This window comes from Sphaeramia orbicularis, chromosome 3, assembly GCF_902148855.1.
Source record: "Sphaeramia orbicularis chromosome 3, fSphaOr1.1, whole genome shotgun sequence".
NCBI lineage: Eukaryota > Metazoa > Chordata > Actinopteri > Kurtiformes > Apogonidae > Sphaeramia > Sphaeramia orbicularis.
The window spans coordinates 62,423,702-62,495,790 of NC_043959.1; the positions used below are offsets into that span (position 1 = coordinate 62,423,702).

The following is a 72,089-nucleotide window of genomic DNA, read 5'->3' on the forward strand; positions in this document are numbered from 1 at the left end:
TCCATAGCAGACAAACTGTGGTTGTGAAACTGCAGCACTGTGCTTCTGTTTGTGTCACATGTTCACTGTGGTCAGTTTCAGATGCTGCAGCTCTTTCATAATTCATAGTTTCAGTTCTAGTTTGTTCAGTATTAATTGTCCTCCTTGTAAATCCCAGCTGGACTGACTGGACAGATCCTGAGCCTTTGTGCAGTAATCTACACCTGGATTTACTGCCTCTGTCCACAATAACAGACATTATATAGACTAAATGTCCACAATAATAGACATTATATAGACTAAATGTCCACAATAACAGACATTATATAGACTAAATGTCCACAATAATAGACATTATACAGACCAAATGTCCACAATAATAGACATTATATAGACTAAATGTCCACAATAATAGACATTATATAGACTAAATGTCCACAATAATACACATTATATAGACTAAATGTCCACAATAATAGACATTATATAGACTAAATGTCCACAATAATAGACATTATACAGACTAAATGTCCACAATAATAGACATTATATAGACTAAATGTCCACAATAATAGACATTATATAGACTAAATGTCCACAATAATAGACATTATACAGACTAAATGTCCACAATAATAGACATTATATAGACTAAATGTCCACAACAATAGACATTATATAGACTAAATGTCCACAATAATACACATTATATAGACTAAATGTCCACAGTAATAGACATTATACAGACTAAATGTCCACAATAATAGACATTATACAGACTAAATGTCCACAATAATAGACATTATACAGACTAAATGTCCACAATAATAGACATTATATAGACTAAATGTCCACAATAATAGACATTATATAGACTAAATGTCCACAATAATAGACATTATACAGACTAAATGTCCACAATAATAGACATTATACAGACTAAATGTCCACAGTAATAGACATTATACAGACTAAATGTCCTCTAACATTAATGTTTATTTGCAACATAGTATAGCAAACTATTACAGGATCAAAAACAAATTAATTTTAGCAAAAAAAAAAAAAAAAAAAGTTTCTGTTTTGAATGTCTGGGGTCACCAGAAACTTGTGATGTTAAAATGGGGTCAGGAGTAAAAAAAGGTTGGAACCACTGCTGTAGTACCTCTGAAATGTGGGTACCAGAATAAACTGGGCTGAGGCTGGAAATAAGTTTAATACATTTATTTAATAATTAAAGCACTTTAAAAACATTTAATAAATAGGCAATCGGCAGTTTAGAAAAATGTAGATAAAAAGTTCAGCGCTATTTAAAACATGAAATAATACACACAATTAAATATCAAAGAAACACAAAACAGTGCAAACCAAAGAGAAAACGTTTCAAAATAGTGCAATAATTCACCACACTATTCCACTCTGTCCAACTGTTGGACATCTGCCAAATTCACACAAAGTGCCAAGGATTTCAAAATGCTAAAAATGGCCCATGTACATTTATTAATAAAATAAAGTAGTGGGATAAAAACTGGCAGATATAAAATGCACTATAAAGCACATACACACATTCCATTAACCCTTTCATGTTTATGTTTATGCATTTGGCAAACGCTTTTTTCCAAAGCAACTTACAGGGGAAAACCAATTAAATCACTCAATCAATCAAATTTTATTTATATAGCGCCAGATCACAACAAAAAAATTCTCTCATGACACTTTATATACAGAGTTGGTCAAAACCGGACTCTAAGCCAATTTACAGAAACCCAACAGAATCATGCATGAATTATGAAAAAAGGATCTTGATTTTTTTTAAAAATCTATTTTATTTGGCAAAATTAGGATGAAGTTGAAATGCATTTTGAATGTTTTTCAAAAATATGGTTTTATTAAGAAGATATTTAACCTTCTCAGACCCAGGAAAGTACAAGTTTGGGCTTTTTTTAAGTAAGTAATTGTCGATATTGGAAACATTGTGATGCAACAGTTTCAGATGCAGTTTTTAAAATTTTTATGGAATGTCCTTTTGCGATGGACAGTTTTTTTTTTTTGGTTTTTTTTTAATTTATAAAGCTGTGACACTTGCCCATAAATGTGGACAGTCAACCCATGTCTGGGTCTGAGGAGGTTCACTTTATCAGATCCCAGATCAGTCCACATTCTAAAACTCAGACCATCCTTTAGTTTATTCTACGTCTGAGGGTGTGTACAGACGGAACCCATGTGCTGTGGACAATATTACCTTTAGAACCCTTTGGAGAGTGAGTTCAACTATGTGTCCACAAATATGGACATCATGCATGAAAGGGTTAATATTATATATAAACACGGTTATCCTCCTCAGACCCAGCTGTGGGTTTTCTGTCCACATTTATGGACAAGAGTTTCACAACTTTAGACAAAAAAAAGAAAAGAAAACTGGCCACCACAAAGGACATCCCATAAACATGTTAAAAAGTGCTTCTGAAAAAACTGTCGCATCATGATGTTTCCAATATAAGCACTGATTGAATGAAAAACACAAAAAGCTGGTACTGTGCTGACATTTCCTGGGTCTGAGGAGGTTCAGGTAAAAGTGCACACAGAACTCACATACAGTGTTACTTCTGCCTGACGTCGTGGATAGCTGGAGGTAGTCTACTTTAATAAAGGGCCTGTAAATGGAGTAAATGTACACATTACACAGCTGCAAAATGAGCGCCTTGGACTAGGAATGCATTGAATGAACAAGTTAAAAAGACGGCTGACACACGCTCTGTTTGGTGTCGACTTTTTAGAATTATACAGTGGTACCTGGACTTACGACTGCACCGACTTACTCGGACGATTTTTTTTTGAGTTGCGAGCCAAAATCCAAGTTAGGAGTAAGTTTCAGATATACTGCCGCTACACTGTAATCCTGGACTTTGTATTTACTAAAAGGCTTTAATTACACTGGACTTAAATGATTTCAGTTTGATTCCATTCCTGTAAAATGTTCAGTCTGTTCTACTCATTTGTAGACACAGTTGAAAGTATGAAACACTTTCAGGTGAATGGATTTAAATCCCTCAGTTTGAGTCCTGACCACACCTTTGTATCTGTGCAGTGCATTGTGGGTATTGTTGCTGTAGTTGTAAATGTGTTGTTTTTCTGCAGGGTTCAGTGGGTTGTGCTGTTAGTGTTCATTTGGACTGAATGTGTGTGTGTCAGTTTGTGTGTTAGTTTGTGTATTTGTGTCCAGCTGCAGCAGGAGTCACAGCCACAGGAACAACTATGGCTTTACTGTTCATCTGGGATTGTTCTTGTTTTAAGTAAAGTTTTATGCTTTACCAAATTAAAAGCACTTCCTGTACTGGTAAATTATATTACACTAACTCCCTACCTAATTTCCATCCATGCTACAATATATTAAGTTTAATCATTATACAAAGTAATTTATATTGCAGAAGATTATAATTTAAATTAACTTGGAATTGAGTCCAATGAACTGATGATATTCAGTCTAATGATTATACAAAGCAATGGACATTGGAACAAATTTGAAGTTAAATTAACTTGGCTTTTAGTGTGTTAGACTTAAAATAGCAGTTCCATTCAAATCAAACATTTCAGTTTAATACACTCAAGTTTTCTTTACTTAGATTTTTTAAGGCAACGGGTTTAGAGTTACATTACTTAAAAATTTTGATGTCATCAGTTTCACCTATTTTTTGAGTGAAATTAACTTATTGGGGTTTACAGTGTAGTTGTTGTAGCCAATAAAAATACAAATGTTGGAGGACAGCTAGTATGTATTCTGGTGGTGGATCCATGTGTCTGTTCACCACAGCATCTAGAGGAGGACTGACGGGTTCCTCCTGTCAAACCCATTTTATAAAACCCACCAAGAGGCTTACAGTATGGTGCTTTCATCCCTGTGGCTTTGGAAAATTAATAGTGAGTATTTAATCTAAACACATTTTATGTTAGTTTGTTAGTTTTTTAAATGTAATTGTAAATGTGAAGGTTATGGTGATATGAGGTATTACAGGTATTATCTCTGGTCGCTGTCCAGAGGGGAGGTGCTGAAACACTTTGCCCTGTGCCTGGAAGAAGTGAAAAGCGGTCGTCCAGAACACGTCAAAAACCTCTACAAACATCAATATGTGTTGGAGATAAGGCTGATGTAAGTTACACATAGGTTCAAAGCACGTTACTCACAGGTTAGAAGTAAGTTTTGGACACGTTCGACATTATCTGGACATATTTTGAGCTGGAACGGATTAATGGCATTTCAGTTAAATTTCAGTGGGTAAAAGTGATTTAATATAGGAGCAAATTCAGTTAGCAGCTCAGTTACAGAACAAATTAAACTTGTACATCAAGGTATCACTGTCTTTCATTTTATTTTAGCATTTTAATCTGTTGCTGTATTTGGCCAGAGTCATTCTCATTTTATGGGGTGAATGTATTCATTTAATAGAGCATGTCTCTTAACCCTTAAAGACCCAGTGCTGTTTTTGTGGCAGTTCACAAATGACTTTTTCTCACTTTTTAACTTTTCTTAAGTGATATATCACCATTTATTCTAATATTATGCTCAGTATTTTGCATTCTGTGAAAATTAGGTATTTTCCTATATTTTATTTACTGATCATGTCGATGTTCATAAAAGCTCAAATTAAAGTTGAGGGTTTTTATATCAGAACCAGAAAAAACTGAAGGAAAAGTGACTTTTTCAGTAAAATATAGCATTATATAAACAAGTGTCTGCATCCACTGTCATTGATCAAACTCCAATTAATGTTGTAGAAGATGATGGTGTTTCCACGGTAACTATGGAGCCTCTGAACGTCCAAATGGGTCATAACTGATGACCATGAAAAGATGAAGAACTAAATTTTATACCAAATATTTACATGTATTAATAGAATTAATGGATCAACAATGATTGAACTTTTTATATCAGTAAATCCTTTTGGTCCCCAGTGGATGTTTGGCTTTTTATGGGTTAATGCCACACACCTCTTCTCCTTCTGCTACAGGTTTCTTTCCAGTGTCTTCTGCTTCTACTCTACAACTTAACTCAGTGTTACGGAAGTCATAATGCAGCGTTCACCGCTAGTTGAAACTGTGAAAATGAAACATAATTAGTTACACCAGTGTTTTTCAACCTTGGGGTTGAGACCCCACGTGGGGTCACCTGGAATTTCTAGTAATTAATACAATTTAAAAAAAAAAAAAGTATTAATACAAAATCTGTGTTGAGTTGACAGAGCCAATCCCAGTCCATATCAGACAAATTGTGGTTGTGAAACTGCAGCACTGTGGTTCTGTTTGTGTCACATGTTCACTGTGGTCAGTTTCAGATGCTGCAGCTCTTTCATAATTCATAGTTTCAGTTCTTGTTTGTTCAGTATTAATTGTCCTCCTTGTAAATCCCAGCTGGACTGACTGGACAGATCCTGAGCCTTTGTGCAGTAATCTACACCTGGATTTACTGCCTCTGTCCACAATAATAGACATTATATAGACTAAATGTCCACAATAATAGACATTATATAGACTAAATGTCCACAATAATAGACATTATACAGACTAAATGTCCACAATAATAGACATTATACAGACTAAATGTCCACAATAACAGACATTATATAGACTAAATGTCCACAATAATAGACATTATATAGACTAAATGTCCACAATAAGAGACATTATATAGACTAAATGTCCACAGTAATAGACATTATACAGACTAAATGTCCACAATAACAGACATTATATAGACTAAATGTCCACAATAAGAGACATTATATAGACTAAATGTCCACAATAATAGACATTATACAGACTAAATGTCCACAATAATAGACATTATACAGACTAAATGTCCACAATAATGGACATTATACAGACTAAATGTCCACAATAATAGACATTATACAGACTAAATGTCCACAATAACAGACATTATATAGACTAAATGTCCACAATAAGAGATATTATATAGACTAAATGTCCACAATAATAGACATTATACAGACTAAATGTCCACAATAATGGACATTATACAGACTAAATGTCCACAATAAGAGACATTATATAGACTAAATGTCCACAATAATAGACATTATACAGACTAAATGTCCACAATAATAGACATTATATAGACTAAATGTCCACAATAATAGACATTATATAGACTAAATGTCTACAATAATAGACATTATACAGACTAAATGTCCACAATAATAGACATTATATAGACTAAATGTCCACAATAATAGACATTATACAGACTAAATGTCCACAATAATAGACATTATATAGACTAAATGTCCACAATAATAGACATTATACAGACTAAATGTCCACAATAATAGACATTATATAGACTAAATGTCCACAATAACAGACATTATACAGACTATATGTCCACAATAATAGACATTATACAGACTAAATGTCCACAATAATAGACATTATACAGACTAAATGTCCACAATAAGAGACATTATACAGACTAAATGTCCACAATAATAGACATTATATAGACTAAATGTCCACAATAATAGACATTATACAGACTAAATGTCCACAATAATAGACATTATACAGACTAAATGTCCACAATAACAGACATTATAGACTAAATGTCCACAATAATAGACATTATACAGACTAAATGTCCACAATAACAGACATTATATAGACTAAATGTCCACAATAATAGACATTATATAGATGAAATGTGCTCTAACATTAACGTTTATTTGGAACATAGTATAGAAAACTATTACATGATCAAAAACAAATTAATTTTAGCCAAAAAAAAGTTTCTGTTTTGAATGTCTGGGGTCACCAGAAATGTGTGATGTTAAAATGGGGTCAGGAGTAAAATCAGGTTGGAACCACTGGGTTATACACACATTTAAGAGAAGGCTTTGGGTTTTTTTGCATGTAAGTTGGCTAGTAGAAGTCGCAGTTAGTAGGTTTTGTTTTTTACTTCCTGTGATCGTCAGACGCTGTGATCAGTACTGGTAAAGGAGAGCTGTGTGGATCTGTGACAGGACAGGTCTTACCTTCGCTATCACAGATAAGAGTTATCCACTGAATTTGGTTCAAGATGTAGAAGAAAATGTACTCATTCTTTAGTAAAATGACAGAAGCCCTGACCTTAGTCATAGGATATCCATGGTTCGGTTCATAAGGGAAAATGGAAAGTAATGGGATATGTGTCCTTCATGGAAATGTGTACATGTTTGATTAAAATATGAGTGACTTCTTTTATATGACCATTTTAGACCATTAAACAAATGATGAATGGTGATGATGATCAGCCAGTTCATCATCATCATCATCATCATCATCATCAGTGGTAAGGATGTAACAATATGAAAATTTCATATCACGGTTATTGTGACTAAAATTACCACAGTTATCATTATTATCACAGTATTATTGAAATGTGCTCAAAATGTTCAAAAAGTACTGATACACACACTGAAATAATGTAACCAAGTTGTATTCTGAAAAAAAACAAAAAAAACCAAAAACTTATAAAATAGGCCCAGTGTACTTTATTTTGGCAGAAACATTCAAATATTAACATGGAAACATCAAACATACACATGTGCATGAAAGATGGAACCATATGGACACTGTTTGACCATTTTCCAGATCAAGTTTGAGTCGTTTAGTTTCTTTTTCATAAATAGATAGTCTCTCTCTCTCTCTCTTTCTGTCTCTCTTTCTCTCTGTCTTTCAAAGTGCGATAATCAAACATGGTTATCATGATAATTTGAATTTAAACTGTAATACTAGCTGTCAGGAATTTTACGATTGGTAATCCTTACATCCCTGATTAGTGGATTTGCTTGATGCATGTAAGACAGCAAGTTAACAATGAAGTGGAAAAGTAGTAACAATCTGATTTTCTGCTCCTTAGAATCTTTTTCAACACAAGCGGCAGCAGTTCTGAAGCTAGTGGTGAAAGAAAATTGTGTGTCATTTTCATCAATTATAAAACACCAAAAAAATTACTGACGACTAAATCTCTTCTCATTATTACACAGATGTACCGTGACATGAAGTGGGAGGATTTCAAAGTAGAAAATGTGATTTAATTTTAGTTTAAAAGTATATCAGGGGTGTCAAACATGCGTCCCGGGGGCCAAATGCGTCCCACCAAAGGGTCCAGTTTGGCCCCTGGGATGTTTTTGCCAAGTGCAAAAATTCCACAGTCTTGAATTGAATTAAGCAAAAAAAAAAAAAATTGCTTGAATTAAGGAAAAAATCTTGAACTAAGAAAAAAAAAAAAAAATCTTCAATTAAGTAAAAAAAAAAAAAAAAATTCAATTAAGCCCAAAAAAGTCTTTAATTAAGTAAAAAAAAAATTAATTAAGCCAAAAAAAAATTTCAATTAAGTAAAAAAATGTCCAAGTACGCAAAAAAATAATCTTTAAGTAAAAAAAATCTTGAATTAAGCCAAAAAAAATAAAAAAAATCTAGATTTAACAACTTCAAATTTTTGTCTTTGTTTTAGTGCAAAAATCACATTAAATTGTGAAACTCTTTCCATTTCCAAACTCTCCTGTACCAATAAAATGTGACTAACCTGAACAAATGTGTCCAACCTGAAATGTCTGTATTAAATTCAGTCCAGTTTGAACTCTTTTCTTCTGTTCCTCAGTGTTTAGTGTCTTTGGAGATCTGATCCAGAATGCACATGGACTAATGAGAAGTGGAGGAAGAAGACTGAGAAAATTACACTAAATTTTCTTATGTTTTTTAATTTAAATGTCAGTTTTTTCAGTTTTTTTTTTTTTTTTTTTGGATAGTTTATAAAAGTAAGTATTTTCATAAGTTAATGTTTTGTTTTTTTTACACTAAAAGACAAAAATGTGCAGTTGTCATCATTTCTAGGTTCTTCTGTTCTTATTTTCCTGGTCCGGCCCACTGCAGATCAAATTGAGCTGAATATGGAACTGAACTAACAGGAGTTTGACAGCTTGGTCTAAATATAGTACAAGTGCACCCCCACTCTGCACTCTGCTCTGCTGGTGCCCCCCCCCTTCTCTAGAAGGTTGGCGTTGTGCGTGACGTACGTCCTGCTTCTGTTTTCAAAATGACAACAAGACAATCTCTTGAAAATGGGTTTGAGTTCCAAGTTGTGAATGAAAAAATGCCGTGCACAGAGAAGTGGTCCTGTCAGCATGTGCATGCAGGCATAAGAGGAAGAACAAAGACCTGACACCCCCCCCCCCCCCCCCCCCCACACACACACACACACACACACACACACACACAGTTTTGCCTGGTGTGTTATGAATCTATTACAAATCCTTTTATAACATGCTGTAGAAGAACAGCCCTACGTGATCCTGCGCTAAAGGCTATCGCTCCGGAGCAGATGCCTGGCTTCAGTGTGGGAGTTCGTCCCCTGACGAGGTTTCCACAAGCTGGGTTCATTGACATTAACGCTGCGGGGACCGCCGTCACATCAGATGGCGCTGTGCTCTGGCCTCCCTCTGCACTGCTCAGCACATCCAGGAGCCTTTCATCTGTCAGGTTAAGACAATAAAGCAATGACTGGAGGGAATATCCAAGAACAGGCCTGGTGAACACAAGTATGCACAGACAGACGCCATCCCAGACCGGTGCAGGCGGACCCCGGTCTGCCATGTCTACGAGCGGACAGGGTTCTGGACCACCCACCACAGAACAAGTGGAGAAGACCGCTAATGGAGACGCTTCAAGATGATTACAACAAATGACAGCACACACCTCACAACCTCAGCAGAAGGAACCAGTCCAGGCTGGTTTTGTCAGGTCATGTCATCAGGAGGCGGGGCCACCGCTACAGCTTTATTTACAGGGCCGTACTGGACTCCTGCCGTCCTGTTCCTGTAGTTTAAGAAGAAGTGTCCATTCTTACTGTCTGCGATCCAATGAGCATTTGTTCCTTTTTGTGCCGTTCGCCCGTCCAGAGCTGGGAAAAGGGCATTTGTCTACCCCGGTGGTTCCGACCTTTATAAGCTCCTGACTCCATTTTAACATCGCAAAGTTCTGGCGACCCCACACATTCAAAACGGAAACCTTTTTTTTTTTTCTTTTTGCTAAAATTAATTTGTTTTTGGTCATGTAATAGTTTGCTATACTATGTAGCAAATAAACAATGTTAGAGGACATTTAGTCTGTATAATGTCTATTATTGTGGACAGAGGCAGTAATGTTTGGCCTATGAATGAATGAATGAATGAATGAATGAATGACATCTTTATTTGGAACATGTAGACAGTGAAATCAAAACAAATTTCAACCAACAAAATAAAAGTACCGGTACATAAATGATCGATAAGCGAACAAACCACAACAATAAACAAGAAAAGCACTCGGAGAGCGCAGACCTCCGCCAAGGCAGATCAGTGCACCCCCCCCCCCCCCCCCCCATGACCACCAAAATGTAATCATTTCTTCCTTGTGCCAGTATCAACATTTACTGAAAATTTCATGAAAATCCATCCATAACTTTTTGAGTCATCTTGCACACACACAAACACACATGCACACACACAAAGCAAAGCGGTCACAATACCTCCTGGTGGAGGTAATAAATAAAAAAGAAATAATAATAATATAAATAAAACAAATGAAATGAAATTACACATGCTCAAAAAGAAGTAGGACGAATTAAAACTTATGTACTCCTACCCCCAATTTCTATTCCTTATGATCACTATATAGCGATTGTTGTTTTGTATGAATATCATCATCATCATCATCATCATAATAGTAGCATAACAATATCACACATCCTTTTTCTTATATACCTAATATGATAATACCCATGTACAACTTATCCTACCAGATATTAATAAAAACTAAAAAAACAAAAACAATATATGGAAATACATCTAAGACCATCTTTGTAACATTGTATGGATTGTGAGATTGACTGAACAGTGTTATTTTATTTATTCAACAGGTATTTTTACCTCTCACAAGTCTCCAGTTTTAAGTTCAATAAACCAAAATGGACTAAAAGTTAACGCACAGATGTAATTAAATTTAATATGAACCCTCCTGTCACCTATGGAACCTAGAACCTCAGAAAAAAAACAAAAAAAACATGCACAGATATTTTTGGATTCCATTTGAAATGTGACACATTTGATGCCTGTCAAGTCAAGAAAAAACGTGCTTTGTGGTAAATATAGTAAAGAAACATGTAATTTAATGTTACACAGTTCAGGAAACTGCATCTCTTGTCAAACAATACACGTCATGAACATGAAAACGACCGCTGCGTTGGCACATTTTCCCTCAGTCTTTGAGGGCAAGGTGAACAGGGATTAAAAATGGATGAAAATCACTACAATTCTGTCATGTTAAATTTGCACAGACATCTGAGACTCATGGACAGTTACCAGGACATCAACTCCATGACTTTCAGGAGAGTCTGTATATTTACATATTTTCACAGCTTCATACCAGACCATACCAGACCAGACCATACCGTACCAGACCATACCGTACCAGACCAGACCATACCGTACCAGACCATACCGTACCAGACCAGACCATACCGTACCAGACCATACCGTACCAGACCAGACCATACCGTACCAGACCATACCGTACCAGACCATACCGTACCAGACCAGACCAGACCGTACCAGACCATACCGTACCAGACCAGACCAGACCGTACCGTACCAGACCAGACCATACCAGACCAGACCATACCGTACCAGACCATACCGTACCAGACCATACCGTACCGTACCAGACCATACCGTACCAGACCAGACCATACCGTACCGTACCAGACCATACCGTACCAGACCAGACCATACCATACCAGACCAGACCATACCATACCGTACCAGACCAGACCATACCGTACCAGACCATACCGTACCAGACCAGACCGTACCAGACCAGACCATACCGTACCAGACCATACCGTACCAGACCATACCGTACCAGACCAGACCGTACCGTACCAGACCATACCAGACCAGACCATACCGTACCAGACCATACCGTACCAGACCATACCGTACCGTACCAGACCATACCGTACCAGACCAGACCATACCGTACCGTACCAGACCATACCGTACCAGACCAGACCATACCATACCAGACCAGACCATACCATACCGTACCAGACCAGACCATACCGTACCAGACCATACCGTACCAGACCAGACCGTACCAGACCAGACCAGACCATACCGTACCAGACCAGACCAGACCATACCGTACCAGACCATACCGTACCGTACCAGACCATACCGTACCAGACCAGACCAGACCAGACCGTACCAGACCAGACCAGACCGTACCAGACCAGACCATACCGTACCAGACCAGACCATACCGTACCAGACCAGACCAGACCGTACCAGACCAGACCAGACCGTACCAGACCAGACCAGACCAGACCGTACCAGACCAGACCATACCGTACCAGACCAGACCAGACCGTACCAGACCAGACCAGACCGTACCAGACCAGACCATACCGTACCAGACCAGACCAGACCAGACCGTACCAGACCAGACCAGACCGTACCAGACCAGACCGTACCAGACCAGACCATACCGTACCAGACCAGACCAGACCAGACCATACCGTACCAGACCATACCGTACCAGACCAGACCAGACCAGACCATACCGTACCAGACCATACCGTACCAGACCAGACCAGACCGTACCAGACCAGACCATACCGTACCAGACCATACCGTACCAGACCAGACCAGACCGTACCAGACCAGACCATACCGTACCAGACCAGACCATACCAACTTTATTTATTATGCACTTTAAGAACTTTACAACTGGCCAAAGTGCCGTACACCAACCATAAAACAAGGGATTAAGTAAGTGAATAGGGTCATTCCATATGAAATCAACTGATTGTAAGAACATTTCCCACCTGACCCTCTCAGATTGTTCTACATGTTTACATACTTATGGAACATTATATATGATGGAAAATCCTAAATGTCAATTCTTAATTGTAAACAGTTCCACAGTTGTGTCCATTTGAAGTAGGTAGGGCCTACCCTAAAACTGGGACCCAAATTCAGACTGTAAATGTTGGTCTGTTCTCAGCTTCTAGAACTTCTGAACAACAAGAGCTGGAGGTCTGAAATGTTCAGAATCATTTCACAGAATCTATAGTCCTAAGAAATGGGAGAAGATTGACTTCAAATGTATAATTACATGTTACAGAGAATGACAAAGTGTAGATTTGATCCATGGTGAACTTGTAACCTGCTCCTGTTGTCCACTCATTCCACACAAACTCCTCCTCATATTCAGTGTAAGTGTTCTGTGTTCTATCTGTTCTACTGAGGGAACGGATCTGTGCAAACTGAAGGTCTATGTTCTGTTCTGGATGAGATGTGAACAGATGAACAGCACAAACATCTGTCCCACCTGCACATTCACAGGTCAGCATCAGCAGTGGGATAGGTAGGATCACAAAAGAAAAGACAGCATGTGAAAGGACAGGAAGTGACTACATTTGGACACCAAGCACACCTGGCTTCTAGAAATCCCATATTTTAGCCATAAGTGGTTAAAACATGCGGGTGAAAATGTCCATATTTAATTTGAACATTGAACATCACACTCCGCCCCTCACATACTCACTCACTGCCCACTTCCAAATGGTTTCCCCGTCCAACGTGAACTCTCCTGCCATACCCGGAGCCATGGGCTCATGTTCATCAAATCCCAGTGTGGGTTTTTCAACAGTACAAACTCTGGGGACTGTCAGATCAGCTGTGGATGTGGCGTTGCATTTTTGTACAAATTGAACTGCTGCAGCTTTGTTTCATTTGTTTATTCATCACTGCACTGATCCTAGACTTCTGATTGGCACTAGCCTGTAATTATTATATATTGGTTACAAATTAATTAATTACAAATCGTAATTACACATATGCTACATTTGTGTTGTAAAATTTTTAAATTGTAACAATTGAAAATGTAAGTTAAAAAAACAAAAAGCCACCACTGATTCTTATTTGTTTGTTTGTGTAGTTTATTCTGAAGTCAGGTACCGTGGGGCACAGTCAGAGGGGGTGTGACTGTGGCTGTACATGGGTGTATTCATTTAATTCAACACTTGGTTAAGCATGGGAGGAAAATGGATTTTACAATTACTTTGGAAAATCTGGATAAAATGTGTGGTTCGTCTGGATGGAAACAGTCACCTGCAGATTATGAATAGAAATATTCCACTTCAGCCGAGAGTTCCAACTGTTTATGCCGTATTTGTAGTCTGTTTGTTTTTGTGTACTGAAATACAAGTTAAGTTCTGCACAAAATTGAAAATGTGCATAAAACAGCTGGATGGAAACACAAGTGGCTTTTCCACTGATCCTCAAACTGCATGAATATAATTTGCGCATAAAAATTTGCCTAATGGAAAAAACAATTTCGCCAAAACTCATTTTTCGGTGAAAAGTTTTTGCGCTTGCAAGAGGTGGGTTTTTCGGGCGTAGTGAACTTGGTGTAAAAACTGCAATGGAAAGACCTTTTTGCGCAACTAGAGTCACATGAACAAAAAAATGGATGTTGATCAATGTCAGAACAAGCGAATCATTTTTAAATTTAGTGCAAGATAGAGCAGTAACGAGCATCCTAGGTTCAAAACAACAGATTTATGAGTGATGTGCGGATCGATACTGAGATCTTTACACTCTAGAATCAATTCACAAATCAAAATATCAATACTTTTGATTCTTTGGCCATTCGAGGTAATGTATCAGGAACACAGTGGAACGTAACTAAACTATTGGGATCTTGTCCAAATGCAGTTGATGGGAACTACCTTTTCTTCCGCCTGGGTAAGTCTGGGTAACCGGCCTGAATTTTAGTCGGTATGGGATCGGAAAGGAAATCTGCGGCATCAAACATCACTAATATTTATGTTTGCATGTTTATGGAATGACATGTCATGACATAATAATAAATAAATAAATTATCACATTTGTGATTTAATGGAAAAAAACGACATTAGGCCCTTCTGTTTTTCGACATTTAGTACATTTCGACATTTATCTGTAAAGTTTTGCGCGTATGTTTAATGGAAAAGCAATCATTAGTTGCTTTTCCATTGACCCTCAAATTGCATGAATATAACTTGCGCATAAAAATTTACCTAATCGAGAAACGAAAATTTCGCCAAAGCTCTCATTTTTCGATAAAATTTTTTGTGCTGGCAGGAGGTGGTTTTTCAGGCGTAGTGCAAATTGTATATCACACAAAACTCCAGTGGAAAGACCTTTTTCTGCAACTAGAGTCAGATACCCAGAAGCAAAGAAGAGTTTGAAAAGAAACGTGTGTATGTGTGGACACACCAGGAAACCACAGCATGTTTGACTTTAGTAGGAGATAGAGGAGGAATATATAATGAATATATCTGTAAATCAACACCATATTCATGTTCGTCTCCATGTTTATGGAATGACTTCTGACATGTCGTGATAATAAATAAACAAATCTTCGCATTTGTGATTTAATTGAAAAACCGACATTACACACTTCTGTTTTTATGACATTTAGTAAATATCGGTAAAATTTTGCGCAGATGTCCAGTAGAAAAGTGACTGCTGTTTGATGCTTTTGTTGAAATGTTACATGTTCAGTATTTTAATATTTGATGTTAACATGTGAATTAATATGCATGTTTTTTTTTTTTTTTATAATATTTCTTAATAATAAACAGTAATTACTCTCATGTCTTGTATTCTTTATGAAGTTATGATTTGAAATACACTTTTTTTTAGTTTTCTTCCAGACATTAAGTGTATTTGTAAGTATCGGTATCGAATCAGAAAGGAAATCCATGGTGTCGAACATCACTAATATTTATGTTTATGGAATGACCTCCTGACATCTCACAATAATAAATAAACAAATCATGGCATTTGTGATTTAATGGAAAAACCAAATTATGCACTTCTGTTTTTTCAACGTTCAGTAGTTTTTATTTTTATAATAGTTCTTAATAATAAACAGTAATTACTCTCATGTCTTGTATTCTTTATGAAGTTATGATTTGAAATACACTTTTTTTTTTTTTTTTCCAGACATTAAGCGTACTTGTAAGTATCGGTATCGCCGATACCATCCTGAATTTGACCCGGTATCGGATCGGAAAGGAAATCTGTGGTATCGAACGTTACTAATAGTAATGCTAGCATGTTTATGGAATGACTTCTCCTGACATCTTGTGATAATAAATAAAGAAATCATTGCACTTGTGATTTAATGAAAAAACCAAATTATGCACTTCTGTTTTTTCAACATTTAGTAAATATCGGTAAAATTTTGCTCGGTATCGCATCGGAAAGTATCAAACATGACTAATATTTATGTTCTCATGTTTCTAGAATGACTTCTGACATCTTGCAATAATAAATAGACAAATTGTTGCATTTGTGATTTAATGGAAAAACTAAATTATGCACTTCTGCTTTTTCGACATTCAGTACTTTTTATTTTTACAATAGTTCTTAATAATTAAACAGTAATTACTCTCATGTCTTGTATTCTTTATGAAGTTATGATTTGAAATATACTTTTTAAAAATTTTCCAGACGTTAACTGTATTTGTACAAAGTATCGCATCGGTATCGCTGATACCAGCCTGAATTTGACTCGGTATCGGATCGGAAAGTATCGAACATGATTAATATTTACGTTCTCATGTTTATAAAATAACTTCTCCTGACGTCTTCTGATAATAAATAAACAAATTGTCGCATTTGTGATTTTATTTAAAAAAAAACGACATTAGGTACTTTTTTCTTTTTTTTTTTCATGTATTAAATATCAGTCAAGTTTTGTGCATGTGTCCAATGGAAAAACGAATACAGTCACAGTGGTTGTGCGAACAGAGCTGATTTATTAGTGTGTGGAGGGGAGAGGAAAGGACGGGGGGGGGGGGGGGGGGGGGGGGGGGGGGGGGGGGTGATGTGGCATGGGAGGGTATTATGTCATGTGTGTGTATGTGTGTGTGTATGAGAGAGAGAGGGAGGGAGAAATGGGGGGAGAGAGAGAGGGAGGGAGGGAGAGAGAGAGGAAGAGAGAGATGGGGGAGACAGAGAGGGGGAGAGAGAGAGAGAGAGAGAGAGAGGGTCAGGTTTTCAGTGGGAGGAGTCTGTTTTCAGTGGGAGGGGTCTGTTTTCAGTGGGAGGGGTCTCGGTGGTCCAGACACTCGCTCCTTGTCTACCTCACACAGTCTCAGCCTCTGCGCATCATTTAACGGAAACCCGCCGCTCTTCTTCTTCTTCTTCTTCTTCTTCTTCTTCTTCTTCTTCTTCTCCGCTCGGTGCGTCGTCCGTTCGTCCTGTTGGTCAGTCCGCGTAAATAACGACGCCACTCCAACGCGGGCACGTTTTCCTCCTGTGTTCCCCCTCCACACACACACACACACACGCACAGCTCTTCTTCTTCTTCTTCATCATATGGAACCCACGGATCTGCCAGGCGCGTGTATTTTCTCCCCACTGTGTCCGTGAAGAGGAGGAGGAGGAGGAGGAGGAAGGAGCGCACGCACGGTGGAGCAGCTGAACTGAAGGAAAGCAGCCGAGATTCATGGACGCATCATGACAGTCCTCCAGCCACCTACAAAGGTACACTGGAAACAAGTGAGCACAGCTTCAGTTATGCACGCACGCGCACACACGCACCTGGTTTCTGGTGTTTTGTGGAGTGTTTTTTTTTTTTTTTTTTCTACCACTTGCGTCTGTCTGGGTGGGATGGTGGGATGTTGTCTTTATCGCAGCGTTGGTGTGGATGTGTGCACCGCGGACAAATGTGTGAGGAAGCAGTTCGGCGCTGCAGTGGTAGTGTGTGTTCTCCATCCCATAATGTCCACACATAGACCTGCCACTCTGCAGTCTACACAGCATACACCCTGCGTGTTCTGATGGAGGTGGAAGTCAGCAGGTTGGTGGTGTTGCGTTCTATAGAAAAGCCTCCACACACACACACACACACACACACAGACACACACACACACACACACACACAGGGTGCTTGTCTGTATGCAGTCAGGGTAGAAGGGCAGAACACTGGGGTTTATTTTTCTGAGCTAGTGTTATTTTTGTGCATGTCCCTGTGATTTGAAGTAGGAGCAGGCAGATCCATTCATGTGTCCGCTCCCTGGTGTCATGTATGGTTTGTGAAGTGCTGCTGCTGAGCCTTTATTTGACTTACAGTATCAAGGCTCTATGCATCACCCCCCCCCCATCTTTAGCTGATACCATCCACATAAAAGCAGTCTGTACAAAGCCACACATCTCTTCTTATTTGTTTATCCAGTTCTTCTTTTGACTGGCAGCATCATTTCCCCTTGACGTGACATTGGCAGGAAAACTAAAAACAGAGTGTTTACCTTCACCTCCAGATGGAACCAGATGAACGTTTCAGATCACAGTTATTGTGACCAAAATTATCACACTTCTCATTATTATCACGGTATTATTGAAATTGTGCTAAAAATGTTCAAAAAGTACTGATACACACATTGAAATAATTTAACCAAGTTGTATTTTGAAATAAATAAATAAGTAGATAAATAAAATAAAATAACAGTCCCAATGTCCCTTCTGCTGCAGAAACATTCACATATTAACCCTTAGTGGTCTGAGTCTATTCTGTCTGTTTTTCAGTCCTTTTGATTTGGCCTTTATATACTATAGAAACAAATGTTTACTATACCCATGTTTGGATCTGTTTTTTCAGCACAACTTCATCTAGATCATCTGTCTGTTATTTTTTTCACTGTAACCTACTATAAAAACACAAAAGGACAAAAAATATATAAAATCTGATTTGAAAAATGTATAAAATTTATTGCATAAATAACACACAGATGTTTAACGAACCTTTTCACAGACTTTAAAAGTGAATATTGGTTCAAATATTAGGTATAGAAAATTAAAATTGTAATAAATTCAAACTGTAGTCAAATATTTGACATAAAAGCAGATCTTTACATCTATCGGTGTTTTTTTTCCCCTAAAAGTGCAGTAATCTAACACAGTTATCATGAGAATTAGAATTTAAACACTAATACTAACCGTCTGTGATTTTACCGCCGTTTATCGTTATACCGGTAACGGTTCCATCCCTGCCTTCACCAGAATGACTTTTTTTTTCTTGATTAACACAATGCATATGGACTCTCAGTCAGACTCCAACTGGGTCCTTGAATCAGATGCAGACATAATGGAACAGACAGAAAAGAAAAGCCGGGGCTGCATGTTTGTTGCACTGCAGTCTGGAGGATATAGAGTGGATTCTGCAAAGTGGACACGGTCCTCACACGGAAACCAATCTGAACTTTTTTCATCCATTTTGAAGAGATTTACAAGTAGAATCAGAGTATTTGTCTCTGTGGCTTTAATAAGTTGGAACATGAGGCTTTTGTTTACTGTTTTAGGCTGTTCACCTCCACATCGGTCTAGGCTCGTACTCTCATGTTATTTAATATAATAAATCTTTTAATAGATCAAAAAAACAACAAAACACATTAACCCTTTCATGCATGAATTATAAGAACCTGAATCAAGATTTTTTTTGTTTCTGAGTGTTTATATTCTTCTTTAGGCATGAAAAAAAAACAATATGACTGACTTTTTTTTTTTTTATGAACCTATTTTTCATGGAGTTACAAAAATGTCCACTCAGCTGAACACGTGCGTTTAATTTTTGAAGCTCAGAAACATGCATTTACTGACATACTGTGTGAAAACTATGAAATAAAAGTATTTTTAACCGTCTGAGACCCAGCAATGCATTTTTGTCCTCTGTAGGAGACAAAAGTTTCAGTTTTACTTAAAAATGCTGTCCATGGTAAAGGACGTTCCATTAAAAAAATAAATAAATAGATAAATACAAATAATTTTTAAAAATGTATCTGAAGAAAAAAACAAAACAAAAAACCTGTAGCATTATGCAGTTTCCAATCAAGGCAATTGTTTAATGAAAAAAGCTCAAATGTTCCCTTTCCTGGGTCTCAGGAGGTTAATGCTGCTGATCTGATGTTTTCTCACATTTGAACAAACTATAATACTAGTTATTACTCACTCAGATAATATGCAAAAAAAGAAAAAAAAAAGTTAAAAAAAAAAAAAAAACCTGTTAATTACAGTCTGATAACAATTAGCAGTTCCAGTACTGGTCTGAATGTCAGTGTATTATTATGGGATGGTGCATTAGTGTCCACTGTGTCGGCTGATCTGGAACTGAAACAACCAAACCCATGAATATACAAGAGAACAGCTGGAGAAGAACTGACCACTGGAGTGACCACTGGAGTGACCAGTGTGCATGAAAGGGTTAAACTGTATTTGTCTGTCAGTTTTACACAGCAGAAGTAGGGCAGGGGGTATGGGATAAATCTGTCCGAATCACAGTACCGTCATTATTTCTTCCAAGTTTAAAGGCTGAGGTTAAATAAAGGCTTTTGAGTTAAATTTGAAAACAAACAAAAAAACAAACAAATAGGTGGTTGTTTGTGTGTTCTGTATTTTAAGAACAAACGTTGATTTAGAAGTGGACTGAAAAAGGCGATAATGCAAAAATGTGTTTTCAACGTCAAAATAAGCCTCAGTAAAAAATAAAGTGAAAGAGTAAAACACTGTAACACTTGAGTTTTACTGATAAAAACAACTGTTTAGCACAATGATGATAATTTTAGTCGTATAAAATTATACTGTTCTAGTGTTAGTACTGTTGTAGTTTCTAGTATGACACTGGTCTACTGGGAAAATGCTTCCAGAATAAAAGTAGTGAGTCTCTGATAAAGAAAAATCCAGTCATAAATGCTGGTCGGCTGAAGTTTCCAAGATACAGTCATGGGTCAAAATGTGAAATTCAACAATTAATGAGAGAATGGGTTTAACTCCAAAGGAATATTTGTGTCAGAGCTACCAGATCTACTTTAAAACACTGTCTGCACATGACAATACATTCACTGTACAGGTTCAATCTGGTGGAACATTTATAAATCTGTTATGTAAATGTACATAAACCAGTATATATGTGTAGTAACAGTCTATCATACACCTTTTATTCTTATTATTTGTCTCAAAATTTGAAGTGAAAAAAAAAAAAAAAAAGAACTGAAAAAACCCAACAAAATCAAGAAGTCAATTACATATGCACCCATCAATGGTCATTAATCACAGAAAAAGTAACAAAATACAATAAATTTAACGTAAATGTACAAATGAATCAACTCAAACAGTTTGAATCTTGAAAACATCAGCAAACCAACACTTTTGTCATATGTTGTCCAATTAATCTTATTAAAATACATTTAGCACATTTAATCTCTGAAGCTAATTTGTAAAAAAGAAAAAGAAAAAAAGACCAGTTTTATTAGTATCTTGCCATTATTTTCTTTTAGACTTTCACTCCATTGGGATCTAGACTCAGACTGTCATATGGGAGTTAAATGTCACTTATTTCAAAGTCAAGTCAAATATTATATGTTACACATGATAGAATAGAATAGAATAGAATAGAATAGAATAGAATAGAATAGAATAGACTTTCTGTTCCATTTGCACAGATCCATGGCAGTAAAGGAACAGTGGAATCCTTGTGCGTTTCCCTGAGTCAGAAAAAAGGTAAAGATATGACAAAAAAGACAGATACCAAACATAAACACAGCTAAAACAAACAAAAAAACAGTTATTGCACAGACAAGCTCAAATACACGTTTGTAAAATAGAGCATTATAAAAAGAAAGAGTAGTGCTGGGACTGTTGGTTCTTTGAAGGGAGTCGTTCAATCAGGAGTCGTTCACTGAAAAGAGTCGTTCAACAGACTGGCTCTGTTCTGTTTTGGCATTCTTTTGAAACACCAGTGTTTGAATGACTAAATAGGCTACATGTGATGATTGACGTTACATTTTAAAGGTGTTGAATTGGCGCGGCAGTAAATATTATCTTACTGTAAAAAAGAATGGTTAGTTCAAATGTGTGGGTTAAATCCATGACATGAGAGGTGACATTAGACAGATGATGGAACTGGAGCAAAAACATCCCAGTACATTATGTGGACTAGTCTGTAGAATAAAAATGAAGAAGAAAAGAAAACATTTTCTGATGAAAGAACATTTGATTCTCCTCAAAACAAGAACAAGAAATGTGTGGAAACATACGGAAAAAACTGCACAAAACACAACAGTGATGAATCAGTGTTATTAATAAAAAAAATAAAATAAAAAAATGAACGGCTCTTTACAAAGACTCGGTTCCCATCGTTCATTTCAAAGAGCCGTTCAAAAGATTCGATTCGTTCGTGAACGTCACATCACTAAAAACGAGTAAAAATGATAATAATGAGAGTACTGAGAGGCAACAACAAGTTATTGCACATTTGAATTAAAAGTACTGGGACTGATGTGGAGAATAATGTACACAGTGAAACCTTTGTGAATAATGTCTGCATTTACACATGAAATCACAAAGTTCAAGTTAATTGACATCATCTGCATAGTAAATAATTCTAATCTTCTTAAACAGAAGCATACATGAGTGCATTAGTAACATGAGTGAATATGAGTAGTGATAAGTGGTACTAAATATAAGAGCATGTGTACAGCACAGCTAGAAAAGAACAGAAGCATGTTTAATTCAGTCAGAGCAGCAGTGATGAGCTGAGCTGCAGTCAGATGCACTGACATGACTGAAAGAAACCGGTTTGGAAATTCATCCCAAAACTCCGACAGGAACAGGAGCAGAAATCCTGCTGAAAAAATAGGAGAAGTTCTGCACGACCTGTGAGCGCCAAACATTTATTCCACAACGTGAGGTTTGGGCCGAGGCCTTTCATCAGACTGAGGACAGACGGACGGACACAGGGGTTTTATTTACAGTATCTGACCTCAGTAACACCTGACCTGCAACATACACATGTAAGACAAACAGGAAACTGTCTGTTCAGCAGATCTGACATAGAATCAGTCAGAAATGATCAACAGTCTAATGTTTCAAATGTCTGGATGGAACTCAACGTTGCCCAAAAAAGTTTTTCTGTTTTTGTAAATGTTTTTGTAAATCTGTTTTAGTTCATTTGTGAATCAGAAGTGTGCACACATGCTGTGCTGTTTGTCACCACATTCAGATGGACAGTTTAATTACATGGACCTGTACAGATGTGAAGAAAGCTGATCAACACCTGTTTCTACATGTATGAGTGTGAAGCAGTCGGATCACTAAAACTTATGTGTACTTGTGGACATTTGAAACATTTGATGATTTATGATTGATTTTCTGTTTGTCAAGTTTTAAAAAAGTTCTTTTCTGCTCTTCTAAGATGTCGTATGTTGCAGGTCAGGTGTTCCTGTGGTCAGACACTGTATTTAAAACACCTGTGTAACTGTACTGGTGAACATCTGAAACATTAGACTGTTGATCATTTCTGACTGATTCTATGTCAGATCTGCTGAACAGACAGTTTCCTGTTTGTCTTACATGTGTATGTTGCAGGTCAGGTGTTCCTGTGAGCAGACGCTGTAAATAAAACCCCTGTGTCCGTCCGTCTGTCCTCAGTCTGATGAAAGGCCTCGGCCCAAACCTCACGTTGTGGAGTAAATGTTTGGAGCTCACAGGTTGTGCCGACCTTCTTGTATTTTTTCGGGGTTAAATTTGGGATCCTGCACACCTCCTGTTTTTTGGATGTGTGTGTGGTTCAGCTCTTTTCAGAAATCCTGCTGAACCACGAGTTAGCCTGGAGGTCACAAATGAATCCTGATGCATTAATTGATGAAAACGGACGGTGTGAACGTGGTTTCCCTCCCTTCACATGCCGGAGTAAAACATGCCTGTGTGAGTGCAGTCAGCAGGGATCGGATTCAATGAGAAAAGTTGATCTAAAGGAGAAGACGTTATCTGAAAGCACTGCAGATTTCCTGATGGCTTTACTGCATTAAATTCCAATATTTGTTTTGAATTATCACCTGATCTGTGGGATTTATGCTTTCTTTTACATAATGACTTTTCCACCATAAACGAATGAAGAAAAAAGGCAAAAAAAAAAAAAAAAAAATCAGTACATAAAATCCCACTTAATGCAACCCGCCTGATGTTCAAACCAAACCTAAGCTCCTGTGCAAGATAATTCAAGTGCATAGCGCTGAGCTGCTAAACCAGGCACCAGTCGAACACTAAACTGAAAATACACAAAATATGATATGACACAGGCTGAAGATTGAAGAGGAAGTGATCTGTGATTGGCTGTTGGAGTCACGTTACAGTTACAGTCCTCATTAGAGTGGACGGTGGGGGTCCCACGGCAGCCTTTACTTCTGCACTCGTGTCTGATTTTATTCGTAGGGCTTCTGCAGTGTATCCTGACATTTCATTTCACAATACTGTATCGATATTAAAAAGTACTGTGTTGATTTTTTTTTAGGGTATTTATTCAAATGCAGATATGGTGGAGGTTCATTTTTGTTTTTTGTTTTTCTATATTGTTTATATCTTATTATTCTTTAACACTGTTTTATTAAATAATGGTTATTTGAATCTTCCTAAAAGCACAACAGTCCTGTTCTGGTGTTAGTTGTGAACTAATAGAATGTGAACATTTGAACAGGATCTGAAACTGGAATGTCTGTAAAACACAATTTCAGTTTGAACACAGTTTGAACATGTTGTACTATAACACAGGTGTCAAACATGCGGCCCAGGGGCCAAATCTGGCCCACCAAAGGGTCCAATCTGGCCCACCAAAGGGTCCAATCCGGCCCACCAAAGGGTCCAATCTGGCCCACCAAAGGGTCCAATCCGGCCCACCAAAGGGTCCAATCCGGCCCACCAAAGGGTCCAATCCGGCCCACCAAAGGGTCCAATCCGGCCCACCAAAGGGTCCAATCTGGCCCACCAAAGGGTCCAATCCGGCCCACCAAAGGGTCCAATCTGGCCCACCAAAGGGTCCAATCCGGCCCACCAAAGGGTCCAATCTGGCCCACCAAAGGGTCCAATCTGGCCCACCAAAGGGTCCAATCCGGCCCACCAAAGGGTCCAATCTGGCCCACCAAAGGGTCCAATCCGGCCCACCAAAGGGTCCAATCCGGCCCACCAAAGGGTCCAATCTGGCCCCTGGGATGAATTTATGAAATGCAAAAATGACACTGAAGATATAAATAGTCAAGGATGTTAGAATCATTTTAGGTCATTTCAGTCTGAAGTGGATCAATACTGTCATAATAACCTATAAATAATGACAACTGTAAATTTGTCTCTTTGTTTTAGAGTAAAAAAAAAAGTCAAATTACACAAAAATGTTTACATTTACTGACTAGCCTTTTACAAAAAATATGAATATCTGAAATGTCTTAATTCTTAATTCAACATTTTTTTGCTCAATCCAAGATTTTTTTTTATTTAATTCAAGATTTTTTTTGCTTATTTCAAGATTTTTCAGACCAGTGAAATACTTTCATAATAACCTATAAATAATGAAAACTGTACATTTTTCTCTTTGTTTTAGTGTTCAGAAAAAAGTCAAATTGCATAAAAATGTTGACATATACAGACTAGTCTGATAAAAAAAAAAAAAAAAGTGAATAACCTGAAATGTCTTAATAGAAGTATGTGGAATTTTAATAATATTCTGCCTGTTATTTAATGTTGTATTTGTAGATCCACTGTGATCTGTCCGTTGTGATCCACATGTAGAAATGATAAACTAAGGCCTAATGTTGTTCACATTGCACTGATTTTACTAAAGAATTTTCAGCTTGTTCATATTTGTTCATGTTGTGTTCAAGTACAGTTTGTGGATATAAACATTTTCATTACAGAATGTACTTTTTTCACTCAAAAGTTCCTATCCTATTACTTATATTATTGGACTGGTCCGGCCCACTTTAGGTCAGATTAGACTGAATGTGGAACTGAACTGGAATGGGTTTGACACCACTGTGTTATCGCATTAGATCCTGTTCTGATCCAATAAAAATGTGTTTAGTATTTGTTCAGATTTCTGCTGTAATTCAGTTCTTCCAGGAAGTAATCATTTTAAAAAAGAAATAAACAAAAAATAGCCTTTTTAACAGTATCATGATATATCGTGATACATTGTATCATGATCCTAGTATTGTGATTTGTATTGTATCACCAGATTCTTGACAATACACAGCTCTATTTATTATCATTATTAGTACATAACAAACCTAAATCTGAACCAAACAAACTTTGTTTTTTTTCCTGAAGCCAAAAATAACTGGACGCCCACATAGCAGTGACTCATCCTAAACTCTGAAATCAATCTCAAATCCTTCCATCATCAACTCATGCACTGAAACAGGAGTTCACCCAAATGTTCCAAATGCTGTTGACATGTCAAATGTGGAATGTCAGCAGTCATTTAACACCAATAAATCATCTACTGTGTTTTTTCTAATAAGCGTACATAGAAAGTCTGCAGTATTTGAGTAATTTGAGGGGGAGAACTCCCTTTTTATCCTTAGGGCATTTTACATTTTTAATCCAATCACCTCTTGTTTCTCCAGATTGATTTGTTTTGCATTTTAATGACTCTTCAGTCTGGACTGCGCTATTGTGTATGTTATTGTGTATTGTGGGTTTTACTTAGCTTTATTGATATTGGGCCGTATACACTGCAACAAAAGAAACGAAGATGAAGAATGAGATGAAGTAAAAAAAAAAAAAAAAAAAAAAAGCTTGTTTCTTGGAAATGAAATGAGACTTATTTTTCATTGGAACGACAAACTTAGATTAAGGAAATATGTAACTTAGTTTTAATAAGATATTCCAACAAATAATGAGAGAGACTTAACCAGTAACAGACTAAAGCCATGGTGTGCATAACATCTCAGCAGACGAATAGAACTGTTTCCCTCATTTTAATCAGGAGACTTGTTTAACCCTTCCATGCGTACTGGTCACTCCAGTGGTCAGCTGTTCTACAGTGGAATTTAACCTGAACTTCTGGAACAGTACCTGCGTAATATAAAGGCAAGGACATAAAATGTTATTAATATTTAACCCATAAAGACCCCGCGCTTTTTTTCTTTATGGCAGTTCCCAAATGATTTTTTCCTCTCTATTTAACCTTTCTTAAGTATTTGTCACCATTTATTGATATATTATCCTCCGTATTTAGCGTTTTTTCATTGTAAAGTCGGTATTTTCCTATATTTGATGTGTTGATCATGTCAATGTTCATTGAAGCTCAGAGTAAATTCAAAGGTTATTAAATCAGAAACAGCAAAAACAGAAAAAAAGTGACTTTCTTTCTCAGCAAATTTATCATTAATCCAGTGTGTCCATCCACTGTGACTGATCCAACTCCAGGGGTTTTACTGGTGAATCAATGTTGTAGAAGATGACGATGTTTCCATGGTAACTACGGAGCCTCTGAACGTCCAAATGGGTCATATCTGATGACCATGAAAAGATGAAGAACTGTATTTGACACCAATTATTTACATTGTCATGGAGTTAAAAAATGTCCAGCTGAGTGGACTTTTTTTTTTAACTCCATGAAAAATAGGTTCATCAGAAAATTTCAGTTGCATTGTTTTTTTCATGCCTAAAGAGAAATAAAAACACTCAAGAAAAAATATTGACTAAGGTTCTCATAATTCATGCATGAAAGGGTTAATGTGTCAATTTAAGAAAAAAAAAAAGTATAATTTAGGCCTTTTTTCCATTAGGTCCATTATGTTTTAGCAATGACTGGACTTATTTCTGTCTAGGTTTAAAAAATCATGATTGCCCCTCGGGGAAATCTGGTTATATGAGACCAATATGTATCCTCAGACCCAGCTGTGGGTTTTCTGTCCACATTTGTGGACAAGAGTTTCACAACTTGATACAAAAAAAGAAAAGAAAACTGTCCACCACACAGGACATTCCATAAGAACGTTAAAAACTGCATCTGAAAAACCTGTGGCCTCCTGGTGTTTCCGGTACAGGCACTGACTGAATAAAACAGAAGAAGCTGGTACTGCTGACGGCTCCTGGGTCTGAGGAGGTTCAGTGGGACTGGAATCCTACTTGTGATGGTTGTGAAGCTGAGGCGGCCACACTGTCTCATATGTTCTGGTTTGGTTCCGAACTGAAAAACTTTTGGCAGTCTATATTTAAATTTCTCTCTGATGTAACAGGGTCTCATATTTAAAATTTGATTGATTGATTTGATTGGTTTTCCCTGTAAGTCGCTTTGGAAAAAAGCATCTGCCAAATGCATACATGTAAATGTAAATGGAATCTCATATTGAACCTGAGGCAACAATTGCAATATTTGGCATTCCATCACATTCTTTGAACCAAAAATCTGAACATCGAATTGCCTTCCCCACTCTTCCAGCTGGTTTTCTAATACGACTAAAATGGAAAGATAAACAGCCTCCAACATTTAAGTCTTGGTTTCTGCATCTGTGACATCATTTAACACTGGAAAAAATCAGATATTCTATAAGAGGATGTGTTTATCAGTACCTGGAACCTGTTCTGAATCCCATAAAAAAGATAGATCCAGCACTTATTCCAGAGGAGTCGGATTAATACGAGGATGGGACTAATATCTGTGTCCCTGATTGATTGATTGATTGATTGATTGATTGATTGATTGGTGCAAAAGGGTGGGACTGTTCATGGGTTTGGGTTAAAAAACAAAAAACAATGACTGTATTATGCTTGTCTGTGACTACATATGCAATAAAAACACCTTGAACAAAAAAAAAAAAAAAGGTTCAATTTGGTGCCATAAAATATCAAAAATGATTGTTGATAAGACTAACAAAAATAATTGTTTATTGTTCATTTGCATGTATACAAGACAATAAAACATAATAATAAGAACAGTAGAAGACATGCCAGGGAAGCCGAAAACCAAAGTGGTTTATCGTGGGCCTCCCCAAAGACTTGAAATAAAAAAGTATTTGCAGTGTCTAATAATAATATACAGTCATAAGTAAAATAAATTAACTAAATGAAGGAAATAAGTCAAAAACAAATATAACAAAGAAACTAAATACATCATAAGCAGTGCACGTAGAAATAAATAAGAATCAACCAAACTATGAAACAAAATTCAGAATAAAACTAATAAGTTATCTGAGAAAAATGGTCATTGAATCAAGGAAAACAAACAGATCAGGAGAAAGTAGAGCCTGGGTGTTCCATGAAATCTGATGTTCAGAGGATTTTGGATGTGGGTCTGAACAGGTTTGGATGTGGGTCTGAACAGGTTTGGATGTGGGTCTGAACAGGTTTGGATGTGGGTCTGAACAGGTTTGGATGTGGGTCTGAACAGGTTTGGATGTGGATCTGAACAGGTTTGGATGTGGGTCTGAACACAGGTTTGGATGTGGGTCTGAACACAGGTTTGGATGTGGGTCTGAACAGGTTTGGATGTGGGTCTGAACACAGGTTGGATGTGGGTCTGAACAGGTTTGGATGTGGGTCTGAACAGGTTTGGATGTGGATCTGAACAGGTTTGGATGTGGATCTGAACACAGGTTTGGATGTGGGTCTGAACAGGTTTGGATGTGGATCTGAACAGGTTTGGATGTGGGTCTGAACAGGTTTGGATGTGGGTCTGAACAGGTTTGGATGTGGGTCTGAACAGGTTTGGATGTGGATCTGAACAGGTTTGGATGTGGGTCTGAACAGGTTTGGATGTGGATCTGAACAGGTTTGGATGTGGGTCTGAACAGGTTTGGATGTGGGTCTGAACAGGTTTGGATGTGGGTCTGAACAGGTTTGGATGTGGATCTGAACAGGTTTGGATGTGGGTCTGAACAGGTTTGGATGTGGATCTGAACAGGTTTGGATGTGGGTCTGAACAGGTTTGGATGTGGGTCTGAACAGGTTTGGATGTGGGTCTGAACACAGGTTTGGATGTGGGTCTGAACAGGTTTGGATGTGGATCTGAACAGGTTTGGATGTGGGTCTGAACAGGTTTGGATGTGGATCTGAACAGGTTTGGATGTGGGTCTGAACACAGGTTTGGATGTGGATCTGAACAGGTTTGGATGTGGGTCTGAACAGGTTTGGATGTGGGTCTGAACACAGGTTTGGATGTGGGTCTGAACAGGTTTGGATGTGGGTCTGAACAGGTTTGGATGTGGGTCTGAACAGGTTTGGATGTGGGGTCTGAACAGGTTTGGATGTGGGTCTGAACAGGTTTGGATGTGGATCTGAACAGGTTTGGATGTGGGTCTGAACAGGTTTGGATGTGGGTCTGAACAGGTTTGGATGTGGGTCTGAACAGGTTTGGATGTGGGTCTGAACAGGTTTGGATGTGGGTCTGAACACAGGTTTGGATGTGGGTCTGAACAGGTTTGGATGTGGGTCTGAACAGGTTTGGATGTGGGTCTGAACAGGTTTGGATGTGGGTCTGAACACAGGTTTGGATGTGGGTCTGAACAGGTTTGGATGTGGGTCTGAACACAGGTTTGGATGTGGGTCTGAACAGGTTTGGATGTGGGTCTGAACAGGTTTGGATGTGGGTCTGAACACAGGTTTGGATGTGGGTCTGAACAGGTTTGGATGTGGGTCTGAACAGGTTTGGATGTGGGTCTGAACAGGTTTGGATGTGGGTCTGAACAGGTTTGGATGTGGGTCTGAACAGGTTTGGATGTGGGTCTGAACACAGGTTTGGATGTGGGTCTGAACAGGTTTGGATGTGGGTCTGAACAGGTTTGGATGTGGGTCTGAACACAGGTTTGGATGTGGGTCTGAACACAGGTTTGGATGTGGGTCTGAACACAGGTTTGGATGTGGGTCTGAACACAGGTTTGGATGTGGGTCTGAACAGGTTTGGATGTGGGTCTGAACACAGGTTTGGATGTGGGTCTGAACAGGTTTGGATGTGGGTCTGAACAGGTTTGGATGTGGGTCTGAACAGGTTTGGATGTGGGTCTGAACAGGTTTGGATGTGGGTCTGAACAGGTTTGGATGTGGATCTGAACAGGTTTGGATGTGGATCTGAACACAGGTTTGGATGTGGATCTGAACACAGGTTTGGATGTGGGTCTGAACAGGTTTGGATGTGGGTCTGAACAGGTTTGGATGTGGGTCTGAACAGGTTTGGATGTGGGTCTGAACACAGGTTTGGATGTGGGTCTGAACACAGGTTTGGATGTGGGTCTGAACAGGTTTGGATGTGGGTCTGAACAGGTTTGGATGTGGGTCTGAACAGGTTTGGATGTGGGTCTGAACAGGTTTGGATGTGGATCTGAACAGGTTTGGATGTGGGTCTGAACAGGTTTGGATGTGGGTCTGAACAGGTTTGGATGTGGGTCTGAACAGGTTTGGATGTGGGTCTGAACAGGTTTGGATGTGGGTCTGAACACAGGTTTGGATGTGGGTCTGAAGAGGTTTGGATGTGGGTCTGAACACAGGTTTGGATGTGGGTCTGAACAGGTTTGGATGTGGGTCTGAACAGGTTTGGATGTGGATCTGAACAGGTTTGGATGTGGATCTGAACAGGTTTGGATGTGGGTCTGAACAGGTTTGGATGTGGGTCTGAACACAGGTTTGGATGTGGGTCTGAACAGGTTTGGATGTGGGTCTGAACAGGTTTGGATGTGGGTCTGAACAGGTTTGGATGTGGATCTGAACAGGTTTGGATGTGGATCTGAACAGGTTTGGATGTGGATCTGAACAGGTTTGGATGTGGATCTGAACACAGGTTTGGATGTGGGTCTGAACAGGTTTGGATGTGGGTCTGAACAGGTTTGGATGTGGGTCTGAACAGGTTTGGATGTGGATCTGAACAGGTTTGGATGTGGGTCTGAACACAGGTTTGGATGTGGGTCTGAACAGGTTTGGATGTGGGTCTGAACAGGTTTGGATGTGGGTCTGAACACAGGTTTGGATGTGGGTCTGAACACAGGTTTGGATGTGGGTCTGAACAGGTTTGGATGTGGGTCTGAACAGGTTTGGATGTGGGTCTGAACACAGGTTTGGATGTGGATCTGAACAGGTTTGGATGTGGGTCTGAACACAGGTTTGGATGTGGGTCTGAACAGGTTTGGATGTGGGTCTGAACACAGGTTTGGATGTGGATCTGAACAGGTTTGGATGTGGGTCTGAACACAGGTTTGGATGTGGGTCTGAACAGGTTTGGATGTGGATCTGAACAGGTTTGGATGTGGATCTGAACAGGTTTGGATGTGGGTCTGAACACAGGTTTGGATGTGGGTCTGAACAGGTTTGGATGTGGGTCTGAACAGGTTTGGATGTGGGTCTGAACACAGGTTTGGATGTGGGTCTGAACACAGGTTTGGATGTGGGTCTGAACAGGTTTGGATGTGGGTCTGAACAGGTTTGGATGTGGGTCTGAACAGGTTTGGATGTGGGTCTGAACACAGGTTTGGATGTGGGTCTGAACAGGTTTGGATGTGGGTCTGAACAGGTTTGGATGTGGGTCTGAACAGGTTTGGATGTGGATCTGAACAGGTTTGGATGTGGGTCTGAACAGGTTTGGATGTGGGTCTGAACAGGTTTGGATGTGGGTCTGAACAGGTTTGGATGTGGATCTGAACAGGTTTGGATGTGGATCTGAACAGGTTTGGATGTGGGTCTGAACACAGGTTTGGATGTGGGTCTGAACACAGGTTTGGATGTGGGTCTGAACACAGGTTTGGATGTGGGTCTGAACAGGTTTGGATGTGGGTCTGAACAGGTTTGGATGTGGGTCTGAACACAGGTTTGGATGTGGATCTGAACAGGTTTGGATGTGGGTCTGAACACAGGTTTGGATGTGGGTCTGAACAGGTTTGGATGTGGATCTGAACAGGTTTGGATGTGGATCTGAACAGGTTTGGATGTGGGTCTGAACACAGGTTTGGATGTGGGTCTGAACAGGTTTGGATGTGGGTCTGAACAGGTTTGGATGTGGGTCTGAACACAGGTTTGGATGTGGGTCTGAACACAGGTTTGGATGTGGGTCTGAACAGGTTTGGATGTGGGTCTGAACAGGTTTGGATGTGGGTCTGAACAGGTTTGGATGTGGGTCTGAACACAGGTTTGGATGTGGGTCTGAACAGGTTTGGATGTGGGTCTGAACAGGTTTGGATGTGGGTCTGAACAGGTTTGGATGTGGGTCTGAACAGGTTTGGATGTGGATCTGAACAGGTTTGGATGTGGATCTGAACAGGTTTGGATGTGGGTCTGAACACAGGTTTGGATGTGGGTCTGAACAGGTTTGGATGTGGGTCTGAACAGGTTTGGATGTGGGTCTGAACACAGGTTTGGATGTGGGTCTGAACAGGTTTGGATGTGGGTCTGAACAGGTTTGGATGTGGGTCTGAACAGGTTTGGATGTGGGTCTGAACACAGGTTTGGATGTGGGTCTGAACAGGTTTGGATGTGGGTCTGAACAGGTTTGGATGTGGGTCTGAACACAGGTTTGGATGTGGGTCTGAACACAGGTTTGGATGTGGGTCTGAACAGGTTTGGATGTGGGTCTGAACAGGTTTGGATGTGGGTCTGAACAGGTTTGGATGTGGGTCTGAACACAGGTTTGGATGTGGGTCTGAACAGGTTTGGATGTGGGTCTGAACAGGTTTGGATGTGGGTCTGAACAGGTTTGGATGTGGGATCTGAACAGGTTTGGATGTGGATCTGAACAGGTTTGGATGTGGATCTGAACACAGGTTTGGATGTGGGTCTGAACAGGTTTGGATGTGGGTCTGAACAGGTTTGGATGTGGGTCTGAACAGGTTTGGATGTGGGTCTGAACACAGGTTTGGATGTGGGTCTGAACAGGTTTGGATGTGGGTCTGAACAGGTTTGGATGTGGGTCTGAACAGGTTTGGATGTGGGTCTGAACACAGGTTTGGATGTGGGTCTGAACACAGGTTTGGATGTGGGTCTGAACACAGGTTTGGATGTGGGTCTGAACAGGTTTGGATGTGGGTCTGAACAGGTTTGGATGTGGGTCTGAACAGGTTTGGATGTGGGTCTGAACAGGTTTGGATGTGGGTCTGAACAGGTTTGCAGTGACTGGTTGAAACTGTTCCATATGATGGGGTATGATACAGGATTGGAAATAGTTTGTGATTGGATTTGGTCATAATGGGTCTTAGATTCCGCTGTCTTGTCCTGTGGTGATGAATGTCTGAGTTGAAGAAGCCTTTGTATTGATCAGGTGAACATGAACTGTTCTTAACAATTTTATGGACAAATAAGACAATCTGTAATTTGCTGATGTCATACACAGTTATAACTTTCCAGTGGTGAAACAGAGCAGCTGAGTGTGCTGTAGAAGAAGCACTGGCTGTGATTCTGACAGAACACTTGTGTAGCTGATACAGTGCTTTGGTACATGTTGTGTATGTACGAGCCCAGGTGATATTACAATATGTTAAATAAGGATATATCAAATAGTGATGTGACATTCATGAACGAATCAAATCTTTTGAACGGCTCTTTGAAATGAATGATGGGAACCGAGTCTTTGTAAAGAGCCGTTCATTTTTTATTTATTTATCTATTTATTTTAAGGAGGGAGTGTCCGATTGCCTGTCATTTCACCAACAGACTGTTCTAGTTCTGAGAATGTGACTCCAGTTCAGGTATTTCAGTAACTGCACTGATTCATCACTGTTGTGTTTTGTGCCGTTTTTTCCATATATTTCCACACATTTCTTGTTCTTGTTTTGAGGAGAATAAAATGTTCTTTCATTAGAAAATGTTTTATTTTCTTCTTCATTTTTATTCTACAGACTAGTCCACATAATGTACTGGGATGTTTTTGCTCCAGTTCCATCATTTGTCTAATGTCACCTCTCATGTCATGGATTTAACCCACACATTTGAACTAAACATTCTGTTTTACAGTAAGATAATATTTACTGCTGCGCCAATTCAACACCTTTAAAATGGAATGTCAGTCATCACATGTAGCCTATTTAGTCATTCAAACACTGGTGTTTGAAAAGAATGCAGAAACAGAACAGAGCCAGTCTGTTGAATGACTCTTTTCAGTGAACGACTCCTGATTGAACGACTCCCTTCAAAGAACCAACAGTCCCATCACTATCATCAAACTGTCATAACGGGTCATAAATGTGTCTTGTGTGAGCACAGATTTGAGTTTTCTTATGATTCCTATGTTTTTTTTAAATCTTCTGACAGATAAAGCTAATCATCCCCTCTTTGTCCACAGGGAGGACCTGGCATGGACCGCTGTGTCTAAATGAAGTGGTTCCGCCATGCAATGTTCCTGGAAGGCGGTGATCCTGCTGGCCTTGGCCTCCATTGCCATCCAGTACACAGCCATCCGGACGCTCACCTCCAAGCCTTTCCAGCTGTGCCCGTTGCCCAGCCCCCAGAACTGTGGACTGGGGGGCCAGGAGACAGAACCTCCCTTTGAACGTGGCGGAGCGGCCGGCGCCGGTGGAGGCTGCGATGACTACCCTTACTTTTCCATCAACGCCACCCGTAAAACCCACATCTTGGTCCTGGCCACCACCCGTAGCGGCTCGTCCTTTGTGGGCCAGCTGCTCAACCAGCACCAGGAGGTCTTCTACCTGTTTGAGCCGCTGTATCACGTCCAGACCACTTTGATTCCGCGCTTGTCCCACAGCCGTAACGCCGCGGACCGACGCGTGATGCTGGGCGCCAGTCGAGACCTTCTGCGCAGCCTTTACGGTTGCGACCTCTATTTCCTGGAGAGCTATATTAAGCCGACCCCGACCAACCACACGACAGATAAACTGTTCCGTCGCGGTGCGAGTCGAGCGTTGTGCCAGCAACCTGTCTGTGATGCCTTTGGTCCTGCTGATGTCAATGTGGAGGAAGGGGACTGCGTGAAAAAATGTGCGACTCTAAATATGACCTTAGCGACAGAAGCGTGCCGAGAGAAGCGGCACGTGGCTATCAAGATTGTCCGTGTGCCAGAGATCGGAGATCTGCGCGCCCTGGTGGAAGACCCCCGGCTCAATATTAAAGTCATTCAACTGGTCCGAGACCCACGCGGTATCCTGTCATCGCGGATCGAGACGTTCAGGGATACGTATCGTCTGTGGCGGATTTGGAGGGCCACGGGGCGACGGCCCTACAACCTAGACTTGAGTCAACTCACGGTCGTCTGCGAAGACTTTCTCAGTTCTGTTTCCACTGGTCTCAGTCATCCCTACTGGCTCAAAGGGAAATACATGTTGGTTCGCTATGAGGATTTGGCAAGAAATCCACTTCTGAAGACAAAGGAGATCTATGACTATCTGGGGCTGCCCATGGATAAAAACGTGGAAGACTGGATACACGCCAACACTCGGGGCAGCAACGAGCCCTCGGCAAAACACAAATTTGGTACGGTGAGAGACTCGGCGGCCAACGCAGAGAGTTGGCGCTTAAAACTGTCGTATGAGATGGTGGAGTACACACAGACTGTGTGTCAAAAAGTCCTCCACCAACTGGGATACAAGGCTGTGAAATCAGTAGAGGAGCTGAAAAACATGTCCCTCTCACTGGTACAGGACAAAACTTTTGTACCTTTTTTGTAACAAAGATAGTTCTCTAATGACTATTTTGATATATTTATAATTGTTGCCTTATAATTTCCTTTGTTTGTTATGTTTGGTTTCTGTAATTTTCTTTGTTTCAGATTTGCACTATGAATTTTATGAATGCACCTAGGGAACTTAACGGATGATTCCCCAATGTTACAGAACAGCACACTTTAAATGAAGTAATCAACGAGCTAGTTTACAAATGTCTCTGTCTTTATTTTTTTCCATAGAGTCCAGACAAGTCTCCATTAGGGTGGTCCAACAATCCTGGTAAAAAATACAGTTTCAGATCACCTCAGTTAGAACCCTGCATTAGGTTTATTCATTCAAAAGATGATTTAGGAAAAAATGTGGAAGAAAAGCAGATGTTTTAGAGGTTTCACAAGTTGCTGAAGTTTCCTGGAAATGGACTAATTGTTCATTTTCAGCAAAGACGAGCTGAGCTGTAAGAGAAGAGCAGAACTATCAGAACCAAGGTCTGAGGGATTCAGCTGGAAATATATGGATGAAGTAACTCCGCCCACATCTGTGGTACTGGAGTAAATATATGGATGAAGTAACTCCGCCCACATCTGTGGTACTGGAGTAAATATATGGATGAAGTAACTCCGCCCACATCTGTGGAACTGGAGTAAATATATGGATGAAGTAACTCCGCCCACATCTGTGGAACTGGAGTAAATATATGGATGAAGTAACTCCGCCCACATCTGTGGTACTGGAGTAAATATATGGATGAAGTAACTCCGCCCACATCTGTGGAACTGGAGTAAATATATGGATGAAGTAACTCCGCCCACATCTGTGGAACTGGAGTAAATATATGGATGAAGTAACTCCGCCCACATCTGTGGAACTGGAGTAAATATATGGATGAAGTAACTCCGCCCACATCTGTGGAACTGGAGTAAATATATGGATGAAGTAACTCCGCCCACATCTGTGGAACTGGAGTAAATATATGGATGAAGTAACTCCGCCCACATCTGTGGCACTGGAGTAAATATATGGATGAAGTAACTCCGCCCACATCTGTGGCACTGGAGTAAATATATGGATGAAGTAACTCCGCCCACATCTGTGGAACTGGAGTAAATATATGGATGAAGTAACTCCGCCCACATCTGTGGTACTGGAGTAAATATATGGATGAAGTAACTCCGCCCACATCTGTGGTACTGGAGTAAATATATGGATGAAGTAACTCCGCCCACATCTGTGGAACTGGAGTAAATATATGGATGAAGTAACTCCGCCCACATCTGTGGTACTGGAGTAAATATATGGATGAAGTAACTCCGCCCACATCTGTGGTACTGGAGTAAATATATGGATGAAGTAACTCCGCCCACATCTGTGGTACTGGAGTAAATATATGGATGAAGTAACTCCGCCCACATCTGTGGTACTGGAGTAAATATATGGATGAAGTAACTCCGCCCACATCTGTGGTACTGGAGTAAATATATGGATGAAGTAACTCCGCCCACATCTGTGGTACTGGAGTAAATATATGGATGAAGTAACTCCGCCCACATCTGTGGAACTGGAGTAAATATATGGATGAAGTAACTCCGCCCACATCTGTGGAACTGGAGTAAATATATGGATGAAGTAAGGCATATACCAGTGAATTTACTGGAATTTGTACTAATGCTTATTTTTGACTGTTCACAGATAAATCCATATGACCTGCAGCTGTAGTCAAGCACAAGCCTTTCAAGACAAGACTTTCAGAAGGAGGAGAAAACTGGGCATTCCACTAAAGTTGTCAATGATGTCACTGACAGAGGGGCGGAGCTTATTCCAGACTTCAACTGTAGCCGAACAACAAATGCAGATCACAAACAGTACTGGCAACAAGTTGTCAAAGAACACAGGAACATTTTTGGTCATTTCAATAAACCAACAGTGGTTGTTGGACTTTCTAAGGAACATTTTTATGTGAGTGTCAGTTTGATTTGGAGAATAAAATGACAGATTATTCTAATCTGCCTTATTCATTTGGCTAGTTCTGTTAGAGTATATACAGACATCTGCACCTGTCTGGGACACCTCTGAATATTAATGAATCTGCATAAAATTTGGGCCGAAGTAATTTGGCCAGATATGGAACCAAATGCAGGGTTCGAATCCAGAGAATCTGAAAAAAATTTTTGGACCACCCTAGTCTCTTTCTTCATTTTTTTCCATAGAGTCAAGACAAGTCTCCATTCATTTCCTGTATGCAAGCTGTTGTCTCCACATACATAAAATGTTACCCTTTGGAAATCATTGGCTGGAAGTTAGGAGTGGTTTGATGAGGAGGATTTTTGTTTTTTTAGACCTGTGATGGTGAAACTGGACTGTACAAGCCCTACTGTGCAATAAATAGTGAATGTCGCAGTCAACCTTTACCACCATGGTATTTCTATCCATGTGGGAGGAGAAGCGATACTTCTGACAGATGCCACGTTTGCGAAGGATAATTGCAGACAATTAATAGGCTCTCAAGTTAAAGGGACAGAATCCCACTGGAGGTCATGAGTGTTTCATCAGAGGATTTACAACCATCTGTGATACACAAACACACACTAATGAGAGGTAATGCTCCACTTTTTATTACTGTAGGTATTTAGAGGTTACATCACAGTTTTCAAGATGATTACAATGTTTACAGCAAGCAGACAATACACATGATTGAATCTGAGTGAACACAAACGCATCCTGGTGTTTACCTCTCCGGTGTCTGGGTGTGCTTTTTAGGCACACTTTGCACTTCCTGTTAAAAACTTCATATTATTTTTCACAGTTTAAATAAGGTTAGAATTCAAAAGTTGTTCATTTTTGCATGATCTTTAAAATTCTGTCCACCAACTCAAATGTGCACATTGTAAACAAAAGAAAATGACCAGACTAGCATCTGTCTGCCAAGTGTGCATAAACGCACTATTTCTAACATTTGATCTGTATGATTAGGACTGAGCTGGATTTACAAAAATAAAATCAAATTAGAGCAGAAAAATAAATCAATATATAATATTTAATAGTTTGATTTATAGGTGTGCATTTTACGCACACTTGCTGACAGATGCTAGTATTTTTGAACATTTGACCTAGCGCCAAAAATAATAATGCAAATTAACCCGTGTTGGAGTTAATCACTGACATATGCCAGGATGAAAAAATCAGATAATATGTGATCCACTTTTTATGGAGTATATTGGAAAAAAATAATTTTTTGTGTTTTTTGCATCAAAAAAATGGTTTGTTTCCATTACAAACACGGCATTTAAAGGGTTAAAAATGTGACAATTACAGAGTATTTGGTATTTTTATTTACGGCTCAAGTTGATGGAATAGAAAAAAGTGTAAAAGAATTAAAAACAAACTGTATGAATATTTTTTGACATTATTCCACCAGTGTGCCAAAAAGGCACACTTGGTGCTCAGTAAGGGCCTTGGTGGACGGGATACCAGAGGGTTAATTTGTTCATTTTAATCCAAATCAGGGCTGTCAAACATGCGTCCCGAGGGCCAAATGCGTCCCACCAAAGGTTCCAATCCGGACCTTGGAATGAATTCTCTAAGAACAAAAAAAAATCATTTTAGTGTGGGTTCCACATCCAGACCAATCTGATCTACAGTCAAATAATAACAGCAGAAGAACCCACAAAAAAGAAGGACTGCAGATTTACTACTGGGTTTGATGGAAAACAATAATACATTATGCCTAAATAATGACAACTTCAAATTTTTGTCTTTGTTTTAGTGCAAAAAATAACATTAAATTATGGAAATATTTGCATTAGGGATGGAACCATATGAACATTTCATATCACGGTTATTATGACCAAAATTATCACAGTTATCATTATTATCACGATATTGTTGAAATTGTGCTCAAAATGTTCAAAAAGTACTGATACACACACTGAAAGAATTTAACCAAGTTGTATATATTAAAAAAAAAAGTAAAATAAAATAAAATAATAGTTCCAATGTCCCTTCTGTGTCAGAAACATTCCCATATTAACCCTTAGTGGTCTGAGTCTATTCTGTCTGTTTTTCAGTCCTTTTGATTTGGCCTTTATATACTATAGAAACAAATGTTTACTATACCCATGTTTGGATCTGTTTTTTCAGCACAACTTCATCTGTATCATCTGTCTGTTATTTTTTCACTTTAACCTACTATAAAAACTCAAAAGGACAAAAAACACGCACAAAAAAAATGTGATACTTTATTGCATAAATAACACACACGTTTAATGAACCTTTTCACAGACTTTCAAAGTGAATATTGGTTCAAATATTAGGTATAGAAAATTAAAATTGTAATAAATTCAAACTATACTCAAATATTTGATATTAAAGCAGATCTTTCCATCGGGTTTTTTCCCCTAAAAGTGCGATAATCAAACACAGTTATCATGAGAATTAGAATTTAAACGCTAATACTAACTGTCTGTGATTTTACCACCGTTTATCGTTATACCGGTAATCGTCACATCCCTAGTTTTGAATTCAGTTTTTTTTTTTTTAAGAACAAAACAAAGACTCAGAAACAAAGACCTATCCCAGATCAGACATCCTGTAGCCTGTCTTCTCTCTTTGAACTCCAGGGATGCTCCTCTTCTGACGGTTCTTTTTTGGGTCTGTATGTTTCACATAAAAGCCAGCGAGTACAGTACAGATGTGTGGATGTGCTGCTTTCACAGCGCAACAACCTCAAATCATTAGATCACATATAAAAGGAGTATTATAGCAAAGACTGGTTCTAATCTGCACAAATCCTCCGGTCAGTTTAGCGGTCAGCAGTTGAATGCTGTTTCAGGAGCAGCTGTGTCGTGCCGAGGCTCTGATGTGGTTTATTTCTGTCCGACGCACGGCAGCACACGCAACAACGGGAACATTTCAGATGGGCAGTGTTACATCTGTCCCAGTTAACCCTCTGGTATCCCGTCCACCAAGGCCCTTAATAAACACCCAGTGTGCCTTTTTGGCACACCTGTGGAATAATGTCAAAAAAATGTTCATACACTTTGTTTTTAATTCTTTTACACTTTTTTCTATTTCTTCAACTTGAGCTGTAAATAAAAATACCAAATACTCAATAACTGTCACATTTTTTAACCCTTTAAATGACATGTTTGTAATGGAAACAAACCATTTTTTTGGATGAAAAAACACAAAAAAATTTTTTTTTCAATATACTCCATAAAAAGTGGATCACATATTATTAGATTTTTTCATCCTGGCATATGTCAGTGATTAACTCCAACACTGGTTAATTTGCATTATTATTTTTGGCGCTAGGTCAAATGTTCAAAAATACTAGCATCTGTCACCAAGTGTGCGTAAAATGCACACCTATAAATCAAACTATTAAATATTATATATTGATTTATTTTTCTGCTCTAATTAGATTTTATTTTTGTAAATCCAGCTCAGTCCTAATCATTCAGATCAAATGTTAGAAATAGTGCGTTTTATGCACACTTGGCAGACAGATGCTAGTCTGGTCATTTTCTTTTGTTTACAATGTGCACATTTGAGTTGGTGGACAGAATTTTAAAGATCATGCACAAATGAACAACTTTTGAATTCTAACCTTATTTAAATTGTGAAAAATAATATGAAGTTTTTTAAAACAAAGTGCAAAGTGTGCGTAAAAGGCACACCCAGACACCAGAGGGTTAATTTACCTTCCTTTCGTGGTCGTTTTTCATGAATTCCTATGCCTCTACCATAATAGCAGTAGTACGGTTCCTATTGTCCTGATTTAATTGCTTTTACTTCAGCTACCGAAGTTAATACAGTTGAGTGGACTTATGCATGACATTGATGAAATATGTGTCTGTGTTTTCTGGTGGAAACACAAGTGCTGTTTAGAGCGGCATCGATCAGCTGTAGACGCGGCTGTACCCGCTGGAGTGTAGGGGTTAATGCGTGGAGGGTCAACTGGGAAATACAGCATCTAACAGTAATACAATGGAAAACCTGCTGGAAAGTTGGAAAAAAATGTGAAACAAAACTTATTTACACATAATATTGAGAATTTGAAACGTTAAAAGAATGACAGATAAAGTGTCAAATTATATTTTATACCCAAAAATGCATCAGCTTTCAGAGAAATGTGCAATACTCAGTATATTGGAATAGGATTGAATGATATGGCCAAAAAACATTAAAGGTTCAGTACGTACGAATTCTGCAGCCGTGTGTGTTTAGACGTTGGTGTTTGTGATGGGGCTGCGCCACTTTGGAAAAACTGACATTGTGATTTTTTTTTAACCCTGTGATATATATTGCGATGTGAAAAAAAAAACCTCAGGAATACATAATAACTGTGTGGTGCCGACGTAAATGGTCAGACATGTTAGTCGTAGTAGTAGGCACTGCTGACACAGAACACATCCTTCTTGTAGCCCACAGGTGTCAAACATGCGGCCCGGGGGTCAAATCCAGCCCACCAGAGGGTCCAGTCCGGCCCTGGGATGAATGTATGCAATGCAGAAATTCCACTGAAGAGGGGAACAATGAATGGTGTTAAAATCCTTTTAATTCAGTGGATCAGAGCAGTAAAATATGATCATAATATCCTGTAAATAATGACACCTACAAATGTTCTCTTTGTTTTGGTGTAAAAAAGTTAAATTACATGAAAATGTTTACATTAACAAACTATCCTTTTACAAAAAATGTGAATAACCTGAACAAATATGAACAAACCGAAATGTCTTAAGAGAAGTAAATGCAATTGGACCAACATTCTGTTATTAAATGTGTGTTTGTAGATCCACTGTGATCTATAAGTTATAATGTACATGTGGAAATGATAAACAGAGGCAGAATATTTTTTAATTGCACTTATTTTTTTTAAGACATTTGAAGTTTTCCTATTATTCAGATTTTAATGAAACTTTGTAGACGTAAACGTCATGGTCATTTAATCGGACTTTGTTCACTGTTATTTTTCTGCAGATCAGACTGGGCTGAATGTGGAACTGAACTAACAGCAGTTGGACAGCCCTGTTACAGATGAAATAATTCCACATAACTGACGTTTTTCTTTTTGGCACCAAGTCTTTGTTTACGGTGATTTTCTTTTATTTGTTGCTCATTTTTCAGTGTTGTCACCAGCGCCTCACTCCAAACTGATTAAGACAGACTGTGATTGGCTGATGGCTGCGTGCAGTGTGTGTCACATGTCCTTGAAATTAGACGAGAACACTGAGTTCATTTCCCCCTCCGCTGCAGGACCTGCCGTGGGACCGCTGCACACGGACGGCGCTCAGACTGTGCAGCTGTCGTTTGTGATGGGAGGCGGGTGCTTTGTGACATCACACCTCTGTTTGTGAGCTCATGTCTGTCTGTTACCGGTAACACTTCAGAATAAGTGCACACTATGAAGCATTAGTTAAACATGAACAAATACTGAATTCATCATTTATAAAGCAGATTTATGACATGAATACTCATTAGTATATGGTTTATAAACACAGTTATAGATGTTTTACTCATCGTTCATAAGCTCATCTACAGTGTGCTTAATGACTGTATTTTCATAATTTATAAATTATGGATTTAAACCTTTAGTATTGCATCACTTCCAAACCAGTTGTGATGTGCATTTCTGCTCACACATACACTATTCACACATGTACTAATGGTGAGTGAATATGTTAGTGTGTACTTTATACTAACTCACACATTTCTTTTCCAGTAGATGTCCTATAAACAGTTCTTAACACAGGAATTCATTCTTTCAGGTAGTTCTAAAGCACTAACTACTCATGAATTCAGTCTGTGGTGTGAGCTCATCTAAAGTGTGCACTATCTGTGACATCTAAAGCATTTACAAATGAGATTTAAAGGATGGAAATGAATGAAGACTCACAAAAGTCTGAGTTATCTGAGCAAAGGAAACACACAGCACATGGGATTATGAAAACAAACTGCATGACTGAATGATGAAGGATTAGGAATGATGAGTGAAACATTTAGAACTGTGCTTATAAACCATATACTAATGAGTATTCATGTCAGAAATATGCTTTAGAAATGATGAATTCACTATTTGTTAATATTTAACTAATGCTTCATAGTGTGCACTTATTATAAAGTGTTACCCAGCTGCCTCCATCCACAGAAACACACACACACACACACACACACACACACACACACACACACACACACACACACACACGGGCTCTGTTCACACTGCAGCCAAATGTGACCCAAATCCAGTTTTTTGCTGCTATCTGACCTGTATGTGACCTGTATGTGACCTGTATCTGACCTGTACCTGACCTGTATGTGACCTGTATCTGACCTATATCTGACCTGTATGTGACCTGTATCTGACCTGAATAGTAACCTGTATGTGACCTATATCTGACCTGTATGTGACCTGTATCTGACCTGTACCTGACCTGTATCTGACCTGTATGTGACCTGTATCTGACCTGTATCTGACCTGTACCTGACCTGTATCTGACCTGTACCTGACCTGTATGTGACCTGTATCTGACCTGTACCTGACCTGTATGTGACCTGTATCTGACCTATATCTGACCTGTATGTGACCTGTATCTGACCTGGATAGTAACCTGTATGTGACCTATATATGACCTGTATGTGACCTATATCTGACCTGTATCTGACCTGTACCTGACCTATATCTGACCTGTATGTGACCTGTATCTGACCTGTACCTGACCTGTATCTGACCTGTATGTGACCTGGATGTGACCTATATCTAACCTGTATGTGACCTGTATCTGACCTGTACCTGACCTGTATCTGACCTGTATGTGACCTATATCTGACCTGTATCTGACCTGTATCTGACTTGTATGTGACCTATATCTGACCTGTATGTGATCTGTATCTGACCTGTATGTGACCTGTATCTGACCTGTACCTGACCTGTATCTGACCTGTATCTGACCTGTACCTGACCTGTATCTGACCTGTACCTGACCTGTACCTGACCTGTATCTGACCTGTATCTGACTTGTATGTGACCTATATCTGACCTGTATCTGACCTGTACCTGACCTATATCTGACCTGTATCTGACCTGTATGTGACCTGTATCTGACCTATATCTGACCTGTATCTGACCTGTATCTGACCTGTATCTGACCTGTATGTGACCTGTACCTGACCTGTATCTGACCTGTATGTGACCTGTATCTGACCTGTATCTGACCTGTATGTGACCTATATCTGACCTGTATGTGACCTATATCTGACCTGTATCTGACCTGTATGTGACCTGTATGTGACCTATATCTGACCTGTATCTGACCTGTATGTGACCTATATCTGACCTGTATGTGACCTGTATCTGACCTGTATGTGACCTGTACCTGACCTGTATCTGACCTATATCTGACCTGTATCTGACCTGTATGTGACCTATATCTGACCTGTATCTGACCTGTATCTGACCTGTATGTGACCTATATCTGACCTGTATCTGACCTGTATGTGACCTATATCTGACCTGTATGTGACCTGTACCTGACCTGTATCTGACCTGTATGTGATCTGTATGTGACCTGTATGTGACCTGTATGTGACCTGTATCTGACCTGTACCTGACCTGTATCTGACCTATATCTGACCTGTATCTGACCTGTATCTGACCTGTATGTGACCTATATCTGACCTGTATCTGACCTGTATGTGACCTATATCTGACCTGTATCTGACCTGTATGTGACCTATATCTGACCTGTATGTGACCTGTACCTGACCTGTATGTGACCTGTATGTGACCTGTATGTGACCTGTATCTGACCTGTATCTGACCTGTACCTGACCTGTATCTGACCTGTACCTGACCTGTATCTGACCTGGATGTGACCTGGATGTGACCTATATCTAACCTGTATGTGACCTGTATCTGACCTGTACCTGACCTGTATCTGACCTGTATGTGACCCATATCTGACCTGTATCTGACCTGTATCTGACTTGTATGTGACCTATATCTGACCTGTATGTGATCTGTATGTGACCTGTATGTGACCTGTATCTGACCTGTATCTGACCTGTACCTGACCTGTATCTGACCTGTATCTGACCTGTATGTGACCTATATCTGACCTGTATCTGACCTGTATCTGACCTGTATGTGACCTGTACCTGACCTGTATCTGACCTGTATCTGACCTATATCTGACCTGTATGTGACCTGTATCTGACCTGTATCTGACCTGTATGTGACCCATATCTGACCTGTATCTGACCTGTATCTGACTTGTATGTGACCTATATCTGACCTGTATGTGATCTGTATGTGACCTGTATGTGACCTGTATCTGACCTGTACCTGACCTGTATCTGACCTGTACCTGACCTGTATCTGAGCTGTATCTGACCTGTATGTGACCTATATCTGACCTGTATCTGACCTATATCTGACCTGTATCTGACCTGTATGTGACCTATATCTGACCTGTATGTGACCTGTATCTGACCTGTATGTGACCTGTACCTGACCTGTATCTGACCTATATCTGACCTGTATCTGACCTGTATCTGACCTGTATGTGACCTATATCTGACCTGTATGTGACCTGTACCTGACCTGTATGTGACCTATATCTGACCTGTATCTGACCTGTATGTGACCTATATCTGACCTGTATGTGACCTGTATCTGACCTGTATGTGACCTGTATCTGACCTGTATGTGACCTGTATGTGACCTGTATGTGACCTGTATCTGACCTGTATCTGACCTGTATGTGACCTATATCTGACCTGTATCTGACCTGTATCTGACCTGTATCTGACCTATATCTGACCTGTATCTGACCTGTATCTGACCTATATCTGACCTGTATCTGACCTGTATCTGACCTGTATGTGACCTATATCTGACCTGTATCTGACCTGTATCTGACCTGTATGTGACCTATATCTGACCTGTATCTGACCTGTATGTGACCTATATCTGACCTGTATCTGACCTGTATCTGACCTGTATGTGACCTATATCTGACCTGTATCTGACCTGTATGTGACCTATATCTGACCTATATCTGACCTGTATCTGACCTGTATGTGACCTATATCTGACCTGTATGTGACCTGTACCTGACCTGTATCTGACCTGTATGTGACCTATATCTGACCTGTATGTGACCTGTATGTGACCTGTTATTATTTACAGGTTATTATGTATAAATGATAACCTAAGGTAATAAATATTGTTCGAATTGCATGCATTTTTCTTAGTTTTCAGGTTGTTCATATTTGTTCATGTTGTGTTCAAGTACAGTTCGTAGATGTAAATATTTTCATTATGGAACTGTCCTTTTTTCTCTCAAAAACAGAGAAAACTTTAGTGTATATTATTTGTCCGTTCTTTTCCTATTATTTGTATTACTGGACTGGTCCGGCCCACTTGAGGTCAGATTCGGCTGAATGTGGAACTGAACTGGAATGCGTCGGACATGAGCGCAGCGTGCTGGTGAACAGATGAAGGTCACCGGAGATGAGGGTCTTGTCGTGAGAGGCGGTCACAGATATATTTAAACCTTCTTCTTATTTGAAAATGATGAATGAAGTGTGTGTGAGTGAAGCCGCTAGCATCACTATCCCACCTCTCCTGGCTCCGCCTCCACATCCAAACACCATAAACGGCCAGAGCCAAAAACCTGGCTCTGCTCTTCTTTAATCTTCTACTTCAGATTATTGGACTGGAACGGTGCAGACTGTGGTTGTACTGGACCTCTGTCAGTGCCACACACGCCCATCCCAGACGCCTCCATATTTACTTCCATCAACACAGTGCATGTTGTGTGGTACATGTCATGTCAGGACCTCCTGTGTGCATGTGGGTCACTTCAGGGCAAGGCTATAATAGTTTTGGATTTGTCATTCTAGTTTAGTTTGATTTAGTTTGGACTGTTTTTCTCTGATTCACCTCATTTTAATTTGTTTTTGGAGCAGGTTTGATAGTTTTTATTAGTTTCTGTTATTTTCTAAATGCTTAGTTGTAGTTTAGTTTTAGTTGTAGTTCAGTTGTAGTTCAGTTGTAGTTTAGTTGTAGTTCAGTTGTAGTTGTAGTTCAGTTGTAGTTTAGTTGTAGTTCAGTTGTAGTTGTAGTTCAGTTGTAGTTTAGTTGTAGTTTAGTTTTAGTTGTAGTTTAGTTGTAGTTCAGTTGTAGTTTAGTTGTAGTTCAGTTGTAGTTGTAGTTCAGTTGTAGTTCAGTTGTAGTTTAGTTTTAGTTGTAGTTTAGTTGTAGTTCAGTTGTAGTTGTAGTTCAGTTGTAGTTCAGTTGTAGTTTAGTTGTAGTTTAGTTTTAGTTGTAGTTTAGTTGTAGTTCAGTTGTAGTTTAGTTGTAGTTTAGTTGTAGTTTAGTTTAGTTGTAGTTCAGTTGTAGTTCAGTTGTAGTTTAGTTGTAGTTCAGTTATAGTTTAGTTGCAGTTCAGTTGTAGTTGAGTTGTAGTTCAGTTGTAGTTTAGTTGTAGTTCCATTGTAGTTCAGTTGTAGTTCAGTTGTAGTTCAGTTATAGTTCAGTTGTAGTTCAGTTGTAGTTTAGTTGTAGCATAGTTGTAGTTCAGTTGTAGTTTAGTTGTAGTTCAGTTGTAGTTTAGTTGTAGTTCAGTTATAGTTTAGTTGCAGTTCAGTTGTAGTTGAGTTGTAGTTCAGTTGTAGTTCAGTTGTAGTTTAGTTGTAGTTCCATTGTAGTTTAGTTGTAGTTCAGTTGTAGTTTAGTTGTAGTTCAGTTGTAGTTCAGTTGTAGTTTAGTTGTAGTTCAGTTGTAGTTCAGTTGTAGTTCAGTTGTAGTTCAGTTGTAGTTCAGTTGTAGTTTAGTTGTAGTTTAGTTGTAGTTCAGTTGTAGTTCAGTTGTAGTTCAGTTGTAGTTCAGTGGTCTCTTTTCTCTTCTTCTCTGTGCTCCTATTCAAATCAATCCCAGACAGGACTCTGCTGCTTTAGTCTCCATGTTTCCAGGTAGAGTGGGGACCAGAAGACGACTGGAAACCACAGTGAACACAAGTGACGGAGCAAAAAGTGTCGTATGGAGACAGCACAGAAAACTGAGAGAGACAAAGAAATCCATTTAACATCAATCTGACATTGACAAAGACCAAAACCAAGGGAATTTGATCCAGAATTTTTATGTGTTTTAGTTAGTTTAGTAAACACACAATACAGTTTCAGTTAGTTATGTTTTTTTTTTTTTTTCTTTTAATTATAGTTTTTATTTATTTCAGTTAAGGAAAACGTTTTGACAGTTCTAGTTTTCGTGACTTCGTTAGTGTTCATTAACGATAATAAGTTTTCTTCAGGGTCACATTCAACTCATACTGAGAACTGATAGAAGTCGCATTTAATTTGTAATATGAACGAGCACTAGGGCTGTAAGAAAATATAGGTTCTGCAGTATATTGTGATATTTTATTTCACGATACTGTATCCATATTAAAAAGAACTATGTGGATATTTTTAGGTATTTATTCAAATGCAGGCATGGCAGAGGTTCATTTGTTTTATTTTAATTTTTTCTCTATATTTTTTGGGAATCCTGCGAGCTCTTTTATTCATATGTTCACAAGCATATTTTTCTCTGTTGTTTGTGAACTGAACAAGTAATTTATTAAATCAATGTTAAAACTGTATTTATCCAAATCCTGCATTTTGAGATTAGAGAAAAGTTTTGTGATGTAGCATTAGATCCTATTCTGATCAAATACAAATGTCTTTAGTATTAGTGCATATTTGTGGTGTAATTACATTTTCCAAGAAATAATCATTTAAAAAAGAAACAAAACAACCAAAAAACTATTGCCTTGTTAACAGTATCATGATGTATCACGATATATTGTATCGTGATCCTAGTATTGTGATTTGTATTTTATCGGCAGATTCTTGCTGATACACAGCCCTAACCAGCACACAAAAAATCAGATTTCACCAAAAAATCTGAATTGTGCATGAAGACCTGCTGTGTGAACGTAGCCTTAGATTTGAGTGTGGAGGACTGGGGCTTCGCCTTCTTCTGCTTCTCTAAAGCAAATACTTCGTTCCAGCTGGGTCAGTGCAGGAAATAGGTCTGGTTCAATCTGCTGTTGTTCAGGAGGAGAGGAACAAACTCATCTTGGGCAGCAGTAGGTGAAGGATGCAGTGACGCTGGGGATCATTTGCTGTAGTTGGAGCGTTTACACACGGGGAAGAAAGCCGTGGTTTTAAAAACGACTGAATCCCACAAAAGTCATTTCTCCACAGAGATGTACGCCTGGTTTTGCTGATGTTGTTGATTTTGCTTGGATATAGACTAAAAGAAACAGTCACCCAATTGTGACGAACATGAACTTTTTTTTTTTTCATTTTATTTATTTATTTAGACAGGGACAATGCACAATATACATGAGCCTTACAAAGGACAGATGTAGTGTTCCAGGTTGTAGCACTAGTGCTGATTTCCACCTGTAGTCCCTGGACAGGCTGACGGTAGCATCAAAACAACAGACATGAATTAAAACAGTAAGAAATGCAGATTTCTAACTCCATCTGTATATCATTAAAAAACACACCGTAATAAAAGCTAAAACATTCAAGACCAGTATAAAAATGCATATTTCTAACTCCATCTACGTAAACTATTCCTTCCCTCCTCTGTCCACTGCAGTCTGTCACACTCTGAACATGTTTACATCCCATTCCATTCGATCTACAGGTTTGGTCTGACAGCAGATGTTTGTTCACCATGTGTGTGAATGTGTGATCGTTTGGAACTGTTGGTGGTTCTGTTGGTCATGTGATCCACTGTCACATGGACACACATGAGAACGCTGAATTTGCAAATGCTGTTTTGTGTTTCTGAATCCTGCACTCGCCGCGTGTTGTTGATCGAGTAATTCGGGATGTTTTTCCAGAAACTAAAGAAATAAACCTTTTGAAGGGAGGAGCAGCAGAATGATGGACCACCTTGAACAGCAGACACACATTTGAACACATGATGACATTTTCGAAGCTTAAGATCTTATATTTGGACAAAACTGAGCAGTGATGGAACGCTCGTCTTTTCTTGTCATGGATCTTAAGAGAATATTTATACAATGACTGTAGAGGCCTTAGGGCAGATTTACAAGCCTGAGACCAACTGGTCCTACAGTAGAGAACATGTGGAACTACCAGTGCATTTAGAAACATGTGACGCTTCAGTGGACACTGACTTTATGATAGATCTGAAGTTAGCACAGTTGTATTTGTCATCTTTTGAATGTGCTTTTTAAAGCTCAGGTTTGGGTCAAGTGTAAACATCCAAAGGTAGAAGATGAGGGGTCGTCTTTTTGTTTTTGAAGTTCTGTCGCCTTCGTTCTAGTCCTGTCTGCAGGATGGGGGTTGGGAAATATGGGAACGTCATCCAAGCTTTTAATCTCATCGTCTTTTTTCCCTCAGTCTTATTGACAGTCTATTTTAATCCTGTGAACTCAACACTCGATAGCAAGTTGAAATATGTGATTAACTACATGCTGAGTGTATATGTGCTTTCTCATTGAACAACAATGACAACAAAGCAGTATTTACAAGAGTGTCAGTGTGCATTATTTTAAAAAAATTAACAAATAGAAAGAGGGTCACATTTTACACTTATTTTCAAACTGCATTCTTATGACAGCGCATTAGGGCCACATAAGACAATTAAAACACTCGTCACAATGAGAATAAAGTTGTAAAATATCAAGATGAAACCTGTAATTTTATGAGAATAAGCCAAATACAAAAAGAGTCTTAATTTTACAAGAATGAGCTACTGTTATGAGAATAATGTCGTCATATTTTGAGTATAAAGCCTAAATATTAAGAGACAATTGTAATTGTAAAAACAGGCACAAAAAAACAGCATCATTTATGAGAGTAAAGTCGTACCCACTTGTCGCATAATGGAGAACTTGGAATATTTTGTGAGGTTCTACTTTCATTAGGGATTTACAAAATACTGAGCTTATTAGCCCCGCCCATCAACACATTAGCATTAGTCTAAGGCAGGGCTGTCAAACATGCGTCCCCCCAAAGGGTCCAGTTCAGCCCCTGGGATGTTTTTGCCAAGTGCAAAAATTCTACAGTCTTGAATTGAATTAAGCAAAAAAAAAAAAAAAAAAATTAGCTTGAATTAAGGAAAAAATCTTGAATTAAGCCAAAAAAAATAAATAAATCTTCAATTAAGTAAAAAACTTCAATTAAGTAAAAAAAAATCTTTAATTAAGCCAAAAAAAAATCTTCAATTAAGGAAAAAAAAAAAAATTCAATTAAGCAAAAAAAATCTTCAATTAAGCCAAAAAAATCGTCAGTTAAGTAAAAAAAAATCTTCAATTAAGCCAAAAAAATAAAAATAAAAATCTTCAATTAAGTAAAAAAAAAAATCGTCAATTAAGCAAAAAAAAAAAAATCTTCAATTAAGTTAAAAAAAAAAATCTTAAATTAAGTAAAAAAAAAAAAAAATCTTCAATTAAGTTAAAAAAAAAAATCTTAAATTAAGTAAAAATAAATAAATAAATGAAATCTTCAATTAAGTAAAAAATCTTGAATTAAGCCAACAAAATCTTCAATTAAGTAAAAAAAATCTTCAATTAAGCCAAAAAAAAAAGTTCAATTAAGTAAAAAAAAAAAAAAAAAGTTCAATTAAGCCAAAAAAAAAAATCTTCAATTAAGCAAAAAAAAATAAAAAATCTAGAACTAACAACTTAATTTTTTTTCTTTGTTTTAGTGCAAAAAAATCACATTAAATGATGAAACTCTTTCCATTTCCAAACTCTCCTGTACCAATAAAATGTGACTAACCTGAACAAATGTGTCCAACCTGAAATGTCTGTATTAAATTCAGTCCAGTTTGAACTCTTTTCTTCCTGTTCCTCAGTGTTTAGTGTCTTTGGAGATCTGATCCAGAATGCACATGGACTAATGAGAAGTGGAGGAAGAAGACTGAGAAAATTACACTAAATTTTCTTATGTTTTTTAATTTAAATGTCAGGTTTTTCAGTTTTGTTTTTTTTTTTTTTGGGGGGGGGGTAGTTTATAAAAGTAAGTATTTTCATCATTTAATGTTTTTTTTTTTTTACACTAAAACAAAGACAAAAACGTGCAGTTGTCATTCTTTCTGGGTTCTTCTGTTCTTCTTTTCCTGGTTGGGCCCACTGCAGATCAGATTGAGCTGAATATGGAACTGAACTGACATGAGCTGGACAGCCCTGGGCTAAGGACTTTGAAATGAGTTTGCACACGTTTGGCTTTGTTTCGTCATGAGAACCAAACAGATTTGGAGCAAATTGCCTCTGAAAGTGGAAAGTGTTTACCTGGTTTGTCCGGTCCAACAGAAGTATCTTATCTTAATATTTATTTATTTATTTATTTATTTATTAGGGACAGTGCATATTAATGAACATCTGCAACAGCTGCAGCTGATGTAGATGCCAGACTGTAGAAACAGTGCTAGTTTCCATCGGTGGTCCCTGGGCAGGTGACAGAACAGCACAGGTGTTTGTGTCAGACTGCAGTGAAGCTCCTCTGCTCCTAACATGACTCCCATTAAATGTTCAAATCTGTTCAGTTGTTTTCATTTCATTGACTCCAAATGTGTTGGAACACGTTCATCTCTCAGACCAGTTGGTTCAGAATCAGTCTGATCCCAGATCAGTGGACTGGATGTTGTTCACTTCTCCTCCATTCCCGTGTCTGTGTTTGTTCATTCCATCTCTGCTCAGTGCATTTGTCGTAGATGCTCAGCGTCCATGCACTTCAATGGGACTGAGTGGAACTGCTGGAAAAACCACTACAAACTGGACCAGCACTGGACACATGACACCCTGTCGTCCCGCCCCCGGATGCTCGGCGTCTCCGGGGGCGAACGGAGCCGTGGGCGGAGCTCGGCCGGGCCGGACGCCGAGCTTCCGCGCGTCGATCGGAGGACGGGTCCGAAGGCTGAATGCGGTTTGATTGACAGCTGTTTTCAGATGTGCTCCTTCACTGACACAGTTCAGTTTAATACCGTCACACATTCTGCTGTGAAATCACAGAAACCAAAGGAACTGTTCATTTACTGACCTGGAAGAAAACACAACCACTGGACTAACTGGTACACTGGACTGAAGGGACACGTTTTCTTGTTTAGTTGGTACGATAAGGTCACTGAGCATTTTCTGAAAAAGGAACGGAGGACGAATTTATGTTGAAATAACTGGACTTTTTTTTTATGTAAGCGACAATGAGCTTCAACTGTCTGAAAGAGCAACAGCCGACACTGCAGAAAAGACAGCTGACAAAAGGCAGAACATCCTAAAAACACCCAGAACAACACAGTGAGGACGATCGACTGATGGTCCCAGGCTGGGTTAGGGTTAGGGTCACACTTGTAAGCATAAACACATGTAGACATGTACCTCACCAACAAAGGCACCTGCAACAATACAAGTGTTACAAGTAAAAACAGAACAAAACACAAAATGACAAATAAACACTACACATACACATCACAAACGTCTCACTCATAAACATTTGTACATAATTGAACGCCCTGTTCCAGTTCCAGGTATTTGAACTCATTAAGCCTGTTGTAAGGCTTACACAACTGAATACTTATTCCTCCTCATTGTCATTTACTAAATCAACACTTTGAACAAATATCTTTTCAAACATATGTTTCCTTCCTTCTGGTTTGTACGTCAGTCTGTCTAAAGGAACAGTTGTCAACATTTGCTTCTCCCAGTTTGTAATACTGGGCCTGCTGGTCTGTTTCCAGAACATTGCAATGGATCTTTTGGCATGTGAAAGACACATATCTATTAATATTTGTTCACCTCTGTTGTATTTATGACCTTTTGGGTAAAGTCCTAAAACAAAAAGTGCAGGATCTATTGGAACGATTTTCAAAGTCATTTTTTCTTTTGTCATTTTAACCTCCTCCCAAAAAGATCTGACCTGACTGCACTGACACACACAATGAATAGTGTTCCCTTCACCTCCATGCATTTGTACAAATATCCAGGATGTTCCAGTTATATTTATTTAAAGTAACTGGTGTGATATAAGTTCTCATTAGCCATTTAAACTGCACTAATCTAGTTTATTTATATTGTGCTATTTTTCAGGTTAGACTTACGGTTTGGGTTTGTGTATATTTACAGAATAACTCTGCAGCTGAATTCCAGAAGTGAAAGTGTTTCCCGCACACACTCTTGTTTCTCCAGAGGATGAATGTGAATGGAGCGTCACACACTGGGGCTCATCAGTATTGGTGACCGGATGTCCATTGACATGCAGAGCACAAACCTTTGATCGTCCTCTGCGCCGAGGCTGGAGGCGAGCTGGCGCCCTCTCACTTCCTCAGCTTCCTCCATCATCCACCTCCTTCTTTTTTTTTTTTTTCATCCACCTCTTCCTTTCTTACACAGATCTCAGGGGATTGTTCCTTTGCTTGAGTGCTCACTCTGTGTTTTTCACTTTACCTTTGCATCTTCAGGATGTGTTCAGCATACTTGGAATTTTACACCTAAAAACAGTGCAAAGCTCGTCCTCAGTACACAGGTTTGGTTTAGCAGCCCGGCCGCTACAACAGAATGTTACTGTTGCAAATGTTTGAGCAGCAATATCTCTTATATCAACATTTGTACATACTGTATGTCAGTGTTACAGTATGTCAGGCACCAAAACTACTTGGTTAGGTTAGTAAACGATCACGGTTTGGGTTAAAATAGACCTAACTAGACTAAAAATACACTAGAAACTGCTCGAATCTGAATTAGACAGAGCACACACAACACTGACACCTCTTCACCTGTCCAACACACATATTTGCTTTAGAATGTAATGGCTGTGAAACAAATGACGTTTTATTTTTCTATTTCATGACTGTTTGTTCCTGCTTTTGCCACTGAATCCATTCACTCGTTTGCTCACTCAACCTCTGAGCCGTTTAAACAGTGTTTACCGACACCGGTGCAGAAATTCTGCACGTTTTCCCTCTACATGGCTTTGCACTCTGGTACAAATACTGCCCCAGTGCAACAGCCAGGTGTAAATAACATGAGTGTCTGTGGTACACACAGGCAGAGTGTGTGTGCTATTATCTACACTGGGTACCAGTGATGGGACTGGTGGCTCTGTGAAGGGAGTCGTTCAGTCAGGAGTCGTTCACTGAAAAGAGTCGTTCAACAGACTGGCTCTGTTCTGTTTTTGCATTCTTTTCAAACACCAGTGTTTGAATGACTAAATCGGCTACATGTGATGACTGACATTACATTTTAAAGGTGTTGAATTGGCGCAGCAGTAAATATTATCTTACTGTAAAACAGAATGTTTAGTTCAAATGTGTGGGTTAAATCCATGACATGAGAGGTGACATTAGACAAATGATGGAACTGGAGCAAAAACATCCCAGTACATTATGTGGACTAGTCTGTAGAATAAAATGAAGAAGAAAAGAAAACATTTTCTGATGAAAGAACATGTTATTCTCCTCAAAACAAGAACAAGAAATGTGTAGAAACATACGGAAAAAACTGCACAAAACACAACAGTGATGAATCAGTGCAGTTACTGAAATACCTGAACTGGAGTCACATTCTCAGAACTAGAACAGTCTGTTCCACCAGGACAGTTTTCAGATGGTGCTGCAAATTATTCGTTGACCCAGACTTGAAAGATAGATTTGAAAGATTTTTATTTTTTTTTTCAAATATTACAAGTGTCATGTCCATCTTTTCTTTCTGAAAGTGCATCCAAATCCTCCTCCTTTTTCTTTGGTTCATTACTCACAGCTGCTCACTCACTCACTCTCAAACTTTTCTTCAGTTTCAACCAGTCTTCCAGCTCCGCCTCCTCCAGTCTTCCAGCTCCTCCTCCTCCGGTCTTCCAGCTCCTCCGGTCTTCCAGCTCCTCCTCCTCCACTCTTCCAGCTCCGCCTCCTCCAGTCTTCCAGCTCCTCCTCCTCCAGTCTTCCAGCTCCTCCTCCTCCGGTCTTCCAGCTCCTCCTCCTCCACTCTTCCAGCTCCGCCTCCTCCAGTCTTCTAGCTCCTCCTCCTCCAGTCTTCCAGCTCCTCCTCCTCCACTCTTCCAGCTCCTCCTCCTCCACTCTTCCAGCTCCTCCTCCTCCAGTCTTCCAGCTCCTCCTCCTCCAGTCTTCCAGCTCCGCCTCCTCCAGTCTTCCAGCTCCTCCTCCTCCAGTCTTCTAGCTCCTCCTCCTCCAGTCTTCCAGCTCCGCCTCCTCCAGTCTTCTAGCTCCTCCTCCTCCAGTCTTCCAGCTCCGCCTCCTCCAGTCTTCTAGCTCCTCCTCCTCCAGTCTTCCAGCTCCGCCTCCTCCAGTCTTCTAGCTCCTCCTCCTCCAGTCTTCCAGCTCCGCCTCCTCCAGTCTGCTCACCTCACACTTCAAACTGTTGTTTTTTTTTAACTTCTTCCATCAGACATGCTCAGTTCACTCTTTTTTTTCTGCTGGAACATTCTCCTCCTGCCCAGTCCCTCCCCAGTGACACTAAATTGACAGGCAATCAGACACTCCCTCCTTCAAAAAAAAAAAAAAAAAATGAACAACTCTTTACAAAGACTCTGTTCCCATCATTCATTTCAAAGAGCCGTTCAAAAGATTCGATTCATTCGTGAACATCACATCATTACTGGGTAGGGTGTAAATAGCAACAACACACACTCATATGAAAATAGCCCGGCTCATTCATTCATTTATTAATGTGATTCTTTATGTATTTTAGTCTTCTGCATGAGCGGGCCTTCAAGTTTTTGACTGGTGTCATTAGTCGATGGAATCTATGACTGTTTTATATTCATCATGTATAAGAAGGCTTTGATTTCTATGAGGTTTGCTTCGCCCCACAAACTGATCTAATATGTGAAGTGATCAGTATGCATGAAACAGTTGCAGAATGTAAGCAGTTTTTGTTGTACGAACTGCAGCGTAGTAAAAACACATTAAGAATAAATGGAGGTGCCAACAACCTGGGCAGGTCAGGGCTGTTCTGTGTGCAGTTTGCATGTTCTTCTGCAGGTGCCCTGCTTTCCTGCACTATTACAAAGATGTGCACCAGGTTCATGTTCCCTCCTTACCCCCGTACCAGGCAGAGGCTCAGATGTGGAGATGCTCCTCAGGCTGGACGGTGGCTGGACGGTGGCTGGACGGTGGCTCCCTGCAGGACTCTGCTCCACAGACTAACTGACTATCACTTTTCTGAAGGATCTGTTCGATTGTCGTGGGACCATGTCCTTGCAGAAGCAGAATGCAACATAGTGTCTTCAGCTTTTTGGAAGTATTTGACCGTGGAGGCCCATACTACTTGAAATGTTGATGGCTGAGGTGTTTTCTGTTTGTACATTTTGTGTGTTGGCGTTGGACATGTTGGCCTGCACCTACAGACAGGATGGGTACTCTATTACCTGATGCTTCTATCCTTAACACACTATGAAGTGGCTAAAGCAGTGGTTCTCAATCTTTTTCTGTCGGGCCCCCCCTTTGGAGGACGAAAAATCTCCAGGCCCCCGTCAACCCCAACAACATTGTAACAGCGGTGCAATTAGAACTTTTATTGAAAGAAACATCAATACTGTAACAATACTTTTAGCTTTTCCTGCAATTATTTGTTGCGCAAGTTAAAAGTGACTTAGATCTTGGTGTGAATAATACAAATAAACTCACCCAGACTGCACCCTGAGACAATATTTTTCCAAATAAAAATAGGAAATGTGCAATTAACTTACAACTATGACAATAAAGTTACTATTTTTGGAACAACAAACAAATTTTGGTAACAAAGACGAACATTTGAACAGTATCAGTGGCTGCAGTGAGCCTGTTTCCACTGCACATCTCAGAACATTAAAGTCCAAACTGTGCAAAAACACAAACATGTCCCATGTGTCTTTTCCAGTCCAGTCCTGGTCCAGTCTCCAAACCTAAACTCTTTGTCCAGTCACAGATCACCATGGCAGCAGATCTGTTTGTTGTCCGTCCCTAAAATGAGTCCAGGGTGCCCCAACACTAGAACATTAGTTCCACCTGCTACATGTCGTAACCCGAAAAAAAAAAAATACCCAGGAGTGATCCCATGACCCCCCCAGCAAGCCTTCACGCCCGCCCCCCCCCCCCCCCCCCCCCCGGGGGCCCACCCCACAGTTTGAGAAACACTGGTGTGTAGTAAGAACTGTGAGTATCAAATGGGTTTTAGGCTCAGAACTGTGTAGATGTAAGAATGTTAGAGCAGCAGAAGTGCACAGTAGTATCATCTTTTCTGCTCCTGGGGGTTTTATCCACTGATAAACACTCGTGTGACGTGAGCCGGTCCTGGAACACCTCAGGCTGTTTAGTCACAGTCTCACAGTCTGTAACTTGTCCATAGTGCCACTAAGTCCCCCTTTATAGGCTTTAATGGATTTAAACTCAGCAACAGCAGGCCTGGAAGCTAAAGCTGGCATGATTTTTTTTATCTATTTCTTTTTTTTTTTTTTTTTTTGCTGGGTCATTTATATCTCATCGACTTATTGCGAAATGAGAACTAACATCATTTGACAGTTTGTCAATAGTCCTGCATTTGAGCAATATTCAGCTGAACATGCACACTTTAAAGCCGGAGCTCTCAGTTGTTTCTAATGCTGACACTTTCATAATGTTACACTTTTTTTTTTTTTTAATGTGTCACCCCCGTGCAGTCTACAGCCGGTTTCCTAGTGTACACAGTTAATACACTCTGAACGGTGTTTCATACACCCCTAGTGTTGATCCAGTTCATGTGATTTGCTGCCTACCAAAGTGCTGTTTCACAGACATCACAAGTAATCTGAAGCAGTGCATCAGTAGGTCCAGTATTTCACCTAGCACCATTAACCCTTTATAGGACCCTCTTTGAAATACTCTGAAATTCTACATTTCAACCTTAGTGTGTTCTTAGACATCATCATCTACCTCCTCTTGCCATAAAACATCTGAGCAGCACTTTCTAAAAAGTACACACATGTAATAAAACAACTGTTATAAGGTCATAAACTGACATAACATCATTTATAGTCACTATTTACAGCTTCCAAATGTCCATAAAATCCCTGTGAATCACTGTATAGCGTTCCTAAAAACCACCATGCTTCTGGACTTCGATCAGGCACAGGATTAATGAATTAAAGAATTAATGTTTGAGAAAATTACTAAAATTAGTCACTTGCCTGATAAAGGGTTAACCTCAAAATATACAAAACTAAAACAAAGCAAAATATTATGGATCAAAAAGACCAGGCAAGACTGAGGACATAAACCAGTGAATACTCAATAAAAATTACATCATGACAAACAAACCACAAAGATTCTTATTGAATGAATTAGCAAAAAAAAAAAAAAAAAGCTCTTTTTAAGGTTCTTAGGCTGACTTGTGTTTACCCCCGTGCAGTCTGCAGCCGGTTTCCTCCATGTGGATGTGCTGCTACTGGGTCTGGACTGGGTCTGGATGTGCTACTGGGTCTGGACTGGGTTTGGACTGGGTCTGGACTGGGTCTGGATGTGCTACTGGGTCTGGACTGGGTTTGGACTGGGTCTGGACTGGGTCTGGATGTGCTACTGGGTCTGGACTGGGTCTGGACTGGGTCTGGATGTGCTACTGGGTCTGGACTGGGTCTGGACTGGGTCTGGACTGGGTCTGGATGTGCTACTGGGTCTGGACTGGGTCTGGACTGGGTCTGGATGTGCTACTGGGTCTGGACTGGGTCTGGACTGGGTCTGGATGTGCTACTGGGTCTGGACTGGGTCTGGACTGGGTCTGGATGTGCTACTGGGTCTGGACTGGGTCTGGATGTGCTACTGGGTCTGGACTGGGTCTGGATGTGCTACTGGGTCTGGACTGGGTCTGGATGTGCTACTGGGTCTGGACTGGGTCTGGGTGGCTCTTGTTGCTTGTTGTGTCCAGGGCTGAACATGTGGCTCTCATGCCCCTGACAGAAAGTACAGCAAATCCCCCACCTCTGTCTGTCTGTCTGTCTGTCTCTGTCTCTCTCCCTCTCCCTCTCTCTCTGTCTCTCTCTCCCTCTCTCTGTCTCTTTCTCCCTCTCTCTCTCTCCCTCTCTTTCTGTCTCTCTCTCTCTCTCTCTCTCCCTCTCTTTCTCCCTCTCTCTCTCTCCCTCTCTTTCTGTCTCTCTCTCTCTCTCCCTCCCTCTCTCTCTGTCTCTCTCTCCCTCTCTCTGTCTCTTACTCCCTCTCTCTCTCTCCCTCTCCCTCTCCCTCTCTCTCTCTCTGTCTCCCTCTCCCTCTCTCTCTCTCTGTCGCTCTCTCTCCGCTGTCTCTCTCTCTCCTCCCTCCTCTCTCTCTCTCCTCTTCACTCTCTCTCTCTTCTCTGTCTCTAGCTCGCACTCTCTCTGCTGCTCTCTCTCCCTCCTCCTCTCTTCTCTCTCGTCCTCTCTCTCCTCCTCTCCTCTCCTCTCTTTCTTCCCTCTCTCTCGCTCCCTCCCTCTCTTTCTGGTCTCTCTCTCTCTCTATCCCTCCCTCTCGTCTCTGTCTCTCTCTCTCCTCTCTCTGTCTCTTACTCTCCTCTCCTCCTCTCGCTCCCTCTCCCTTCCTCTCTCCGCCCTCTCTGTCCTCCTCTCCTCTCTCTCTCTCTCTTCCTCTCTCTCTCTCTGTCTCTCTCTCCCTCTCCCTCTCTCTCTCTCTGTCTCTCTCTCTCTCTCTCTCTCTCTCCCTCTCTTTCTCCCTCTCTCTCTCTCCCTCTCTTTCTGTCTCTCTCTCTCTCTCCCTCCCCTCTCTCTCTGTCTCTCTCTCCCTCTCTCTGTCTCTTACTCCCTCTCTCTCTCTCCCTCTCCCTCTCTCTCTCTCTCTCTCTCTCTCTCTCTCTCTTTTATTCTTATCCCTTCATCATGTGACCTAAATAATCGGACCCTGTGTGACGGTGGAAGTGAGTTCACATCTTCTGCTTCTTCTGCACTCTGCTGTTTCCACAGCTGAGTTCCCTGAACGTGTCGTCGGAGCTCAAACTACTAGTGAGCGACCCGGCTGCTGCAGGAGGAGGTTGTGGAACATTCTGCAGCTCTAAAGCCATCGTTCTCACAAAAGGAAGCCAGGGATGAGAGTGTGCCTCTAGTGTTTGACAAGTGTTGCATTACTGAGTGTGTGGAGCCTCTTGTGTGTCCTTCTGTTAGTGTAGTAGTGTTTAGTGGCCATACATACGCTGCGTTCAGGGCCCATTTTTCAGCCCGTAAGTCACGACTTCAATCCATGACTCACGACTTTGTAACGTTCCAGGTAAGTCACACCAAACTGCCTGAGCGCAAGGAATTATGGGAGTTAGATGTAAACACACCAGCATGTTGGAGCGTGCGTTCTGTTCATTTACGATCATTTCTATCGTCAAAGGCGTTTGTTCTTTGTTTATTTGAGGGAAACAGGAGGAAAAAAAAACGGTGCAGAAGGAAAGACGAGCTGTTCTACCTTTGATGTTCTTCGGATATTTGGATACGTATGTTTTTTTCTTATAGTAGAACATTTTTTGGGCTGTTCTCTTTTTCTTATAGTAGATAATTTTTTGGGCTGTTCTCTTTTTTTTCTTACAGTAGATAATTTTTTAGGCTGTTCTCTTTTTTTTCTTATAGTGGATAATTTTTTAGGCTGTTCTCTTTTTTTTCTTATAGTGGATACTTTTTTGGGCTGTTCTCTTTATTTCTTATAGTGGATAATTTTTTGGGCTGTTCTCTTTATTTCTTATAGTGGATAATTTTTTGGGCTGTTCTCTTTATTTCTTATAGTGGATAATTTTTTGGGCTGTTCTCTTTATTTCTTATAGTGGATAATTTTTTGGGCTGTTGCACTTCTGGGCCACCGTAAAATTCCATCTTACACACTCTAATTATGCGAACATGCTTCTGCTGCTTTGCTTTGCATCAAAAAAACATTTTTCTTTTTTTTCTCCCAGTAGAAGTACTCACCCATGCAAACACTGTCTCCTTCATTCATTCCTTTAGTTCTGTGATATTTATGTAATCTCCCCAAACCTGTGTTATTTAATGTGTAAAAGTAGAAATGTTTCTCCTAACCAGAAATGTGGGCTTTGCTTTTGGCCTTGCATCTGTAACGCAGTGAGAGAGCGAGTTAAAAAAACACCAACCCTGTCCAGTTGGTTTGTGTCAAATGCACAGAGCGGACTGTAAATAGGCAAAAGGCTGCTGTGTAAATCCAGCTGACCCTTTGCTAAGCTCCTGTCAGATATGAATCGGTGGAAGAGCTCAGCTGAATCATCAGTGTTACTGAGGACACACCGACAGCTTTGTGTGTTTAGCTGACACACATAAGCAGATTAAAAAATCATTTATTGTGTGCATTTTAATTTGTTGATGACTGAGAACTTAAGATCGAATGAGCGATTATTTTATGACATTATATGAACTAAAGCACAGGTGTCAAACATGCGCCCCGGGGCCCAAATCCGGCCCTCCAAAGGGTCCAGTCCGGCCCTGGGGTTGAATTTGAGAAATGCAAAAATTACACTGAAGATATGAACAATCCTTTTAGTTCAGGTTCCACATTCAGACCAGTTCAGTCTGACGTGGACAGAACCAGTCAAATACTATCAGAATATCAGAAATAATAATGACAATTCCAAATGTTTCTCTTTGTAAATTTAAATATTTGCATGTATTTACACTAAAACAAAGTATAATTTTGAAAAAAAAAAAAAAAAAAAGTGAATAACCTGAACAAATAAGATTGCTTTTAATGTTTAATTTTAATGTTTAATAGTTTTATATTGGTATAGCTGCCTTTTGCACCTGCTTTTTATCTGTTTTTAATGTATTTGGTTTCTGTTTTTATCTGCTGTATGTAAAGTGTCTTTGAGTTCTATGAAAAGCACTATACAAATAAAATGTATTATTATTATTATTATTATTATTATTATTATTATTATTATTATTATTATTATTATTATTATTATTAATGAACAACCTGAAATGTCTTAAGAGAAGTAAGTACAATTTTAATAATATTCTGTCTGTTATTAAATGTTTTGTGTTTGTAGATCCACTGTGATCTGTACGTTATAATGTACATGGGTAAATGATAAACTGAAATTGTTAAAATTACACTTACTGTTTTAGTTTGTTCATGTTATTCACATCTTTTGAAAGGATCGTTTGTAGATGTAAATCTTTTCATAATGTAAATATACTTTTTTCACTCTAAAACATAGAGGAAAGTTTGCAGTTGACATTATTTCTATATTATTCTGTTCTTATTTTTCTGGTTGGGTCCACTGCAGATCAGATTTAGCTGAATGTGGAACTGAACTAACAGGCGTTTGACAGCCCTGCACTAAATAATCAATAAATTCTACACTAGATAGTCCAGACAAATGAAACAAACATTTCTGTAGGGTCCAAACACAGTCATGTCCCGTTGGAGAGCCAACTTTAACTGATGGCCATTCCAACATTTATTTCCATATAAAGTAGCTCCTTGTTTGGATAATCCCTTATGGTCCAACTAATGCAAAAATGAATTTAAAAGTACAAATGTGGGTCATTTGGCAACAGTACTCTGTCAAATTGTCTCTAAACTGTCCTGTCAGAGAGATTTGGAATACTGTGTTTTGACCCTGTAGATCAGGGTTCTCTAACTGCTGTTCTTTCAGGTTCCACATTCAGTCTGATCTGATCTGCAGTGGACCCAACCAGGAAAAAAGGAACAGAAGAACCCAGAAAGAATGACAACTGACAATTTATGTCTGTGTTTGACTGCAAAAAAAAAAAAAAAAAACATTAAATGATGAAAATACTTACTTATATAAACTATCCAAACAAAAAAAGATGTGAATAACCTGAAAAAACTGACATTTCTTAAAAAAAAAAAAAAGTGCAATATTAAATATCTTCTGGCTCCACTTCTCATTAGTCCATGTGCATTCTGGATCAGATCTCCAAAGACACTAAACACTGAGGAACAGGAAGAAAAGAGTTCAAACTGGACTGAATTTAATACAGACATTTCAGGTTGGACACATTTGTTCAGGTTAGTCACATTTTATTGGTACAGGAGAGTTTGGAGATGGAAAGAGTTTCAGAATTTAATGTGATTTTTTGCACAAAAACAAAGACAAAAATTGAAGTTGTCATTATTTACAGACATAATGTAATATTTTTTCTTTTTTCACATCAAACCCAGAAGAAAATATGGAGTCATTATTTTTTGTGGGATATTTGACTGGAGATCATATTGGTCTGTATGTGGATCTGAACTAAAATGAATCTGTGGAATTTTTGCACTTTGTAAATTCATCCCAGGGGTGGGATTGGACCCTTTGGTGGGACACATGTTTGAGAGCCCTGCTGTAGCAGTTCTGTGTCCTACAAACACGTGAACAGAAATATGTAAATAGCAGACAGAAGCAGACAGACCTAAAATACCAACATTAGAGCTCTTTTTCTAACATAATTTCATCAATAAAAACCACTTGTTTTGCTCTAAGGCACAGGTGTCAAACATGTGGCCCGGGGGCCAAATCTGGCCCTCCAAAGGCTCCAGTCTGGCCCATGCGGTGAATTTGTAAAATGCAAAAATTACACTGAAGAAATGAATTAAACTACAAAATAATAATGTGGAAAAAAATAAGCAAAACATTTACATAAAATAAAGTAAAAGAATAAATGAACAACAAAATGAGCAAAAACAGCCAAACTAATAAATAAAACAACAAGAATTAATAATAAATCAACATGAACAAAAGGCAAGGCACATTTATTTGTATAACACAATTCACACACAGGGCACTTCACAGTGCTTTACAAAAATGCAAAAGAGAGATTAAAAACACACAATTACAATTAAAACAGAATCAATAAAATATATTAATAAGACAAACTGAACAAAAGTGAAGAAAAACTAATGAATGGTGTCAAAATAATTTTAATTCAGGTTCCACATACAGATACATAGAGTCTAATTAGATTTAAACTGGGTCAGAACCAGTCAAATATGATCAGAATAACCTACAAATAATGACAGCCCCACATTCTCTCTTTGTGTGTTTTGGTGCAAAAAAGTAAAATTGCATGAAAATGTTTCCATTATCAAACTGTACTTTTACAAAAAACATGAATAACCTGAATAAATATGAACAAACGGAAATGTGAAGAAAAGTCAATGCAGTTTTTCCAATATTCTGTCTGTTACTAAATGTTTAGTGTGATTGTAGCGCACATGTGTAAATGATAAACTGATAAACCCAGGCAGAATATTGTTCAAATTGCACTTGTTTTTCTTAAGACAATTCAAGTTGTTCATGTTATTCAGATTTTTACAGGAACTTTGTAGATGTAAACCTGATCATAGTAGAATTGTACTTTTTTCCCTGTTATTATTTTTCTGGTCGGGCCCACTGCAGATCCAGTTGGGCTGAAAGTGGAACTAATCTAAGGTCAGATACTCATTATAATTTTTTAGCTTAATTTGTGAGCAAAACTCACTCTTACACTGCAAAAATCTAATTCTTACCAAGTGTATTTTTCTCATTTCTAGTCCAAATACCTCATCACACTTAAAATCCGACAGAATCACCTAAAGAGGAACTTTTCAGTCAGATAGAAGAGCTGATTTTTGGACAACAGATCTTGAAGATGTTATTTCAAGAAATCTTACCAAGATCATTTTCACTTGTTCCATTGGCAGAGTTTTTTTGATTTTTTTTTTTTTTTTTTTTTTGCTCAATTCAAGCAACAACGGAAGAAGATGACAGTTACAACTGTAGCTTTTCATTTCCATGTTAAGATGTCTTTATTTATTTTCCTGGTGAATATCTTTGACATTTCCACACGGCTCGTCCCAGTGTCACAACATGAGCGCCCACAAAGTGACTGACTCGGCCAGGACTGTGAGGTGACCCGGCTGGGATCTGCAGTTTTCTGTCCCATCTGGTACCACTCACTGGAACCTTCACAGGTCCCACCAGTGTACCCAGTGGCAGAGCAGCAGAACCTGTGCAGAGCAGAGCTGGTGCAGTCAGTGGAGAAGCACCACAACCATCTCATGTGTGTCTGTACTGTGACTGTCCTCCTTCTGCATGTCCCAGTCCAGTCTGTGGACTCCTGTCTGACATGAACGCGCTCTCATTTCAGTGTCTGCGTTGGGACACGCTGTGCTTCTAAACTGACCAGTCCAAACAGAATATGTCCAACCTATACAGCTGTCCTATTTGGAACAACAGTGGCACATGAATGTAGATACACAGATGGTTTATGAGTGCGTACATGTGTGCTCGTAGCTTTCATGGGGTGCGGGGCTGTAATTATTAAAAAGCTTACTGACCTGAACACTGTGTGAATTATGGTACTTAACCCTAGAACACCTAACGCATCGTATTTGATCCATGAGTTCTGAAGCCCTCTACGTGATCAGTGTGATATTTGTTTTCTTGAAAAACCTGATGTATTCAATTAGATACATGTAATACACAGATAATCCACCAGGGGGAGGAGTTCATTCACCAGAGGCCTTTAGTGACACTACAAGACTGACATTAACCCTGTAAAGCCTGAACCAGTACATCACTGACAGAAAATTCCAGTTCTTTGAAACTGGAGCCTTCAGTGGTCCTTCTGAACAACCCAGAAGTTTGTTCCAAATATCCATTTCCATGAAGGAGTTTCAATTTTGTATCACAGTTGATACATCAGGTGTGGTGGCCCAGAGGTGCAACAGCCCCAAAAATTATCCACTGTAAGAAGAAAAAGAGAACAGCCCCAAAATTATCCACTATAAGAAAAAATAAAGACAACAGCCCCAAAAATTATCCACTGTAAGAAGAAAAAGAGAACAGCCCCAAAAATTATCCACTATAAGAAAAAAATAAAGACATCAGCCCCAAAAATTATCCACTGTAAGAAGAAAAGAGAACAGCCCCAAAAATTATCCACTATAAGAAAAAAAAGAGAACCGCCCCAAAAATTATCCACTGTAAGAAGAAAAAGAGAACAGCCCCAAAAATTATCCACTGTAAGAAGAAAAAGAGAACAGCCCCAAAAATTATCCACTATAAGAAAAAAATAAAGACAACAGCCCCAAAAATTATCCACTATAAGAAAAAAAAGAGAACAGCCCCAAAATTATCCACTATAAGAAAAAAATAAAGACATCAGCCCCAAAAATTATCCACTGTAAGAAGAAAAAGAGAACAGCCCCAAAAATTATCCACTATAAGAAAAAAATAAAGACAACAGCCCCAAAAATTATCCACTATAAGAAAAAAAAAGAGAACAGCCCCAAAAATTATCCACTATAAGAAAAAAAAAGAGAACAGCCCCAAAAATTATCCACTATAAGAAAAAAATAAAGACATCAGCCCCAAAAATTATCCACTGTAAGAAGAAAAAGAGAACAGCCCCAAAAATTATCCACTATAAGAAGAAAAAGAGAACAGCCCAAAATTATCCACTATAAGAAAAAAATAAAGACATCAGCCCCAAAAATTATCCACTGTAAGAAGAAAAAGAGAACAGCCCCAAAAATTATCCACTATAAGAAAAAAATAAAGACATCAGCCCCAAAAATTATCCACTGTAAGAAGAAAAAGAGAACAGCCCCAAAAATTATCCACTATAAGAAAAAAATAAAGACAACAGCCCCAAAAATTATCCACTATAAGAAAAAAATAAAGACAACAGCCCCAAAAATTATCCACTATAAGAAAAAAAAGAGAACAGCCCAAAAAATTATCCACTATAAGAAAAAAAAGAGAACAGCCCCAAAAATTATCCACTATAAGAAAAAATAAAGACATCAGCCCCAAAAATTATCCACTATAAGAAAAAAACAGAGAACAGCCCAAAAAATTATCCACTATAAGAAAAAAGAGAACAGCCCAAAAAATTATCCACTATAAGAAAAAAAAGAGAACAGCCCAAAAAATTATCCACTATAAGAAAAAAAAGAGAACAGCCCCAAAAATTATCCACTATAAGAAAAAAAAAAGACATCAGCCCCAAAAATTATCCACTATAAGAAAAAAACAGAGAACAGCCCAAAAAATTATCCACTATAAGAAAAAAGAGAACAGCCCAAAAAATTGTCCACTATAAGAAAAAAAAGAGAACAGCCCCAAAAATTATCCACTATAAGAAAAAATAAAGACATCAGCCCCAAAAATTATCCACTGTAAGAAAAAAACAGAGAACAGCCCAAAAAATTGTCCACTATAAGAAAAAAAAAGACAACAGCCCAAAAAAATGTTATAACAGAGCCAGTCTGTTGAACGACTCTTTTCAGTGAACGACTCCTGATTGAACGACTCCCTTCAAAGAACCAACAGTCCCAGCACTCGTTTGTACTGGTTAAAAAAAACAAACAAACCACAAATGTCAGTCATGAGCTGAAGGTGCAGCTGGTGGGCTGTGCACGGAGGTGAGTGTGCACGGAGGTGAGTGTGCACGGAGGTGAGTGTGCACGAGTCTGACCTACACACACTCATTCAGTCACACATAACCCCCCCCCCACACACACACACACACATTCACACTGAGGAGCCATTGATGGTTCATTCCCCTGTGGAAATGTGTGTGTGTGTGTGTTGGGGGGGTTGTGTGTGGGTGTGTGTAAGTGTGTGTGTGTGTGTTGGGGGGGAGGGGGTTGTGTGTGAGTGTGTGTATGTGTGTGTGTTGGGGGGGTTGTGTGTGGGTGTGTGTAAGTGTGTGTGTGTGTGAGTGAGTATGTGTGTGAGTGTATATGTGTGTAAGTGTGTGTGTGTATATGTGTGTGTGTGTGTGTGTGTGTTGGGGGGGTTGTGTGTGAGTGTGTGTAAGTGTGTGTGTGTGTGTGTGAGTGAGTAGGTGTGTGTGTGAGTGTGTGTGTGTGTGTGTGAGTGAGTGTGTGTGTAGGTGTGTGTGTGAGTGTGTGTGTGTGTGTGAGTGTACGTGTGTGTAAGTGTGTGTGTGTATATGTGTGTGTGTGTGTGAGAGAGTGTGTGTATGTGTGTGTAAGTGTGTGTGTGTGTGTGAGTATGTGTGTAGGCATGTGTGTGTAAGTGTGTGTGTGAGTGAGTGTGTGTAGGTGTGTGTGTGAGTGTGTGTGTGTGTGAGTGTGTGTGTAGGTGTGTGTGTAAGTGTGTGTGTGTGTGAGTATGTGTGTAGGCATGTGTGTGTAAGTGTGTGTGTGAGTGAGTGTGTGTAGGTGTGTGTGTGAGTGTGTGTGTGAGTGTATGTGTGTGTGTGAGTGTAAGCTGTGGTCAGCTGTGGTCAGCTGTGGTCAGCTGTGGTCAGCTGTGGCTCTCCTGCTCAAACTCTCCCTTCGGCCGGCCTGGAAAGCAGAAATGAGATTAACACACACACACACACGCACACACACACACACACATATATATATATATATACACACACACACACATGTATATGTATTTCCACACACAAACACATATATATTTACACACACACACACATATATGTATTTCCACACACAACACATATATATTTCCACACACACACATATATGTATTTCCACACACAAACACATATATATTTCCACACACACACATATATGTATTTCCACACACACACACACACACACACACACACACCACACACACACACACACACACACATATATGTATTTCCACACACAAACATATATATTTCCACACACACACATATATGTATTTCCACACACAAACACATATATATTTCCACACACACATATAGGTATTTCCACACACAAACACATATATATTTCCACACACACACACACACATATATATTTCCCACACACAACATATATGTATTTCCACACACAAACACATATATATTTCCACACACACACATATATGTATTTCCACACACAAACACATATATATTTCCACACACACATATATGTATTTCCACACACAAACACATATATATTTCCACACACACACACACACATATATATTTCCACACACACACATATATGTATTTCCACACACAAACACATATATATTTCCACACACACACATATATGTATATCCACACACAAACACATATATATTTCCACACACACACACACACACACACACACACACACAAACACACACATATATGTATTTCCACACACAAACACATATATATTTCCACACACACACATATATGTATTTCCACACACAAACACATATATTCCACACACACACATATATGTATTTCCACACACAAACACATATATATTTCCACACACACACATATATGTATTTCCACACACAAACACATATATATTTCCACACACACATATATGTATTTCCACACACAAACACATATATATTTCCACACACACACACACACACACACACACATATATGTATTTCCACACACACACATATATGTATTTCCACACACAAACACATATATATTTCCACACACACACACACACACACATATATGTATTTCCACACACACACATATATGTATTTCCACACACAAACACATATATATTTCCACACACACATATATGTATTTCCACACACAAACACATATATATTTCCACACACACACACACACACACACACACACATATATGTATTTCCACACACAAACACATATATATTTCCACACACACACATATATATTTCCACACACACACATATATGTATTTCCACACACAAACACATATATA

General features: G+C 39.2%; 1 protein-coding gene and 1 long non-coding RNA gene across 3 annotated transcripts; both read left to right on the forward strand.

The window, feature by feature from the left end:
• The first annotated feature begins 17,289 nt into the window (after window positions 1-17,289).
• Window positions 17,290-36,692, forward strand: chst1 (carbohydrate (keratan sulfate Gal-6) sulfotransferase 1). Of its 2 annotated transcripts, none has more exons than XM_030128314.1 (2): window positions 17,290-17,624; window positions 35,149-36,692. In XM_030128314.1, the coding sequence occupies exon 2, from the start codon at window positions 35,195-35,197 to the stop codon at window positions 36,485-36,487; it is 1,293 nt and encodes a 430-aa protein (XP_029984174.1). In that variant the 5' UTR covers window positions 17,290-17,624; window positions 35,149-35,194; the 3' UTR covers window positions 36,488-36,692. The 2 variants fall into 2 exon arrangements, with proteins under 2 accessions (XP_029984174.1, XP_029984166.1); XM_030128306.1 differs by having other exon boundaries at window positions 17,290-17,609.
• A 4,317-nt stretch (window positions 36,693-41,009) lies between these two features.
• On the forward strand, window positions 41,010-42,681 carry LOC115414951 (uncharacterized). The gene is made up of 2 exons (XR_003934733.1): window positions 41,010-41,417; window positions 42,168-42,681. It is a non-coding gene; the product is annotated as an uncharacterized LOC115414951 (long non-coding RNA).
• The last annotated feature ends 29,408 nt before the right edge of the window (window positions 42,682-72,089 follow it).

What these genes read in the sequence shown, in the direction of transcription:
- chst1 (XM_030128314.1), top strand. Translation starts at nt 35,195, where the DNA reads ATGCAATGTTCCTGGAAGGCGGTGATCCTGCTGGCCTTGGCCTCCATT.